Source organism: Eucalyptus grandis, chromosome 5, assembly GCF_016545825.1.
Source record: "Eucalyptus grandis isolate ANBG69807.140 chromosome 5, ASM1654582v1, whole genome shotgun sequence".
NCBI classification, from domain to species: domain Eukaryota; kingdom Viridiplantae; phylum Streptophyta; class Magnoliopsida; order Myrtales; family Myrtaceae; genus Eucalyptus; species Eucalyptus grandis.
Window position 1 is genome coordinate 55,135,903 of NC_052616.1, and position 72,089 is coordinate 55,207,991.

A 72,089-nucleotide genomic window follows, 5' to 3' on the forward strand; every position below is an offset into this window, starting at 1 on the left:
CTCACCATCACCGTCGTCTTGAATTGCCTTTCCGCTCTCTGGAATGAGGGGGCGAAAGAGCAACTAGAGGGTTCAAAAATACCTTAAGGCAATACAAAGAGATTAAGAAAATGGAGAAAGCCATGAGATTCTTATTGATTCTCAACGATTCGTACCCCTCATTCCAATCTCAAATCTTGGCCATGGATCCTTCGCCACCGCTTGGCCGAATCTACCAATTAGCTGTCCAAGAGGAAAGCCAACAGATAGCCACGGCCGAACACGAGCGAGTGGGTGATGGTGTGTCTCTCGCGGCGTTGTTGACGACGTTTCCAGTGACTTTTCCTCATGGTAGCACCTCGAGAGGAAGGGGGAGAAGAGCAACAATCATTTTTGTAGTTGCGATAACAAAGAAAGAGATGAATACAAATTACCCTAGATTGGACGCCTGGGATGTGCGCAGGCGATTAGACGGCTAGGACTCATGGACAAGATTTGACAGCCGAGACTCGTGGATAGGATCTAACGTTGGGATTTGCGTAGGCAATCAGACAGCTAAGAGTTGTGTGTTGGATCGAATGGCTACCAATCTCTTATCTCTTCAGCTAAATCAGACACTTCCTATTAGGCCAAGTCAGCACTAGTATACAAAGGTTCTTATGGTTCCAAAAATTCTACATCATCACGAAAGGTTAGTGGACAAAATTCAAAACTCAAAAATAAATATTGTGAATATTGCAAGTGTCCACACCATATCGCATATACATGCTGGAAATTACATGGAAAGCCTAATGAAAAGAGCAAAAAGGAGAAGGAATCAAATGTTTATTAGGTTTGAGCACGAAAATTTGATGGGCCCTACTAGGCAATTATTCAGGAGCAATATGACAATATTGTACAAATTATGGGCCAATTGAAGACACGGGACAACAATGCTGGATTTTCAAGTACTTCTTTAAACCAAGAGAATCCACATTTAGTTGATGCATGGATAATTGATATAGGGGCTAGTGACCACATAATATGCAATAAGGAACTCTTTTCTTATATTCACAAAGGAACACAATCTCTTGTATCAATTCGACTCCCAAATGGTAATATCACCTATGTCACCAAAATTGGCATTGTACAACTTGGTCAAAATCTTATCCTTAGGAATATGCACCAAAATATATCTTATGCATCAAGTGAAACCTTTAATCACCTATCACGATTTCTTTCCTTAATTAAGAATCAATTCAATAAATCTATGCAAAAAATTCGTACAGATACTAATTGTATGATCATGAATTTTTCACCCCTGATTGCAAAGAATTCTTGTCTTCTCATGGAATAATGCTAGAAAGTACTTGCACTTATACTCCATAAAATAGAGTTGTTGAGCACAAACAGAGGCATTTATTGGAAGTAGCTCACACATTGAAATACTAAGCTTATATTCCTGAGTCATTTTGGGGAGATTGTGTGGTCATGGTTGCTTATTTAATTAATCACATTACAACTCAGATTCTCAATGGTAAGTCTCCTTTTGAAATGTTGTACAATAAAATACCAGCCAACCATCATCTTTTGGTTTTTGGATGTTTATTTTATGCTACAAATGTGGGCCCTATAAGCAAAATAGATCCCCAAGCAACTCAATGTGTGTTCATGGAATACCCTCATTTCAAAAAGGATATCGAGTTGTGGATACTTCTATAGGAGAATTTTTTATTAGTAGGGATGTTATATTCCATGAAGACATGTTCCCCTTCAAGGAAATAATATCTTCACTAGAATCAACTTCACCATATTTGGAAAGACAACGACCATTCTTATATGAAGAAAATTTATCCATACCTTTGCCATATTATTTTGTCCCACCAGAGCCATCCATGGCAGAAGCTGTGCCAGCGTTAGAAGAACTCCAAAGTACTATAGAGGAATCACAAGAAGTGGATATTTCCTCTTCTTCATCAACCACAGGCACTTTAGAAACTTGTTCTCATTTCTCACCAGTACCTAAACAACCATCAACTTAGTAGTTTCGGTGTTCCATCGAGCACATTCATCCACCCACTCTTTTACTCAGTTGTCCCCTGACCACATGAATTACATTGGCCAAATATAGGAAGAACAAGAACCATCTTCTTTCACCGAAGCAACACGTGATCCTCAATGGCAACATTCAATGGAATCTAAAGTTAATGCTCTCATGGAGAACCACACCTTAGGTATTGTTTCATTGCCTTCTCATCAGAAACAAATTGGTTGCAAATGGGTGTATGATATCAAATTCTAGGTAGATGGCTCTGTTGAAAGATACAAGGGGCTTATTTTGTTGCGAAAGGATTTACCCAAAAAGAAGGTTTTGATTACCATGAAACTTTTTCGCCCACTTCAAAGGAAGTCATAGTCCGTCCTTCTTATTTGTTGCACTAATTTAGAATTGGTCTCTGCATCAAATGGATGTCCACAATGCATTCCTTCATGGTAATCTGAATGAAGAAATTTATATGGATCTTCCTCCGGGTTTACGCAAACATGAGAGTCTTGAGCATGTCGCCTGCGTAAATCTCTATATCGGTTGAAGTAAGCGCCCAGACAATGATATACCAAGTTCACTACTACACTAACTAATGTGGGTTTTTAGCACTCCAAGTATGATAATGCCTTATTTACATGGACTATAGGGAATTCATCAATTTTATAAGAGGAGTCTTGAGTATGTTGCCTGTTTAACCCCTATATGGGTTGAAGCAAACGTCCAAACAATGGTATGCCAAGTTAATTGCTGCACTAACTAATGTAGGTCTTCAACATTCCAAGTATGATTATGCTTTGTTTACATGGACTGCAGAGAATTCATCAATTTATTTATTGATATATGTCATGCCCCGATCCTCGGTCACGTGCCCATCCTTCCTTAACTTGGTCGATTTTAAAAAGCGATATTCCAAGACTACGTATCGCCGACCCTTTCATTTTCAATAGCACATGTGGAAGCAGTTATAAATCCCCAGACAACAAAACAATGGGATAGGAAAACAGAGCCATAACTTTGATACTGAAATTTACAACCACTCTTTTATACAAGCACCTCATAGTATATAATGTAATACTATTCACAGGGGTCTGATCTAACACTTATCTACATATAATCAAGGTCTAACAAAACAAGATGGGATCTCAGTCCTCATCCGGGTCATACTCAGGATCCTCCTCGTGGTCATCTTCTTCTCCAAAATCTTCCTCCTCATATGGTTCCACATCAGGGTTCTCTTCAGATTCCTTCTCCTTAGGCTCCTTATCAGGGTCCTAAAATGATTATTCAATAATCATTGAGACCACGTCTCAGCAAGTTCTACTCCCTAAGACTCGATTAGTAAACTAATACGCTAACCGAGCTGCCTATGCACGCATGGGTCAGAGGACTTACCTTGACCTCAGATTCCACCTGCATATTAGCACAGTTCAATAGGCACTCAAGCAATCACAGATCGACATCTCGATCAATCGATCTAGTCGATTTCATGTCAACATGACATTTCTCCAGTCATTTCAATTCAATCAATCAATTCACAACATCAAATCAACGTAATCATCAATCGACCTAGTCGATTACATGTTAGCTGGACCATCTCTTGGTCATTTAAATCAATACTGTCCATTCTCTAAAATAACCCATCAGGTTACCAAGCCAGTATTTTATAAGATTCATTTTCCTTACTAGACATACCAAGCTACCGAGTATATTCATCATAACGTCCATTCTCCAAAATGACATATTGAGTCACCGAGCCGTTATGGCATGTCGTCCATTCTCCAAAATGACCTATAGAGTCACCGAGCCGACATGGTATATCGAGTATTTTCATCATAACGTCCATTCTCCAAAATGACATATTGAGTCATCGAGCCGTTATGGCATGTCGTCAATTCTCCAAAATGACATATAGTCACCAAGCCAACATTGTATACCGTCCATTCTACAAAATGATCTATAGGGTCACCGAGCCGGTATTGTATACCGTTCATTCTACAAAATGACCTATAGGATCACTGAGCTGGTATTGTATAACATGATACTTTGAATGTACAATCAATTTGTCATTTTATTCATTCTTGACAAAAGTACACGTGCGTTGGCACACGGTCGGCCTTAGCCAAAATATTATGATTTTCTTTCCATAAATCTCACCCTTATCTGTAGTCCACCAAAACATTTTTGGTGCTGTCAACCGACACCCGGTTATTTTTCAATTAATAACCAAAGATTATTCAATTAAAGAATAATTCTCAATTTCACAAATAATTCAACTCAACACAGAATAAAGCTCAATTAAATAAATGGACCGTGCCACGACAATTAGCATAAAATTATGGTCGTCGGCTATCCCAGCCTTATTTCCGAAAAATAGTTAATTAATTAAATTATTTTCGAAAATAAATGATTAAATACTAAAAAACCAATTTAGGCTCGTAATGCCTGATTGGATGCCAGAACGGGTCGAGAAAACCCCGAGATGCATTCGATAAATATTAGCACATGTCTATTCACTAATTGCACAATTCAATTGTCTAACATGCATCACAATTATCTAATAATCACTAATTTACTCTAATCAAACCACCTAATTGCACTTAATTAAATCTAATCAACATTTAAGTATAATTAGCAAACTAAGAAGGCATTAGTGAGCAAAACTCACTTGATTAAAAGCGGAGACCAAGACACCACGACGGCGGCCAAAATCCAAATTTTCGGCGGCTCGGCGGACACTCGGGCTGAGCCTACTAGCTTTGCAAGCCCACAGAAAATTCTGGGCTTGGACTAAACTCGCAGGCTTGGGCTTGCTGAATCTGAATTTGATGGGCTTCAAGACTGGGCTGTTGAAGGTTGGGTCAAACTATTCAATTGATGGGCTGGCTTTGGATTCGAATGGACTGACCCAGAAAATGCATGGGCTGATTGGCGGGCTGCTGAGTTCTTAGGCTGAACTTGGCTGTTCAAGTGGGCTTCAAATGACCCAACCGTTGGGCTTTTGGGCTGAAGAAGCTGAACTTCACATGGGCTTCAAGTGGCTGCTCGGTGGGCTGCATAAGAAAGCCCGAAGATGGGCTGAAGGCTGAGATTGCGACTGGCTTCGTTGGTGTTGATGCAAAGGAGCTGCGGCATCTTCGATGGTCAACAACCGGCGAGGAGAGCTCCTTTGATTGACCGACGCAGGTGAAGGCGTGGACGTGCAGAAGCTGTTGATGCTGAGGCGGCGTGGACGGACGAGCGTGCGGCAGAGGGGGAGTCAACGAATGGGCTGCTCAGCGGATGAAGGTTGACTTGAATCGGTGGCCGACGAAGCTTGGTGTAGATGCTTGTCGGTGATGGCGTAAGGTGGAGGATGAAGTGATTAGGTGAGATGATGATGGTGTTGTCGGATGATGCTGAGGATGGTTCGTGTGAGGGAGTGCAGAAGGGGTTTTGTCGCTGCTGGGGATGGGGAGGAATGATGGTGATGATGGAGAACATGGATGGTGGGATGGGCAAGCGGAGAGAGGGATGTAGAGACTTCGGTGGGGTGGATTTCGACCCCCTCAAAGAAAAGCAAAAGCTGAGGCAGAAGGAAATCAAAAAGAAGAGAAGCCGTGAAGATGAAGTCGGCGAGCTAGCTGGCTCGAGAAGAAGAGAGAGAGAGCCAAAAAGTCAATATCTATCCCAATTTTCATCATGAAATGGTCCCACATGTGCACAAGATTATCCCCTTGTCCCCCATAATTAGATCTTGCAAATTAATCCACAAGAAAAATCCAATTTGATGACTAATGTTGCACCCCCCACCTAGCTCCGAATTTCTTAAAAGTGAGCTTCAATTTCTAACACAAATTTCCCCAATCGATGTCCAATTTCGCCAAGGAAAAAGCCCACATCAATTCCACAAGTCCCCATCACCAAGTAGCTCGGTTGGAAGCCAAAAACCCATTCGATTTGGCTCATCCGATTTTCCGTTAATTTCCGCGGCGTCCGATTCGATTTTCCGTAAAAATCTCGAACTCGATGGAATTTCTCCAAAAGACAAGACGACATCCTATACATGAATCGTGACATGCTCGAACGTCCGATTTCCGAAACCGAATTCAATTTCATGGTTAAAAATCAATCGAACGCGATTTTAGTCCAATCCGACCTATCGGGTAACTTTTAGGGATTTTACCGCGGTTATATCCCTTAACGGCTTCACCCAATAGATTGGTTAACTCGTGAGTGATCAGCTCAGAGAAAAATGACCATAGGCGCGCTGGCGAAATGCCCATTTCATATATTCGGGACGGGGTCGAAATTCGGAATGTCACAATGTATGTTGATGATATACTTCTCATGGGAAATAATGAATATCATGTTACAAAATTCAAGGAGTATTTGCATTCCACCTTTCATATCAAAGACTTGGGACCTCCCAAGTACTTCCTTGGCATTGAGATTCCCTGGAATGACAAATGAACCAGCCTCGGTCAAAGATAATTCATCTTGGAGATTGTTTCAGAAGTAGGATTATCAGGATGCAAGCCTGTAGTTATCCTGATCAATCAAAATATCAAACTTACAACACATGAGTATGATCAGGGATGTTCTTCATCAACTAAGGAGGCATTACTCAAGGATCCGAAAAGATATCAGTGACTTATTGGCAAATTAATATATCTTACTATGACGAGACCTGACATATGCTATGCAGTACAGATTCTTAGCCAGCTTATGCATAATTCAAAACAATCCCACATGAATGCAACTCTAAAGGTGAAATATTTAAAGGGGTGTCTCAGACTTGATATATTCTTATCTTGTGATTCCAACATGAAAATTATAGCTTTTTGTGATACGGATCTGCTAATTGCCCAATGACCAAGAGGTCCATCACTGGTTTCCGCATCAAATTGGGAAATTCATTGATATCAAGAAAAACGAAGAAGCAATCGACGATATCATTATTATCAGCCAAATCAGAATATCGAGCCATGGAAAAGACTACATGTGAGATTATTTGGATACAAGGACTACTCTCAGATCTTGGAATACGGGTCAATGGACCCAATGAATTATTTTGTGATAATGATGCTACACTCAAATTGGCAACAAACTTAATTTTTCATGAAATGATAAAATACATAGAGGTTGATTGTCATTTCACTCGAGACAAAATCAAATGAGTCCTCATGACAAAGGGCATTGGAACTGCGGAAGAACCTGTAGACATTTTTACCAAGCCTTTATGCTAGAGACAGCACACATACTTATTAAGCAAGCTAGGTGTCCTTGATATATATAGGCCACCAGCTTGAATGGGAGTGTTGGATATATATTTGGAGATTCTGATATTGGTTATGTTCGGAGATTTTGATATTTATAATGGACAAATTAATTTAGTTAATCCATGATTGGTCTAGAGAATAGGAAATTGTAATTCTTGCAAATCTTTTCCTGTTTTCTTCTTATTTTCCTTTACATTATAAAGTAACATTGTACAAAATACAATACAAGACATTGAATACAATTTTTCCTATTTCTCCCTCTCAATTTCTGTCAAAATTTGATCGTAAACCACAAGTGACTCACTAGATGTCATACAATATGAAGTTTAAGAAAATTGATTCACCTAAGTGGTGCATTTGACTTTCAATAAATGTTATTTGTATAGGTCCATTTTTCTTTTGTTTTTTCATTTGACTGACTCATTAAATTAAGGTTGCTACAAGAAGATTGAGATTCTAAGGGCTAGACTTGCTAGGGAAAATTGTTCTATTGGGACATTTGATAGGGAAAATTGTCCAAAATTTTTTAAATATGTTACACTTTTGCCAATTTAATCCTGAACTTTTAATTTTACAAATTGAATCAGGAACCTTTTCATGTATTGCCAGTTGAGTCTACTCGACTAATTTGGTTAGAAATCACTTACATGAATCCTAACTGTCTTGCGTCGCACGTTCGGGCGTTGACATATATAATTTTAATAATATTTTACTATTTTTATTATTTACTATTCTATTTTATTTTTCCTTTTTATTCCTTTTCTTTTCTTGTCTATGTTTTTTTTTTCCTTAACAACTCTAGCTAGCAAGGTCATTGGTCGAATATCACTAGCCATAGGTGATGGCCAATGACCGTCGCCTAGGCTGGGTAAGGGCATCACAGTCCTTGCTGGCCATGAGCAAGGGCCACCACACTCTCGCCAAGATTAAGACAAGGTCATCGAGCCCTTGCCCACCATAGTTGTTAAAATAAAAAGAATAGAAAAAAATTTAAAAAAATTAATTACAAATTCGAAAAAAATATTAAAATATTATTAAAAATTGTCCATTTCAATGACGATTGTGTCATGTAGGATAGCTAGCATCCACATAACTAATTTTAATTTTACCAATTGGATTCTAAATATTTTGAGGTTTTGCTAATTGAGTTCATATGGGTAATTTTGGACACATGCTATAAGAGACTTTTCCTCCTCCCTTTAAGTTGCTGTCCAACTACAATGTGTTAAGCATATTGACCTCAATCCCAACTCCGGTCCGCAAGCGCTCTGCTTCTATAGGCTTCCCATCTCACCTGTGGATGCGTACTTTGGCTACTCTACGGTCTCTTACTATTGATTCCAATTGCTTCTTTGTTAGGGCATTTCCTCACTGACCCATCATGCAAAAGGTATGCCGTTAGAGTGAGTGTGCTTTATTAATAGAATATTAAAGGCTCTAAGCTCCGCTCTTTCGACTGATTGTTCACATCGGATCTCAAGTTCTCTATTGCACTCCCTAAATAGGGTTCTTTTCACCTTTCCCTCACGGTACTTGTACGTTATCGGTCGTTGAGGAATATTTAGGCTTAGAGGGTGGTCCCCCTTTCTTGCATAAAAGCGATCAGAATTCGAACACGCTGCGTTTTACTGGGAAGGATCGAACCATGGTAATGAATCTACAAGGCTCTCACCTTCTTTGGATAGATCTTTCAACCTTTCACAATTATAGTCCACTGCGCCCACTCCTTTACCTTTAGGAAAGAGCAGCGACTTGCTAGTTTATCCATCATCCAATCCACAAATGAAACCTGGTGAAAAAAGAAAGAAGTGAACATGAAGCTGGGGAACGAAGTAGCTCGCTGAAAAGGAGAAGAACAAAGCTTTGTGTTTGTTTTTCTTCAAAGCCCCAATTTGCTCTCGCTCACCGCTACTAATGGAGTCTCGGTTGATTTCCCTTCCTTTAGCTAGTCAAATGTTTCAGTTCGTTAAGTTTGAAAAGTCCAAGAAGTGCATAATAGCCACAAAGCTTGGATACAGTTTCCCGATCGAAGATCCATGGATCATAGACGGTATCTCCCTATGGCCTTTCACCTCTGAAAGCATCCTTCCTTCTCAATGCCCAAGCATCCATCCAATGCATTTTTTTCGATCTTCTACCCACTTGCTTCACATAGGCTCCACAAGCTTCGGTGCGGTACACTGAAAGACCAAGCCAATCTCGACAAAGAAAAAAAAGTCAAAGCAACTACATCTTTGGACCCTGAAGTGAACGGCCGCTTTTTAGAGTATTCTAACCAACAATAACAAGAAAGCTTTTTTGTTTACTCAAGCAAACAAAAAAGTGATCTACCTCGAATCAAAATGATTTCTCCTTTCTTTTCTACGCAGAGATCTTTCTTCTCTTAAGAAATTTCTACTCGGCTTGAAAAGATGCCTTAAGCTGATAAGAGCTCTTCATCATGTTTGAGAATTTCAAAAGAAGAGCTAAGAGTGATTGACCTCTCACTCACGGCACACATGCTATATGTGTGATGCAGACACCTAAGAGACTTTTCCTCCTCCCTTCGAGTTGCTATCCAACTATGATGTGTTAAGCATATTGACCTCAATCCCAACTCTCCAATCCACATCTTTCTTTATATAAGAAATGACTTTGTCCTTCCTCCAAGAGAAGCAGGATATCGACTGGTGACAATCTATTGGCGCAATTCCTATTTCACGTCCTATTCTTGCAAAAAGTGTTAAATTATGTCTCGAGTTTGAGCGTTTATAAAATGCAATTCGCTAGATTCCTTAAAATTGCACAAAAGAAGAAATAATTAAATGAGGAATTTTTCTCTTTGGAACGAAGCTGCCGAAGCCCCATGCGCTACCGAAATCCTTTGGTGTGAAGCCTCTGCATGTGAATGGAAAATAGGTGGGCCCAGAGTCAAAGTGTTGACTCTGGGCACACACACACGTATTTCACGCGTGGGCTTCTGTACGTGAAGCAAGGAGCAGGTGGGCCCTCGATGGGCACACGTAAAAGGCAAACATTTTTGCAGGTCTTGGCTTCGAGGGTTTCTTCTTTTCGGTGTGTTGCTGCCGCACATCCACGAGAGAAACGAAGCTTGCTGCGAAAGAGAGAAAAATCCTACGAAACCGCACACAATCGTTGAGCGAAGCTACATATTGAAGTGCCGTTTACTCTGAGTGCCGTGGGTGTTCTTTGTTTGTGAGAGACGTCCGTAGGCGCTGGGTACTTGATAGTGGGTCTTCCTGTTTCTCGTGCGGCAAAGCTAATTCGTGATTTACATCCAAGTAAGATTGGTGTATTGGGTGTAATTGGGGCTTGGGAAACACTGAGAGTGTTTGAGTGACTCGAGTGTGTAATATCCTTGTATTACTTGATCTATAGTAAAATTCGTTGCTGTTCTCCCCATGGACGTAGGTCTTTACGACTAAACCATGTAAATCTGGTGTCCGATTTATTTTCTTCTTTTGTCTATATTATTGTTCGATCGCTCCCTTTTACGCAACAAGTGGTATCAGAGCTAGGTTTGGCTAAGTTGAAGCGAATAGATGGCAACATAAGAAGTAAAAGTGAGAATCGACAAATTTGATGGGAATGATTTTAGTTTCTGGAAGATGCAGATTGAAGATTATCTTTACCAAATGAAACTGCACTTGCCCCTATTTGGAGAGAAACCAGAGTCGATAAAGCAAGCTGATTGGGATTTGCTGGATAAACGAGCTATGGGTGTTATTCGGCTAACGTTGGCTCGTAACGTCGCGTTTAACATCTTGAAGGAGAAGACTACTGCTGATTTGATGCAAGCCCTATCAGATATGTACGATAAGCCCTCTGTGATCAACAAGGTCTGTTTGATGCGATGTCTGTTTAATTTAAAGATGAGCGAAGGTGCGTCAGTTGCAGATCATATCAATGGATTCGATGTGATTGTTAGTCAATTGAGTTCAGTTGAAATTGACTTTGAAGAGGAGGTACGTGCTTTGATTTTGCTATCCTCATTGCCTAATAGTTGGAATACTATTGTTACTGTTGTTAGTAATTCCTCTGGGTCAACAAGTTTGACATTTGATGGGGTTCAAAATTTGATTCTGAGCGAGGATATTCGTAGAAGAGAATCTAGCGAATCTGTATCTACTGCTTTAGTAGGTGAAAATAAAGGAAGATCTATAACACGTGTGGGTAAGAGTGGTACTAATATGAACAGACGCAATCAATCTAGAACTACTAATGTTGTCTGTTGGAGCTGTGGCAAGAGGAGGCATCTTAGATAGGATTGTCTTAAGTTGAAGAATGAGAAGGGTAAGGAAATTATAGTTAATTCTGCAGATAATGTTGCAACTATAGCAGATAGTGTCGATTATATCTTGTTTGTCACTAATGATTCATCGCTTGATGGATGGATTTTGGATTCTAGTTGTTCGTTTCATGTCACACCAAATAAAAATTGGTTTATCACTTATCAGTGCACTTTATCACTTATCAGTGCACAAGTAGCGGTAAAGTCCAATTAGGGAACAACGCTAAGTGCGATGTTGTAGGTGTTGGTGATGTTAAAATCAGAATGCATGATGGCATTGTGAGGACATTGACTGGAGTAAGACATGTTCCAAAATTGAAAAAGAACTTAATTTCTTTGGGTGCCCTAGATTCAGCTGGTTGCAGGTATTCTTCAAAAGGTGGAGTTCTGAAGGTTGTTCGAGGTGCCTTGGTGATAATGAAAGGAATCAAGCACGGAGGCCTGTATAAACTTCAAGGTGAGACAATGACAGATTTCGCCCCAGAGACATCGGATGCATCTGTTCGAGAGTCTATTGACTGCTCAAGGAAGACCTGGGTGTTTATGCCAATGCACAAGTTTAATGCTGGTGTCAGGATCACGCAGTCAAGAGATTTGATCAAGACAGAGACTGGTAAGTCGATCAAGTATGTGCGGACTGACAATAGAATGGAGTTCTACTCGGAGCTGGCAAATAAATTATGCATGAAAGAGGGCATAGTGAAACATCGCACTAGTGCCAGTAAATCACAACAATTTGCAGAATTGATGAGTAGAACATTACTAGAGACAATCCGAAAAATTATCTCCAGTGCTGGTATTGCTAGGAGAATCCTAGCTGATGTGCTTAGTACGATGAGTTGCCTGGTGAATAGATCCCCATCAACTGTTATTGAATGGCGGACTCCTGAAAAAGTGTGGTCATGTAACTTTGCCGATTATTCTATTATTAGAATGTTTGGTTGCCCGTGTTATTTTCGAGTGAGTGATGGTAAGCTTGATTGGAGGGCAAGGTGCATATTTCATGGCTATGCACAAGGTGAGTGGGGCAATCAGTTGTGGTGCCCGGATATAAATTCACCTGTTGACAGCAGAGAAGTTACTCTTAACAAGTCTCCGATACTTTTGGCTAGGAATGTTTGTGGCAGTGTTAATACGGATCTGGACGGTGTTCAGCTTGAGGTGGAGTTGCGACCAGAAACTCCTGAGGTAGTGAGTATGAGTACTAGCAAAGTAATCGACACAGATGGTGCTCATAGCGAGGTGGAGCCTATAGAGCCAACGGTTGCTATTACTGCTGAAATTAACAAGGTATGTATTTGATCTCCTGATAGATATAGATGCAACAATGGTTTTGCTTTATCTACGGTTAAGGAGGTTGCTTCGGAAAATCCTTGCAGAGCAATTAAAAGTGCATGTGGAGTTGGTATTTTGATGAGGTCCTTGGTTATGGCGAAGTTCAAGCGAGGCTTGGACTTGTTTAGTATCTATGGCGGTTGAGCCCATTGGGGGCTATGGAAGAGTAGCGGTAGAATTTGAATTTTTTACGAAGCGATTGTAATTTGGCTCAAACGTCGAGCCAAGGTGGAGAATTGTTAAATTATGTCTCGAGTTTGAGCGTTTATAAAACGCGATTCGCTGTATTCCTTAAAATTGCACAAAATAAGAAATAATTAAATGAGGAATTTTTCTCTTTGGAACGAAGCTGCCATGCGTTGCCGAAATCCTTTGGTGTGAAGCCTCTACACGTGGATGGAAAATAGGTGGGCCCAGAGTCAAAGTGTTGACTCTGGGCACACACGCGTATTTCACGCGTGGGCTTCTGTACGTGAAGCAAGGAGTAGGTGGGTCCTCGATGGGCACACGTATAAAAGGCAAATATTTTTGCAGGTCTTGGCTTCAAGGGTTTCTTCTTTTCAGTGTGTTGCTGCCGCACGTCCACGAGAGAAACGAAGCTTGCCGCGAAAGAGAGAAAAATCCTACGAAGCCGCACATGATCGTTGAGCGAAGCCACATATTGAAGCACCGTTTACTCTGAGTGACGTGGATGTTCTCTATTTGTGAGAGACGTCCATAGGCACTGGGTGCTGATAGCGGGTCTTCGTGTTTCTCATGCGGCAAAGTTTATTCGTGATTTACATCCAAGTAAGATTGGTGTATTGGGTGTAATTGGGGCTTGGGAAACACTGAGAGAGTGTTTGAGTGACTCGAGTGTGTAATCTCCTTGTATCGCTTGATCTATAGTGAAATTCGATGCTGCTCTCCCCATGGACGTAGGTCTTTATGACTGAACCACATAAATCTGGTGTCCGATTTATTTTCTTCTTTTGTCTATATTATTGTTCGATCGCTCTCCTTTACGCAACAGAAAGAACTGAGACTACCACTACTACTAGCATGAGAAAGGGTCCGAGTGGAGCTAAGCAAGTCGGTGAGGGGTTTACTGGACGTAAAAGGCGAAGGATACAACGAGTGCTGTTCTTGCTCTTCCCCCTTTCAGAGTTGGAACGGTATAAATAACGTTTAATACTTTTTAGAAAATTTCCTCATTTGGAAAGTATTCATTGATTGTAATTTAGCCGAGATAATGTCAATACATGATGTCGCTTAAGCTTGGCAACATCATATCTTCATACTACACCTCATATTGCTTAATAATTCCTCAAATAGTGTGTGTAAGAGTTGCCTTTTTTTTTAAAATTCTGGTTAACATGTGCGGGGCCCAAAAAAAGATAAATAAAAAGGAAGAATCAAAGGGGAAAAGGAGACAAAGCTAAGAGTACGCCCGAATAGAAGTGGGGAAGAGAGAAAACAAAGGAAGGAAATAAGAAAAAAGAGGAAGAAAGGGAAAGAGAAAAAAGAGGATTTTGTACCACGGATGCCTCACTAAGCTGATTTAACCACATGTTGTAATGTTTAATCAGTGGCCGCACTCTTCGTTTATCTAGCCTAAGTAATATTTGCGTTAGGACACAAATTTAGGATTTTGTGAATTTGGAATTATGAGATTCAATTAAGAAGTCATTGACCTACTAATATAGAGAAATGATAGTTTAAGGTGTTATAAAGCCGTAAAACTCAATTTGGACTCAATTTGCCCAAAAAAAAATTGAAATTGGCCATGAGTGATGACCAATGCATGACTAACAGCTTTCGAGTGAATTTCAATGGTTTTTGGCTCAATTTTGGGTCAACCAAGTTATGGATCTTTTAGTGCTTCAAAAGATCTTCCATTGGATTGTAAGCTTGCTTGAAATAGCGATTAGTGGGAGAGTTATGGTATGACTGAGTTTTGCACTCAAGTGGTTGAGAGTTTTGTTAGCAAGTATAAATCATTTCGTTAACGTTTAAGTTGAGAGTTTTGTTAGCACGTATAAATCATTCCATTAACGTTTAAGTTTAGTATAACCATTTCGTAGTTATCATAGTATTTTACTCGATTTTGATTATTCTCATTTAATTATTAGGATCATGAGATCGCCGATGCGTACGTTTTTTAATTGTTTGCATTATGAGGTGAGTGGTGTTGGAACTAAAACTATCATCTAGTGGGGGTGAATAAGTGATTAAGCGGAATTTAAAAACGATCGATTTAAATATTGCAAAAGACCAACATTTGAAGATAACTGTGTAGTGATTAGACCTTACTATGTGCAATAAACTATCAAATGAAATAAAGGAGAGATTAAGGGATGATGAAATTGCTCACAGTGATTATAGTGGTTCGGTTTATGATAAACTTACATCATTCTCCCTCGCTGACAATCTATTGGCTGGATTTCGCTAATGAGTTAATCAAAGGTTACAAAGTCTGAGTACTCTCTACTCAAATATATGTGATCGTACCTTCTAATCTCACACTCTCAACAACCTCTCAAAGATTACAATTTAAGGTCACAAAGATGAGCATGCAAAGACGAAGCTCTCTTTGAACTTCGGAAATGTAGACTTCAGATCTTGTGTCGTTCCTTCAGCACCACGATCTCCTTTTATACTCCTCAATATCCAAGTTGACCGTTGGACAGAAACTCTGAGGATCATTCATCCAATCAACCCATTGGACTTGTATAATATGAGAAGATTTGTTTGCTTTTGGGATGGCAAGATTAGAATCTCCCATGATTATGTTGCCCATACAACAAAGATTGGGTTTCCATAAGTGATGTTCCTCGTTTGCAAAGAACTTCTCGTCTTCAAATGATAGTCGAATGAATTATGAACCCCTATTATGGAAGGATTACGTTGACAGTTATCCTTTATGAATAGATGGACAATCATCATAATTTTGGAAAGAAATTTGAGCCAAGATTACTAGCCATTGCGCTTATAAACCAAATTAATTGTGAAGATTTAGAAATTTCTCGTAACGTCTGAGGGTGTGTGTTGTCTTGACAATCCTTGTATATATTGTACCGTTGTCCTTGATTATCATAACATGACTATATCTTCAACGTAGAAAATCAGAACTTCTTGTATATATGAATAAGTCTCTAATCAATAAGGTCTTAACAACTTTCCTCCAAGAATAAGGCTTGGAATACTTATCATTAGAATCATGAAACACTTAAGGTTTTGTTAATCTTCAAAACATAATGGGAAGTTTTCTCAACAAGTGGTACTATCTCTTTTTTGAGTTTGTAAATTTATGTTTCAAAAGCAATACGGATTATATATAGTATGAGTTCAGAAATGGTATTGTTGTTGCATAAAATGCCAAATTGAGCATTTTCTACTCCTATTTATCTACAAATGTTTAGAAAGCATGTTATGCAAGTGTGGGTATACTCACTAGTTCAGGATATTCTTTTGGACCAAGTCACTAGCTTTGTGGGTGGAGACTTCACCAAGGAGGAATCTTAATCGCCTTGTCACCAGGCATTATCTCATGACCATGATAGGATATTAAGCAATATATTGGTCGATGGATGGACTATTGACATGTGATTTGAGATTGATCAATGGACTTAATCATTGATATTTGTATTGTGATTATCATACCTTATACTTATCGAATCCTACAAAGATAGGGTGATAGTGATGGTAGATTTAAATGAGTATTTCCAATTTATATAAAGATCTGTTGAAATGAAACAATACATATTTGATTTGATATGTATATTATACCGTGACTTTGGATTACAAGTTTCTAGTATTGCTTTATACATGCATAATGGCTACTCGATTTGCCTATAGAAAAGATATGCACTACTCACTAGGTTGTGGATACTCGTCCCATTCCTACCCCATCTTTTTAGTTTTTTTCATTAGCAGCCAATAGAGAAAAAGTATCATCGATGAAGACTTTTGGGAGCTGGACATTCTGGGTAAGGTTTGAGATTGCGTCCTTTACATGGAAGGATAGCTAGGTTATTACCCTTATCCCTATTGGATTTGGGATGTGATAGTGCGACTCAAGAGGACTTGAATTCAAAGACTCAGCTCAAATAAATTGAGACTATCACACTTGCCTCAAGTTTAAATAAACTATTGATTAAGAGATTTTACTTGATGAAATGTTTTAGAAGCCAAAACTTGACTTGCCTAAGGTTGATTACCAAAATTAAATCTTAGTACATAGCTCGAGTTTAACTCGAACTAGAGTAGAAGAGCTCAACTTTGAGTTTGAACTTGAATTTTGAGTTATGAAAAATAATAAAAATATATATTACTCACATTCTTAATACTCTATACTTATTTTGGTTTGAATAATTGTTATGGATGTATGAAGTTGCTTTTTCTTTCTTGTTTGGTATTGGAAATATAGACTTTGCTGTATAGTTATTAAGCTTCTTTCATTATTGTTGGGCAGGATAACGGTAATATTTATTCAATCAAGCCCATAACAAAACAAACTGATAGTATATTATGTTTTTCCAATCAAAAATTCAAACTATTAGAGTTTGGGTTGAAAATAGGTCATAATTCAGTTCAAATCATACTACATATACTCTTAGCGATTACTATCTCTGTGTACTACTCAAGTGATATATTGAGCCATTTTTTATGCAATAAACTAAGTCCTTTCCCAATTTAATCAAAGGCATGCCATCATATACATATATGATCGATGCTAGGAGATTCCGACAAATTACTTTTTTAAAAACCTAGCCGAAAGATGTTCAAATCATACTATATATACTCCTAGCGATTACTATCTTTGTGTACAACGCAAGTGATATTTGAGTCATTTTTATGAATCAAACTAAGTCCTTTTCTGATTTAGTTAAAGGCATACCATCATATACATATATGACCGATGATAGGAGAATCGTGAAGAATTACATTTTTTTTAAAACATAGATTAAAGCTGTAAAAATGAGTAAGAACCAAACCTTAGATCTCAAGTTCTAGAGACACAATTTCTCAATTACTTTATCAATTAAAGGTTCTCTAGGCCTAGCAATTGCTCAGACATTGATAGTTCATGAGACTTTGAAATGGTTTTATATAATCATCACCCCTTGGAACAAGACAACTTCATCAAATCACTACCTAAATAAAATAAAATTGAATATGAGAATGATCACTTTTGAGAAGTTAATAGGTAATACCCATTGGAAATAATTAGAATATTAATAAAAAATGCATGATGTAATCTCAATCTTTTCTATAGAGTTAGAGTCTGCTTTCTACACTGTAGTTGTATTGTGGATGTGCTATTGTTTTGCTATGTCCAAACACGTGTTTGTAGACACATTTTTTAATTGTATGATCGGTCAATTATGTATTAATCTCCTTCTTTTATTTGTCTTTATTAGCTCTAACGAAAGAGCATATACGTATTTGTGTAGAAAGTAAAAGAAAAAGTCTAAAAGAGTGTAAAAAGACAAAAATGTTTACCAATATAATTCGTTTAAACATACCTCATTTTTTATCCAATGACCACTTACATTCATTTATCTTTACGAATATTATCTACATACCTCCAAATAAAACCCTACTTTGAAAAGACTAAATTGCCCCTTCTTGCATACTCATTTTAGAATCTTGCTTAGGGTTTAGGTGGTTTAGTTTTAGTTGCTTTTAAGTGTTTGGGTTGGTGTGAGAATTTAGGATTTTGGGATAAACATTATTTGGAAAAAAAAAAAAAGGTGGCATTTTCATAAATACGGAGATAAAAATTATTAATATGAAGTTGTAAAATGGTCTCCAAAAGTCAAATTAAGTTATGTATTTGGCACTTTAAATATAAATATGTGAACAGGAATTCAAATTGTAAATTCGAAATCATGCAGTGGAATTACAGCATATGACAAAATGGAAAAGAAAAAAAGCATGTCCTTACGATGACACCTAAGATCATTAGAAGCAAACAGAACTAATCACAACAGCCAGGAATATTTCCATTTGATTTATCTAATCTAGAAGTCCGCTAGCCTTGGTAGTTCGTAGTTGATGAACAAAGTCTTGGGAGGTACAAAACCACTAAAGCAGAGGCGGTGCATTATTGATAACTTTGATATTCGAATTAAACCCAATCTACATGCTTGTGACTGGAACAAAAGAAGAAGGAAAAACACTTCAACAAAGGTTTTTGTTTACAAATTACAATAAACTCGAAATTTCATAGGACATGCATGTTATGTAATGTAGAATCTGACTTTGACGTGCTTACAAAATAGCTGCCATGAAATTACAGCATTCTAGAAATTTTATTAGTTGCGGAATCACATTTTTAGAACACAGAAGTATTTGATCAGAGCCGCGAGGAACTATTAGGATTTGCCACACAATTACAAATAAAATAGAAAGTAAAAGTGAAAAAAAAAAAGATTTTGAGATGCAAAATTTTATCCTGGTTTACTCTTAAATTAGGGCTACGAGGAGTATGAACGTCAGTAACATCCTGTTGATGGAGAGCATGAACCACACCCTAATGGAACCACCTCACGTAGACCAAATATGGCCTTTGCAACATCATAATGTGCCTCAACCCACTTTCATCTGTCATTGAAGTCACTGAGAAGCATCAAACCCCCTCCCCCAAAAAAAAAGGTCATTGAAAAGCACAAAGGCAAGGAAATGCCAGTTATTATCGCCATCAAAGTTCATGAGTTTATACTCTTGAATGAGTATCTTCACAATGTGAAATGAACAAAGGGTAGTCATGATAGCAATCTTACTGTCTCAAAAAGAATTTGCTTATTACATTGGGTTAATATCCTGAAAAACCCAAAACTAGTACACCCTGAAAAATTTACCTCAAACTAATTTTTGACTATCACAAATCTCAAACTAGTACATTTTGACAAATTTATCGCAAACTAGTATACTTGTGATCAATTTACCCTACGTTAGTTTCCATTAAAGTTTACTATCAAATCGGTGAAGTGGATGACACGTGACAATAGACTAGTGTACTATTTTGGAATTTTACTTTGTGTTTGTTACAATTGTATCATTTTTGTGGTTTTTTGTGATATTAATCCAATTTAACAAATGGTATATTTGTCACAAATATACTAATTTGGAATTTTTGACGGTCGAACAAATTAGTTTAAGATAAATTTGTCATAAGTATATCAATTTTGGGTTTTTAATGATCATTTGGGGTAAATTTATCATAGGTTTACCAGTTTGGAGTTTTTCATGATTAAAAAATCAATTTCAGGTAAATTTGTCATAAATGTATCAGTTTTGGGTTTTTTAGGGTATTAACCCTATTGCATTCGATAAGGTAACTAGGACAGCATTGGTCTTTCATCCAATACTGGGAAGGGACAAATCATGTATCTCAATCTTCTTAACCAGAGCTAGATGATTTGTTTCTATCCTTGTGCTGGAAAGTTGATCATAGAGAAATAAATGGGAAACTTGACTTGCTTTGCGGTGCATAATCTTTATCATTGAGCTGGACAGTTTGATCTTATGAGAAATCCTAACCATACTTGTAAAATTTCCTTTTGCAAGTGTGTGTAGATATAGTTTGCACACTGTCATGACCTCTTCGGAGCCCCACAACCTCCCCCCCCCCCCGGGGGCGCGGAGGCTAATGGCTAGCAATACATCTAGGCTTAGTCGGGGCTTTCTTAAACCTATAAATTTCGCGAATTATAGTCTGAATTTTTAACCTATAAGTCATTTTCATTTATGAGTTGCCACTAACCAATTTGGGGTGGATCGATTACAAATTTAAGTAAAATATTAAGAAAAATATTTTACTCTTGTGCAACCAAGGAAACTAGGATCGAAAACTTGATTACACTAATTAATCAATTAATACACTTTCGATACCTAATCTTATTAAACATCAAGTAAAGCTTTTATGCAATATTTTACACTAATCACGGTCCTAGAATTCAATTCATATCCGGGCTAGGAAATAGTGATTCATGCATTGGAAATTAATAAATGTGCAAATAGCGATATAACATTTACTCCCAAGAATTTAAACACAATTTCTTCTTTATTTCCTTCTAAGGATTTTTACATCTTTCAAAGAAAATCCATTGAAAGACTATTTTTAAGCTTTTTCTGATTTTCTGGAAAATAAAATAAATTTTTTTGGGATTTTTCTGATTAAAATAATAATATAATATTATCTTAAAAGGATCGGAGCCCATCAATCTGCTCCCTCGTCTTGCGTGCGGTCGGACTGGGAGCTTGATAGAGCCCAATTCGAATTAATCCCACTAGGCCCAATTTTCTCTTGCTTGCTTTAGAGACCAGCCCCCCAAAAAAAAAAAAAAAAAAAAAGAGTCTTAAACTAAAGCCCAGGCCTACATTCTATTTGAACCCCCACCAACCCAAGCTTTCCAGATCGAACTGAGCCCACATCAGCACTCAAGCCCATCTTTTGGCTTCATGCTCTTCAGTTCAAGACTCGCTTTCAACGCCCGCACCGCACCGCACGACTCACATAAGCTTTTCCTAGCACAAACGCACGCTCCCTCCTCCAAGGACCAAGAACATTGACTGATGCAAACAACTAAAAGAACTCCAGCCTTAATCGAATTTGTTCAGGCACAATACAGGCTACGCCCAGCCGTCACGTGGCTGTCATTCATGGCCACGACCACCACCGCCCCTTTGGCTTTGCCTGCCAAGACCCGGTCAACTGCGTGAACATGACGCACGCCGAAAGAAACCACAGAACAAGGGCATACAAAGGAAAGGATAGCGGCAGAAATCTACCAGAACACATTTGACAAATCACGAACACCAGAAACGGACGGAGAACTAACAACAAACGCATTTATTTCAGTCAGGCATTTCGTTGAACATGCCGAGGGCGTCGGCTAAAAGGAAGTTTCAAACTTGTCCGAGACACCAACTTAGACGAAAATTAGCAAGTAACGAATGAGCGAGGTTCAGCTTTGCCACATGGACAACTCGTTTATGCTCAGTATAAACAAAAAGACAGCAAGCTTCAGGCACAATGAAGACCATGAGCGTGCATCTAGATTAGGCATTTTACCGAACATTTCATCTGAGCAAAATGAGGGGTGAGAACGGGAGGCTCGAGCCGGGAATCGCAGCAATCAACACCCTAAGGCTCAAGACCATAGTACATGCACAAATAAGGATGGCAACTCGCACGAACCAAACAATGGCACCCGGTCCGATGATCCCAAAACAGAGCATGGGTACAAAAACGGGGCGGTTGGCCAAGAGTCCCTACCTGACTTATGGCATCAGACAGCAGATGAGCTCGAAGATCGGGCTACGTCCATTCGCCTCATGTACTTTCGAGCCAGGATCCTCGGGAAAACCAATTCTCGAATTGGAAAAATCAAGATCGCCCGAACAGGGATTTACTAGGGGTATACAACCGGACTGGGTTTATTCGAAACCGAGCTGACCCACCTCTAAAACAGGTTCAGAAAACAGACTTTTTGTTTGCACCGGTCCGGAACCGGTTCCATTTTTTTAAAACTACTTAGAACTGGTCCAGTTCCAGTGAAGGCCCCCGGTTCCCAGTGAAGGCCCACTAGGGAACTGGACCGATTGGACCCCTTTTTACTGTGTAAAAAAAAAAAAAACTAACTCCCTTCGCTCAGTCGCCCCTCTCTCTCTTTCCTAGTCTCTCTCTCTATCCGTAGTAAGCCAGCGCCCAGCCACCATCGTTGTTGCCACCATCAGCGCCACAGCCTGCAGGAACGCAATTCGTGCAGGTAAGAGAGGGGAAGCTCGCACGCAAAGTCGGGAAGCACCCGCCGAGCCTCTGGTTTCGGTTCCCCAAGTCGCACCACCCAATTCGAGCGAGCGCGAGCAGGCAACGTTGTGGATCTTCTCTCGCTTCTTCCCGCGACGCCCCGAAGTCGTTCGTATGTATGCTTCTTCTCTTTGCCCTGCTGCTTTGCGTGTTACGCTCGTCGCAATGGATGCGTCGCTGTTCTGTTTTGCGATGAGACTTTCAGCTTCGGTGCATAAGGGTTGCTATCAATTCTGTTGGTTTGTGACATTTTTGAGTCTCGAGAAGTGTCGCAATAGTTCTAGCAAACAATACTGGGGTTTATAGTTTATGATGTCGTAGAATCATAGGATTTTAACGGAATTTAATTTGGACTTACAGTTTGCTCAAAAAAAAAAAAAAAAAAATTAAAAGTTGCCTACAAATGATGAACAATGCGCAACTAGTAGCTTTTGGGCATTTAATTTAATAATTTTTTCAGGTTATAAATTTCATACGAAATTATCAAACTTTGTTTGAGAAAATACGAGTCTTTTTTAGATGGAAATTACAAATTAAATTTCTGTTATCAATTCTTATCCGATTCGTGACATCAAGTCTTATTCAATTTGATAAATTACAACTATTTTTTTTGCTGAACAAAAAACTCCATTTATTTCTCAAAATAATGCTCAAGAATTTAATAAAATGGTTTTCGAGTTTAGCAAATTCCAAAAAACTACCGAACAATGAAAATGCAAGAATGCAAATAATAAAGCACAATATGCATCTGGGAGCATGCTCTTAACCCTCAAAAGTAAGGCCAAATTTTGATGGTTTTCGGTTTGATTTTGGGTTGACCAAGTTATGAGTATTCCAATGCTTCAAAAGATCTTCCTTTTGACTGTAAGCTCACTTGAAATGGAGTTTGACAGAGAGAATTATGATGTTACTCAATTTTGTACTCAAGTTTTGCACTGTAAATAACTTTGAATATCTGCTCTGGTTAAGACTTTTTTTAGTGCCTAGGAGTCGTTTCGTTAACGTTTAAGTTTAGTATGGCCATTTCATAGTTGTTGTAATATTTTAGTCAGTTTTGATATCGATTTTTATTTAATTGTTAAGATTACGAGGTTGTTAGCACATATAACAATGTTATTTGATCAGAGACATTCCGAGGTGAATGGTACTTTTTCTTCTTTGAGTTTGTAAATACATATTTAAAAAAAAATATATAGATTATATATAGTAAGAGTAAAGAAATGACATTGTTGTTGTATAAAAAACCAAATCAAGTGTTTACTACTCCATATTTACAAATCTTTAGAAAGCATGTTATGCAAGGTGTTGTGAAGTAATATATTAACTACTTTGCAAACTGGTTTATGAATGATTTAAAAAATGATTGAAAAATGGTGAATGGATTACGTTGCGAAAAGTTATTTATTTGATTTATAAGATTTAATTCTGGATTGGATTTCTAGTATTGGAAGATAGTTGTTTGATGCTCAATATAATTATGAAGCCAATGAGAGGTTTATGGGTATGCATACCAATTTAGGATATTCTTCCAGGTTGAGCCACTAGTTTTGTAGGTGAAGACTTTGCTAAGGGGAGAATCTTAGTCGCCTTATCACTAGACATCGTGTCGTATGGTAGGATATTGAGCAATATATTGGTTGATGGATAAGCCATTGACACGTGATTTGAGATTAATTAATAAACGTGACCGCCCATTTATGTATTGTGATGGTGGATTTAAATGAATATTTTTATTTATATTAATTTTTTTAAATGAAACAATAAATATTTGATTCAATATATCTGTGTGTGTGTGTGTGTCTGTGTGTGTCATGACTTTGGATTACGAGTTTCTAGTATTGCTTTATACATGCATAATAGCTGTTCAATTTGCTTTGAAGGGATACGCACTACTGAATAGGCTATGGTTACTTATCCCATTCCTTCACAATCTTTATAGGTTCCTTGGTTAGTGGCAAAGTGAGAGTATTATCGATGGAGACTTTTGAGATCTCAACTTTTTGGGCATGGATTGAGGCTTAATCCTTTGAGTAGAAGGATAGCTTAATGATTACCCCTTTCATTATAGAATTTGGGCTGTCACAATGTGACTCAAGAGGACTTAAATTCAAAGACTGGGCTCTAATAAATTGAGATTGCAACACTCACCTCAAGTTTAAATGAGCCATTGATTAAGAGCTTTTACTTGATGAAATGTTTTAGAAGCCAAAACTTCACTTTCCTAAGGTTGATTACCAATATTAAATCTCACTCCATAGCTCAAGTTTAACACAAATTGGAGCTAAAGAGCTTGACCTTGAGCTTAAACTTGAATTTTGAGCGATGAAAAATAATAAAATTATGCTACTTGCATTCAAAATATCATATACTTATTTTGGTTTAAATAATTGTTATTGATGTATGGAGGAGCGTTTTCTTTCTTGTTTGGTATTGGAAATATAAACTTTGAGATTATATAGATATTAAACTTCTTGCATAATTGTTGGGAAAGATTAAAGGTAATATTTATTCAATCAAACCCATAACAAAACAAATTGATAGTATATTACATTTTTCCAATCAAAAATCCAAACTATTAGAGTTTGGATTTAAAATAGTTGATAAATTAGTTCAAATTATACTATATATACTCCTAGCGATTACTATCTTTGTATACTGCTCATGTGGTATATTCAGCTAGTTTTTCATGCATCAAACTAAGTCCTTTTCTGATTTATTTAGAGGCATGCCGTCACATACATATATGATCGATGCTAGGAGATTTGTTACAACTTACATTTTTCGAAACATAGCTCAAAGCAGTTCAAATCATATTATATATACTCCTAGCGATTATGATCTTTGTGTACTACTCAAGTGACATATTGAACCATTTTTTATGCATCAAACTAAGTCCTTTTTAGTCAAAGGCATGCCATCATATACATATATGATCGATGCTAGGAGATTCACGAAGAATTACATATTTTAAAACATAGCTCAAAGCGGTTAAATTGAGTAAGAATCAAACCATGGATCTCGAGTTCTAGAGACACAAGTTCTCAATTATTTTATCAATTTAAGCTTCTCTAGGCCTAGCAATTGCTCATATATTGATTGTTCATGAGACTTTGAAAAAGTTCCTGTATAATCATCACCACTTTGAATGAGAGAACTTTATCAAGTCACTACATAAAAATAATTGAATATGAGAATGATCTTTTACTTAAGAGAAATTGATAGGTATATATGTCATACCCATAGGAAAAAATTAGGATGTTAATAATAAAAGTGTGAAGCAATCTCAATTTTTTTTCCATAGACTTATAGTCTATTTTCCATGACTGTATTTGTATTGTGGTTTTGTTGTGGGCAAACATGTGTTTGTCGACACATTTTTTAATTGTATGATTAGTCAATTATGTTTTAATTTCCTTCTTCTTTTTTTTGTCTCTAGTAGCTATAGCCAAAAAGCATACATGTATGTGTAGGAAGTATAAAAGAAAGTCTAAAAGAGTGTAAAACACATAAACATTTTCCAATGCAGGTTCGTTTGAACATATCTCATTTTTAAACCAATGACCACTTACATACATTTATCTTTTCAAACACTATTTACATAACTCTAAATAAAACCCTACTTTGAAAAGACCAAATTGTCCCTTCTTGGATATTCGTTTTAGAATCTTCTTAGGGTTTAGGTGGTTTAGTTTTAGTTGCTTTTAAGTGTTTGGGCTGGTGTGAGAATTTAGGATTTGGGGATAAACATTATTTGGAAAAAAAAAAAAAAAGGTGGCATTTTCATAAATAAGGAGATAAAAATAATTAATGTGAGTTGTAAAGTGGTATTCGCGACCTCTTTTTTTCTTTTTCTTTTTTTTGCGCCCACATACGTACGGGCGTGTGCGGAGACTAATGCTGACTAAGTATGAAGCTTAGTCCAAGTTCTTCCAAACCCACCAATTCACGAGATCTGAATTTTTAACTTACAAGTTAATTTCAAATTGGAGCCGCCACTAATCGATGGAGTGGGTTGATTAAAAACCCAAGTGAAATATCGGAATAAATACTTCACTTCTATGCAACCAGATAAATTAGGATCATGGACTTAATTATATTAGTTAATCACTAATACTCTTTTGGTACTTAATCTTGTTTAAGTATCAAGTAAAGCATTTATGCAGCATTTTGTACCAATCATGGGTTCTAGGATTCAATTCCTAATCAGATTGAAGAAATAGAAATCCATGCATCACGAAGGCACAATTGGAATGCCGGAAATAAGTCAATATTTGCTTCTAAGAAATTATACACAATTTTTTTTTTTGGGGTAGGGTTTCAAGGGTTTTTTGATTTTTATAGAAATATGAGTAATTTTTTTATTTTTTCCTTATTTCTTATTTTTCTATTATTAAAATATTTGTAATATTAAAAATAAGAATACACTATATTATAAAGAAAAAGGGATCCGGGTTGGATTCTCGGGTCGAGATCGATCTAAATCCGTAAGCCAGCGACTCGACTGGCATGCGCGGGCCCGCCCGGAATTCTGTTTAAAAAAACTCCAAGCCCCTCTTTTTTAAAAACAAACAAATCAAGCCCACTTACCATTAAAAGAAATGCCCAGCCCAAGATTTACACCTAAGTACCTAACTAGGTCTGACCCATTGAAGTAGAAACCCTAGCCCAGAACCAAGGAAAACCGGTCGAGCGGACCCGCGAATCGACCCGGTTCACGGTCCCCATCGTTCTCCCTTTTCGAGTGATCAACGGAGACGACCGAGCGCCTCCTCCGGCGTCACCCAGGCCAGCCCGGACATCGCCGACTCGGCCTCCGCCCAGCCCGGCCGCCATCGCCGACCATCACTCTCTAGTCACGGCAACCCAAATCCCGGCCACCAATTTTCTCGGGCAAATCGTCGAACGCTTGGAGTTCGTTGGTGGATCCAAACGCGGCGGCGACGAAAACAACACGAGCAGATGGCGTCGTCGGTGGCGGAGCAGCGGTGGCATTGGGCCAAGCGACCGTGCTGCACGCGGCGAGGGGGCTATCACACTCACGACTCTCTCTCTCTCTCTCTCTCTCTCTCTCTCTCTAGCTCGCTCCGTAGATTGTCCTCCATGCGTCGTCGGTCTCTGCGCGTGAGGCACAGAGGTGGAGGGGGAAGAAGGAAGAAGAAGAAAGAAGGAGGGGGGCTGGCCTTGGGCGTGGGCCTTGCCCTCTCTCTCACTCTCTCTCTTTTTTAAAAAAATAATAATAATTATCCGAAAAATAAGGGGAATTAAAAAAAAAACTTAGTAAAAGCAAATGTCCTTTTTTTTATTAGTCATTTTTTGGTGTAAACAAATGTCCATTTTAAAAGAATTGAATGATTCGTTGATTATTCATGGGATAATCAAGAGTCTGTGCTAAGTGTAAGCTTAGTAATCCATTAGCTTTTTCTTTTGGTGGTTTGTCTCTAGGAAGGTCGCGACAATAAGAAAGTTAACTTCAATCTTATAAAGCATTTTCTTCATTCATATGAGCGGAAATTGAGCGCATAATCCTATACTCAAGCTAAAATTATTTGAATACAATGTTGAATATATTTTACATGTTGACATTTTTTACTTCTCTTTTTTTTTTTTTTTTTTTTTAAAAGTCTTGTTTGGAACATTTCTGCCTTTCTTTCAATTAAATATTTGAACCAATTGAAAGAGACAAAAGATATGGCAGTTGTGATAGCGAATTGTTTTAGTCTAAACCTCAATAAGTCGTATTATTTTATTCGAAACTATGAATTACAATATTTAGTCTCTAAAGGTTTTTCGTTTGGTAAACAAAGTATATTCAATACCTCACAAAAGTATGCTAGCTTACTTTATAAACCAATATTATGAAACATTTTAATTTACCAAAGCACCATGTATTGCAATTATTTGCTGGAAAATTCACAGATATAAGCATCAATAATGTAATTAATTCAATATGCCCTAAACTTATAGTATGAATGTTAATTCAGTCATAAATTTTTTAAATTTTATCAATTTAGTCTCAAATCTTCCCAAATCTTTGCAAAATTTTAATGTAGGCATTATGATCAATTTTTGCCAAAATTCGTTAATATGTGGTCCAATTATCGTTGGCCGTTCTATATGGAATATTGTCATATCAATGATTTTCGAGGAAAATTGTCAATATTAGGTTGAATTATTGCTCAAGAGACTTTTTGGTTGTCCTTGGTTTACAATATTAGATTCACCCATTCCCACTAGCACTACACATGAGGGTTCCATTTACAAAAGTACGGAACAAGAAATTTAAGTGAAAGTTGTCTCTAACCGAATGAAGTGATAAAAAATGCAGTGTCAACATTATTTTTCAATTTTTTTTTTTTATATAGCAGGTTAGGTGAAGCCCAGATTGGCTTGATCTTAAGGACTTATTCTCCCACATCAAATTGATACGGTCAAGATTCTAGCTTTGAAGTGCTCTCAATAACCATTGGGGGTTCGCCTCAGTGGCCACCCTTCCAACTTGGAAGGGGGAGGTGAGAGGTTCAAATCCCCATCTTCTCAGAGGGAATTGGGGTGGGGACGATTTCATTTCAAGAGTGGGTTTCAACTCCCACGCCTTGCAAGGAGGCAGGCAAAAGTCTGAGAGTGAGTGTTAGAGTAGGATTAGAGTAGGACCGACAAAAAAAAAAAAGTGCTGTCAATAAAACAAGAAACTAAAATCACAAGAAGATGAGTATATTTTCTTGCCATCATCTATTGAGAAAACATCACCTTTAGCAAAGATTCCACATCGGTTGGAAATCGTCATTCTCTTCACTTTTCTACTGAGTGAAAGGAGTCAATGCTTCTTTGAGACTCGAATCCCACGTTGCTTGGAAATTGCCGGTTTCCTTCGCTTTTCTTTTATACTTGCAAAAGACGAATTCAGAAAAAAGGTGTCATTGCTTTTCCAAGACTCAAACTTTGCCCATTGAGAAACACGACAGCTCTGTCGTGTTGCAAAACTTTGGCAATCCGTGTTGATGTCATTTTTGTTTTTTATTTTCGCCGAGGCATTGATGACTTGGTAAATTTTCATTAGATATTTCAACAAATTTACTTTCTTAAGTTTTTTTTTTAGTCAGATACTTTCTTAAGATTAAATTCTTCGTTTATTTGGTGTGGTTTCATATTAACTAAATTCAAATTCTTTAGGTCATTAAATGCTCTTTAGAATGGTACTATGGCTACCCTTTTCAAATCCACCCAACCCAGTACGTGAGTGATGGCTCTAGCCTTTGATTCCTTTAGGTTTTGCAAGACATAACTTTTTGTGATCTCGAACGAATTCTTACATCAATGTAAATTTAAAACTCAAGGTCTTTACAACTTTTAAACATTTAAATAAAATGTCGATCCAAATAGAAAAGTATAAAAGATTTTTAAATATCTTATAAAATACTATGCATTAAAACTAAAAATGTATAAGGCCTCGCGTGCCAGGCATGATGGCCGCCCTATATAAAATTAATCAACACGTTTTATTTTGCACCCTATCCATCATGGTATTTATATTATCTAGGGCTCGAGCCTATTGAGTAATCCTTACATCAAAGAGAGATCTGAAAAAAAAAAAAAAAAAAAAAAGGATCTTCCAAATCTCCTTCTCTTGCTTCTTCTCCTATTTACTTCCACCATAAACGACCAATTCCCAGCGACCTACTTGGTTTGGTGACACTCTAAATAGCACCGACACCAACACACGACACGCCGTTTCTAAAAAAATATAAAATTTCGACACATTTGGGACACGATGTATATTAAATATATATTTTTATATATAAATAAAAATTATCATTTTATGATTATTTGAATTAAATTCATAAATAAATAAATAAATAAATAAGTCTAGAATGAATATGCACTAAAAATATTAATTCTCCATTTATTAATATCATTATTATTTTTATTATTATGTTTTATTATATATATATATATTTTGACCTCTCATTTAGTGAATTTTTAAAATTGATCTCGATATCGGAATCACGTGTTGGAAACTTATATGTCAGAATTTCAACTCGAGTGTCGAAGAGTGTCAAAAAAGTTGATCAAGTATTAGATTTTTCGACACATGTTGATCAAGTATTGGAGAGTGTCCGAGAGTATCAGACATGTGTCAAAGTATTCAACACGATACGAAAGCCCTCGAAGAGTGTCGATGCCTCATAACTGGCAACTTCACTGCTAACAGCACCTAGCAAGGGGCCCTCACTAGTGTCCTCTCCTCCATCTCCACCACCAGCTCCTCGTCCCTCTCCTACGGCTTCTTCAATGCATCTTCTGCCGTGTTTGACGCCTCCCAAACCCTCTATGTTTTTGGCAATATAAAGAAAGTACAAAAAGTTAAATTGATCGAAGATAACCTTCTCCCACAGATTAGAAAACCACCTTATGGGGGAAACCACCTTCTGCCGCCCCTAGAATCCAAATTTGATTCGAATTAAAAAGTGAGACTAGTGTACACAGCTCAGACTTAAAAAATAATTTCACAGGATCTATGTCCTCCGTTAAGTGTATGTAAAAATCGTCTTAGAAGCAAAATAAATCCGCATCTTAAAGATTACATATATAGGGGCACCTTAACCCTAAACTTTTATCATTAGTGGTTAATAGTCAATCAGGAATCGAAATCTAGAGTCAATCTTTCGCTTAGCGGATCAAAGTACAATTCATCTCTTCATTAGCAATAAATCAATTTGCAAGTTCTTTCTTTCTCATTTCCGAAATATTTTATGTTGAGCCATTAGTCAAGAGACTTTTTGGTTGTCCTCGGTGTACCATATCAGATTCTCCCATTCCCATTAGCACGTAATATAAAAAATGTCATGTCAACATTATTTTTCAACTATTTTTTTGGTATAGCGGGGCAAGTGAAGTTTGGATCAGCTCAGATCAACATTCGCACATTTCAAGTGATTCAGTTCCCCGTGCAATCTTTAGGCTACACTCTCCACGTCAATTGATGCAGTCGGCATTTTATTCTTGAAGTGCTCTAAACGAAATTTGAAACTAAAATCACAAGGAGATGAACAAATTTCCTTTGACATCTAGTTAATCATCTGTTTAAAAACATCATATTGTTAGTCATGGTTTCACTAGTAAAGATTCCACATTGCTTGGCAATTGCGGAGCAATAGACGGACTCGGCAGAAGGCGTCAACGCTTTTTTACTATAATTGCGGAAGACCGAGACTCCGTACAACGGAGACTTTGCTTTTCCATTAGAGTCGATGCTTCGTCGAGACTCCAGTTGGTCATTGCTTGGAAATCGCCGGTCGTCTTTTCATATTCGAGGCTTTGCCCCATGAGAAACGCGACAACTCTGCACCCACTCTGCAACAGTTTGGTAAAGGTGAGAAAGAAGCGAGGAGAGGAGACTTGGACGATCCATTGTTCTTTTTTTCTTTTTTTCTTTTTTTCTTTTTGGGGTGTCTCGGGTCTCTCTTCGATGTGAGGTGTGTGTAGATTTTTTTTGGCTGAGTTATTGATGACGTGATAAATTTTCATTAGATATTTCAACATATTTTTTTTCTTAAGATTAAACCCTTCGTTTATGTCGGTTCTATCAAAGAGACACCCGAGACACCCAACGAGAAAAAGATGGATCATCCAAATCTCCTCCTCTTACTTCTTCTCGTGTTTGCTTCCACCATAAACGCCCAATTCCCGGTGACCTACTGTGGTTCGACCGGCAACTTCACTGCCAACAGCACCTACCAAACCACCCTCACCACCCCCGTTCTTCAGTTCAGTCGCAACAGAACCCTCCTACCTGGCAAGCACCACTGACGAGGTCTTGAGCCCGGACACATACGGCACATCGATGAGGAAGCTCCTAAACGGTCTGCATGAAAAGGACTATGAAGCTGATAATATCTTGTGTTCACTCAGCAGTGCCGAGGCTGATCCACTTTGTGTCCTTTCATGCAAAGTTGGGAGAATAGGAGATCAAAGTCATGGAATAGGATAATTACCAAAAAAAAAGTCATGGAATAGGAATGCCTAAAGGAAGCTAAGATTCTGTTTATTTTGCAGAAAATTGATAATTTAGAAAATGTTTTCTTAATAACCACTATTTATATCGATCGAAAAAATTAGTTAGCGAGAAATATTTTTATTATCAATAATAATTTATGTCTCAAAATTTTCATGAACCATGAAAGTATTTTTTATTTGTTTCTTTTTAAATGCAGTACATGCTATCATTTTCAGATTTTTTTTTTTTTTTTTTTTTGTAAATCACTCATTTTCACGAAAATTAATGGAGCCTAAGTGAAATTTGGGATGTTGCGCTAGAACTCTCAATACACTTCTACCTAGAAATACTTTACTTTTACATCGAGTGGCTTGCTAACTTTTGATGTTAGTAAATTTCAATGAATCATAGAAAAAGTAAGTTTTGCACTTCCTTACCTTCGGGATCTTCGTCATTGATTTGTTCCACTTCGTAAGATTGAAGAATGCCGATCAATTCATCAACGGAGAGTGGTATAATCCTCTGAGTCTCTCTTATCGAGGTCTTTACATGGTTCCAATCTTTTGAGAGACCTCGCTGTGAAAGCTAGTACGAGCACCTAGAGGGGGGTGAATAGGTGTAAAAATAATTTTCCCGGGGTGAAGTGTGCAACTCAAATCAGCAATAGATTATGAAAAGGAAATTAGACTTTTGTAAACAAATCGAGTTACGATCAAAGTAAAAGAGCGTAAGGAAGAAAATAAGAACACAGGATTTATAGTGGTTCGGATTAATCCAAGCCTACGTCTACTCTTCCACACTAACAGCCCACTGGCTGGATTTCACTATGAAACAAAAGAGTTGTTACAGTAAAGCTCTTCTTTGATTTCATAGTGTAGAGACTCTACTACAATTCCTCAAGGTCTCTTAAAGATATAGACTCTCTTTTGCGTACAAGATTTCGCTCAACAGTTTAATTGACTAAGAACAAAAAGCTTCAGACTGTGGAATTCTTCTATCGCGCACTCACTCAAACAATTGGAACGTCTTCCTTATATACTCCTTTATGCCATCATACCCGTTGGCACTTACCAAAGGAATTCTTCCAATCTACCCGTTGGACAGAATCAATTAGGAAGATTCTGAGCTATTTAAGGAATATGACGATAGCCCACCAATCCTGCTCGCCCATACAATCAGGATCTAGGTTTCCATAAGTAGAACCTTTCAAGTATACTTCGCCAATCAACGGATCCAAAATCCCTGAATCAATCTTGATTTGAGTAATGGATTCCAACATGTTGTATCTAGCCAAGAGATCTTCTCTAGTCGATAGAATCAAATCGTTAACAAAACATTCAGTTCTGGATAAGCCTTCTTCGACGGTCTAGAAACTGTTAATGAGGATAGACATTGAGTCTTGAGTCTGGCAGTCCGGAGTCTTCAGACTTTTTATGGAAGAGTCTGCAAGTCTTCAGACTAGACTGATGGAAACATGTTGTCAGCTTCAAAACACTCAAGGAAGTTTTCTCCAACAATCTCCCCCCTTTTGATGGTGACAAAACTTTCCTACAGATTTGGATAACTTTGACTTGCAAAATATTACTCAAGCAAATATGGATATCTCACAAAAGATAAATGGCTTAGTAAAGATAATATTAAAATCTACATCCACAGAAAGTGGTTAGTTTTGTAAATGAGAAAAACCATGAGATATCAACAGTGCTTAAGATAAACAAACATTTAAACAGTTAAACCCAAATCCAGTCCAAATCCAAACAGCCAAGCACAAAAGTCAAGTCAAGTCAAGACATCACAAAAGTCAAGAGTTCAAAGTTCAAAGTCAAATCTGCACCACATCTCTCCCCCTTTTTGTCATCATTAAAAAGGTAGAGATGAAAAGAAAATGGAATTAAGATTGCTTGGGAACACGGACAAGATGGAAATCTCCCATTGACTGGACAATGCCTTCCAGCTTTTTCAAATCCTCCTTTAGTTGTGCCACATCTTCACCCTTAGCATTTGCTTGAACTTGAAGAGCAAGGGCATGGATTTGATTATTCAAAGAAATCGAAGAAGCTTGTCCTGCATTCTGCAGGTTCTGAATTTCGTATCCCAGAGCATAGATTTGACCTCGCATCTCCAAAAGAACATCAAGCACTCTGCGAAAGTTTGCTGAATTATCAGTCTGAGTACTGGCATCTGCATGATCAGATGGCGTATTAGTAGATGATGGCAAATCAGCATGGTCAAGCAGATTGGGCGATGAAACATCATGTCCCTCCTCAGGAAATTGAGAGGCATAGATGTCCTCTGGATCTACTGGAGAGCGGCTTACTCATTCACTGGTGGCAGGAAAATGAGGACATACCTCTTTTCTTAGAATCTCTCCCTGTTTTCATGCCTTCAGGTGGAGAAAAATATTCCTCATGCTCTGCTTCTGCTTGTTCTCCTCTGCCCTCTTCTTCTCTTTCCTCAATCCTTTCCTCATTTGCTTCTTTCTCCAATTCTTCTCTCTCTCTAGTTCTCTGTTCTGTCTTATCCCTGTCTCGTTCCTATCTCTCCATTAATTCTGGAGCATGACGACTCAAGTTCTTCAATGCCATTGCAGAAATGGTGATATCATCCTCATCCTCCTCATCCTCAATGATGAGTGCTCTTCTTTTCTTGGATGGAGTAGCCATGGGCTCCTTCCCTTTCCTCTTTGCAGCCGAAGAGACTGGATGAGTCTTGACAGGGGTTTTCTCCTTGAATTGCTCCAACGCCTTGTTGAGTTCCTTCAAACGCATTTTAGAGACCATTTTCAGTCCCACCACCATTTGATCGCACGTTCGAACACAAAGAATCTGGGGAGGCTAAACGTTCAAATGTCTGAATAACTTGGTCACGAGTGCTGAGTAAGGAAGTTGATCCTTGTCCTTCACCATTGCTCTGTACATGTGGAACATAATAATGTGTGAAAGAGAGAACTTTTTACCAGTATTGATGGCGTACATCAACTTTGCCTCCGAGTTTGAAACGTCGGTCTTTGAAGTTGATTTTGGTCTGAGATAGTTAATCACTATCTTGTGAAGCAAAATGTTGGACGCATTCATCCTCAAATAAGAAATCTTCCTTTCCGTTGTTCTATCCTGAACAAGCTCTATCGTTGCACGAGCAATAGACACACTGATAGGTTGATATCTCCCTCTTTCAACCCCAATCACATCAGCCAGAGTATTCATGTCAACCACATAGTCCTAATCTTGAACACTAAAAGAGAACCTATTTGCATCCAAGAAACTAAGATTCGAATAGAAGTAAGCAGTAAATTTAGCATGAGCCTCTGTTGTTTCAGAACAAAACTGTTTGAGTTGCAGAAGGTTGAATTTTTCTCGCAGATTGACATTCAGAGAGTCAAGAAAATCAAAGTCCACCCTTCTAGGGTTTATCACGCCATGCTTAAGCAGCTTAGAGTACAGTTGCTTGTGTTCCTCCAAGCGAAACAAGTATGTCCTTTTACTTTGAATTTTTGCCGCAACACCCATTCTCGGTTTAAACTGACTGTACATCCTATCATCGTCATTCCAATCAAGCTAACTCAGCCCTCCAACACGTGCATCACTTGGGATATTTGCCAAAGCGTCTTCCGCCAACCCCGCAGGGGCAATTCCCAATTGTTCCATTGTGCGTAAAAAGAAAGTTTCATTTCTATACCCTTTGTCTTTTAGAAATTCATCAATGTAGTTCAACGGAGTACCACTCCTCTTCAAAGCACGATAAAGCTTGTAGGTAAAAGCGGGCTTAAGAGTTCTTACGGGTTTTGCGTCTTCGATGATTTCTTCCTCTTCTTGATGTGCAACATCCTGAGGTCTAGATGAAGGAGATGGACGCTGCTGAGAATATTGTGGGCTCTGCTGCTGTCTAAGAGATTCTTCTTCCTCGGTGAAATCAAAGTGCGTAGGCCCCTCACGCATTTGCTATGGTCCCCTGTTCGCGATCCTTGAAGACTTTCTTTGAGACGACATCTTTCATAGTCTTTGAGAGATTCCAAGCTTGTTTCCCAAGAAAGATGAAAACTTTTCGAGGATTAAACAAGAAAAGAAGACAGAAATGAAAGATCTGTGCTCTCTTAGGGCTTTTGTGAGTAAAACAAAGAAAAACCAGTAGTATATAAGGCAGTCGAAGCGAGGCATACAGAGCATCGTAAAAAAGGAAATGTAAAAATGTTTTTTAAAAATAACTGCCTTTTCAAAAATTAGATAACTGTCATAACTTCTTTTTTGAAAAGGAAGGATTGCAATAATAACATCAATCAATTTCAGATTGATGATCATACCTTTTCAAGATTTGATCCGAGAGATAAATTTCTAAAATAGAAATAACTTACAGTCGTTGATCTTGATTGTCCGAGTCCGAGAGTCTTTAGACTTTCGTCCCGAGTCTGAACTTCCTCGGATTTTAAGATATTGAGTCCGGAACGAATAACTTCAAATTGATTTTCTCCAGGGCTTTGTATATATATCGCCGGTTGATTCTTTGAATCAATAAACTGAATTGAAACTTCTCCATTTTGAACATGATCTCTAATGAAATGATGTCAAATCGCTATATGTTTTGCTTTTGAGTGAAGAATTGGATTCTTGGTGAGATTGATTGCACCGGTGTTGTCACATTTGATCTCGGTGCATGAATCTTCAATTCCAAAGTCTCTTAACTATTGTTTTATCCACAGAATTTGTGAACAATAACTTCCAAGAGCTACATATTCTGCTTCTGCCGTAGAAAGAGCTACTATACTTTGTTTCCTTGAAAACCAAGATATTGTCCTGCTTCCAAGTAGTTAACAGGTGCCCCAGGTGCTATTTCTATCAACTCTGCATCCAGCTAGGTCTGCATCTGAGTATCCAAGAAGAGTGAAGTCTCATTCTTTAGGATACCAGAGACCCAAATTTGAAGTTGAGGCAATGTATTTGATAATACACTTTGCAGCACTTAGATGAGATTCTTTACGGTCTGCTTGAAATCTGGCACACATACAAACACTAAACAAAATGTCAGGTCTAAAAGCAATTAGATAAAGAAGTGAACCAATGATACTCCTGTATAGCTTCAGGTCAACTTTCTTTCATTCTTCATCTTTGTCCATCTTCAAAGAACTTGATATTGGTATATTAGTCTTTTTGCAATTTTCTAGTCCAAACTTTTTGACAACTTCTTTAGTATATTTTTCTTGATGAATAAAGATTCCTTCCTTGAGTTGTTTCACTTGAAGCCTGAGAAAGAAAGTTAGCTCACCCATCATGCTCATTTCAAACTCATCATGCATAGACTTAGAGAATTTCTTGCATAGATTTTCATTAGAATATCCAAAAATAATATCATTAACATAAATTTGAACAAGTAGAAAACTTTTGCTTTCTCTTTTGATAAATAATGTAGTATCTACTTTACCTTTGACAAAGCCATTTTGAATTAAAAACTTACTTAGTCTGTCGTACCAAGCTCAAGGTGCTTGCTTTAAACCATATAGAGCCTTTTTTTAGTCTGAATACAGAGTCTGGTTTCCTTGGGTTTTCAAAAGCGGGTGGTTGTTCCACATAGACTTCCTCTTGGATGAATCCATTTAGGAAAGCACTTTTGACGTCCATTTGGAATAACCTGAAATTCTTGTGATAGGCAAAAGCAAGTAATAATCTAATTGCTTCTAACCTTGCTATTAGCGCGTAAGTCTCATCATAATCTATCCCTTCTTCTTGCATATATCCCTTGGCCACGAGTCTAGCTTTGTTTCTTACGACTTTTCCTTTCTCGTTCATCTAGTTCTTGAAAACCCATTTAGCTCTAATGATAGATTTACCTTTCGGTTTAGGAGTCAATTCCCAGACATCATTGATGCTGAATTGCCTGAGTTCTTCTTGCATAGCTTCAATCCAGCTTTCATCAGTTAAAGCTTCTTCTATGCTTTTGGGTTCTATTTTAGAAATAAGAGCCACAGCACTAGACTCTTCACACCTTTTGGATCTTGTGCGAATTCCTTCATTGATATTACCAATAATAAGATCTTTGGGATGACTAGACTTATACTTCCAGTTGCAGGTTGATTTGTCAGACTGTTGTTCTTTTTCTTCATTTGAATCTTCGTTGATCATCTGTTGCTTGTCTTCTGAAGTTTGAGCTGCTTCTGGAGATTTAGACTTTGCAAAGTCTGGAGTAGGTTTAGATTCTTCAAGATGAGCGTGAATCGATTGATTTTGCATAAAGTCTTGAAATTTGACATTCATCGATTCTTCCACAGATTGAGTCTTTTTGTTGTAAACTCTGTAAGCTTTGCTTGTAACAGAATATCCAAGGAAAATACTTTCATCTGATTTTTCTTCAAACTTACCAATTCAATCATTTGCATTTTTCAATATAAAACATTTACTTCTAAACACATGAAGATATGAAACAATGTGCTTCTTTCCTTTAAATAACTCATAGGGAGTTTTCTCCAAAATAGACCTTAAAAAGACTCTATTAATGATATAACACGCTATAGAAACTGCTTCAGCCCAAAAAAGAGAAGAAATGTTACTTTCAATTAAAAGAGTTCTAGCCATTTCCTGAAGCGACCTATTCTTTCTTTCTACGACTCCATTTTGCTCAGGAGTATATGGTGAAGAGAACACATGCTGAAAACCAGATTCATCACAAAATTTTATAAAGTCTTGATTTTCAAATTCACCTCCATGGTCTGTCTGTATACTTGAAATAACATACCCTTTCTCATTTTGGACTTTTTTAGCAAAATTTATAGAATAAGAAAATGTTTCAGACTTAATTGCCAGGAAATATACCCAAGTGAATTGTGAATAATCATCCACAATTACTAAACAGTATATCTTACCTCCAATACTCTGAGTTCTGGTTGGTCCAAAAAGATCCATATGCAGGAGCTGCAGTACACAATTAGTGGATACTTGATTTTTTGGTTTGAATGAGTTTCTTACCTATTTTCCCAACACATATGGTGTGCATAGATCAAACTTTTGGTATGTCAATTGGGTAGTCCACGAACAAGCTTCTTTGCTGAGATTTTGGCTATTTGCTTCATGTTAATGTGCCCAAGTTTTCTGTGCCATAAGTTTACTTCTTCTTGAATTGTGATTAGACATTGAGTTTCATCTGGTTTGATATCCAAAAGGTAGATATTCCCATGTCTTCAACCTATGAAAGACTGAGAGGAGTCTTTACTGGTTCCTGAACATATTCCTTCTTGAAAGTTGATTTTGAAACCGGTGTCGCACAGCTGACTAATGCTCAACAGATTGTAGTCGAGTCCTTCTACTAAGGAAACATTATTGATCGTGAGGCTTCCAATCTTTACAGCTCCGTATCCCACAATTATTCCTTTGTTGTTTCCTCCAAAAGAAACTTTTCTACCATTAACTTAAACGAGCTTTATGAAGCAACTTGAATCTCTTGTCATATGTCTTGAGCATCCACTATCCAGGTACCATTTGACCTTTTTCTTGATAGTGACTTGCATTTTGAAAAGAGACTCAAGCTTTCTTTGGTATCCATATTTTCTTGGGTCCATTTGTGTTAGTGTAATATATGGTCTTTGTCCATACCTTCTTAACAGGTTTCCAAACCATAAGACATTCTTTCTCAAAATGATCAGAGCTATTGCACTTAGAACATTTAAGAGCACTGCGACCTACTGGTTTTACAAAAATTTTCTGGAAATGATTTTTGTAAGAATCTCTTGTAGGTCTTTGCATAATTCTTTCCTTTACTTTAGGAAAATCAATCAGAGGAATGGTTTCAGTAGTCATTCCTAAACCTGATTTGTTAAACTAAGGTCTTTGTGCTGAAAGAATTTTTTCAAGTTTCTCAAATCCTATAGAAAACCTTTTAGAGAAACTTGAAATATCATTTTTCAAGAATACATTTTCTTTTGAAAAGTTGTCTGCATTTTCTTTCAAAGTAGTAACACTTTTATCTAAACTTTTGATCTTTTCTTTCCAAACATTTTCCTGTTGTTTCAATGCAGAATTTTCTCTTTTAAGTTTAGAAATCCTTTTGATAGAAGTTTTGAGACTAAGACACAATTCATCAATGTATCTAGAGACTTTAGTAGGGATTTTCAAATTACTTACCTCGATTTCATTTCCAATGAAGTCATCACGGAGTCTAAATCGAGTCCGATTGTGCCATGAGACAAATATTGGCATAATCATCATCACTTTCCTCACATTCTATATCACTCCAAGTTTTTGCTTTAAGTGTCTTTCGATATTTCTCAGCTTTTCCTTTCTTTTTCTTCAAAATGGGACAATTAGGTCTGATGTGTCCCTTTTTCTTGCATTCAAAGTAGACTACATCTTTATTGGATTCATCATCCTCAACTGACTTAGTCTGTTGCTTTTGAAAGCTTTGTTTCTTTGGATTGAATCTTCTCCCCTTTCTGTTTAGTTTTCTGAATCTTCTTATCATGAGAGCAAGCTCTTCATCATCCATATCGTCTTCAGAATTTGTGATATCAAAATCATCATTAGATTTTAATGCAATGGATTTCTTACCTTTAGGATCTTCATCTTCGTTTATTTGCTCCACTTCATAAGACTGAAGAGTCCCAACCAATTCATCAACAGATAATGGCATGATTATGTGTGTCTCCCTTATTGAGGTCTTTATGTGATTCCAATCCTTAAACAGTCCACGCAGTAGCTTGTTTACCTTCATGGGTCCATAAATTGGTTGACTTTGATATTCAAAACCATTCACGATTTTTGTAAAATGACTAAACATGTCAGTGATAGATTCTACTGATTTCATTTTGAATGCTTTGTATTGACTGAGTAGAATGTTGATTCTGGTTTCTTTCACTCGATCAATTCCTTCATAAGTGATGTGTAATCTATCCTGCACTTCTTTAACTGTTTCATAAGAAGATATTCTGTTATATTCAGTAGGAGATAATGCACAATATAAAGAATAAATTGCTTTTGCATCAAGAGCTTGTCTCTTGGTTATTTCTTCTTGAGTTATTTCACTAGACTCAATGGCTTCTTTTCCTCTTTCTGAGACTGGTGCAGCTTTAAGAATGATTCCTTTGTCTATCACATCCCATTTCAGAGGATACTTTGATCTTAGAAATGCCTTCATCTTGTTTTTCCATATGTTGTATTCCTTTCCATCAAAATAAGGCGGTCCGTATTGTTTTGCCCTTCAACCGATCCACGGAGCCAACATACTAGCCATAGATCTTTAACTCAAGTAAAACACTTCAACTTAAGTGAGTACACAAGCTTTGATACCAATTGTGAAAGCTAGTACAAGCACCTAAATGGGGGTGAATAGGTGTAAAAACAATTTTCTCGCGGTGAAGTGTGCAACTCAAATCAGCAATAGATTATGAAAAGGAAATTAGACTTTTGTAAACAAATCGAGTTACAATCAAAGTAAAAAAGCGTAAGGAAGAGAATAAGAACATAGGGTTTATAGTGGTTCGGCTTAATCCAAGCCTACGTCCACTCTTCCGCACTGACAGCCCACCGGCTGGATTTCATTATGAAACAAAATAGTTGTTACAGTAAAGCTCTTCCTTGATTCCACAATGTAGAGACTCTACTACACTTCCTTAAGGTCTCTCAAAGATATAAACTCTCTTTTGCATACAAGATTTCGCTCAACAGTTTAATTGACTAAGAACAAGGAGCTTCAGACTTTGGAATACTTCTATCGTGCACTCACTCGAACAACTGGAACGTCTTCCTTATATACTCCTTTATGCCATCATACCCGTTGGCACTTACCAAAGGAATTCTTCCAATCTACCCGTTGGACAGAATCAATTAAGAAGATTCCAAGCTATTTAAGGAATATGACAATATCCCACCAATCCTGCTCGCCCATACAATCAGGATCTAGGTTTCCATAAGTAGAACCTTCCAAGTAACTTCGCCAATCAACGGATCCAAAATCCCTGAATCAATCTTGATTTGAATAATGGATTCCAACATGTTGTATCCAGCCAAAACATCTTCTCCAGTCGATAGAATCAAATCGTTAACGAAACATTCAATGCTGGATAAGCCTTCTTTGACGGTCTAGAAATTGTCAATGAGGATAGACCTTGAGTCTTAAGTCTGGCAGTCTGAAGTCTTCAGACTTTTTATGGAAGAGTTTGCAAGTCTTTAGACTAGACTGATGGAAACATTTTGTCAGCTTCAAAACACTCAAGGAAGTTTTCTCCAACACTCGCAAGGTTTGTTAATCTTCATTGGGGAAGAAATTGGATAACCTTGATATGCTAATCCATTTACAATTTCGTAAGCGGTTGAACATATCTCAAATCGACTCTCCTTGCTTCATCTTGAAGGATTCATATTTGCTGAGCAGGAAGTTTACTTTTGTCTCTTTTACACGATCGGTTCCTTCATATGTAACATGAAGTCTATCCCAAACTTCTTTTGCTATTTCACATGAAGAAATTCCGTTATATTCAGCAAGAGACAAAGCGCAATATAAAGAATAAATTGCTTTTGCATCAAGCGCTTCTCTTTTGGATATTTCCGTCCGAGACCTAGAAGCAGGGGGTTTTGTTTCTTTGTCTTTGTCATTCTTATTTGATGTAGATGTAGCATTGGGATTGATTCCTTTTTCCACAACATCCCATTGCAAGGGATCTCTGGATCTTAGGAATGCTTTCATTTTGTACTTCCACACGTTGTATTCCTTTCCATCAAAATATGGTGACTTGGTGTTGCTTTGCCCTTCCATAAGTCTTGGTGCCAAGATACTAGCCATAAAAGATCTTTAGCTCAAAAATAAAAATACTTTTATAAACCGAGCACTTAGCTCTGATACCAATTGAAAGTGCTAGTATGAGCACCTAGAGGGGGGTGAATAGGTGTAAAAACAGATTCTGCAATAGGCAGTGAAAATCTTTACTTTTAACCTGAGTCTGAATAACAACAGACTTTTGAAACTGAGTCTAAAGAGCAGCAGACTTTGAGCGAGATCAGACTTTAGCAGTTAAATTTAAATACGAACAAAATAAAGGAGTTCAGGGAAGAGAATAAGAACACAAGGTTTATAATGGTTCGGCTTAGATCAAGCATACTTCCACTCTCCCACGCTAACAGCCTTCTAGCTGGATTCCACTATGCAATTAACAAGAGGTTACAACTTTGAGTGCAAACACTTAGTAGTAGATTACACTATCTCACTAAATCACTCTTTTGGTATTTCTTTCAAGATCACAAACGTTTAAGCTCACCAAAGACAAGTGTATGATTGAAGGTTGCTCAGACTTTGGAATTATAAATTCTACGCTCCGTCTTTTACTTGCTCATCGGTCCTTCATCTCCTTAAATAATCCTCCACTTCCAAACTAGCCGTTGGACAATATCTTGAGGATCGTCTTCCAATCTACCCGTTGGACAGATCTGTATTTAGAAGATTTAGTAGCTGTTGAGTGATAAAGGTAAAATCCCAAATTGATTCCGATCGCCCATACAAAGAGAATCTTGGTTTCCATAAGTAAAGCTCTTTTGTATAGAAAGTTATTGTCTTCAAGATCTAATTGTCAATTAATTAGATTGAGTCAATCAAATCAATTTTGATGTGGAATCCAAACCAGATCACTAGTCGTTGTATGATTGGGGCTTGTGTTACGTTCTGTCAAATCTAGATGTGAAGTCTAAGTGCAATACACTTTACAATCTGAGTGTGAGTGCAATAGACTTTATAATCTGAGTCTGAACATATTCTACTTCTGAACAGATTTAGCTTTAAGGTCTTAACACAATCTGAATAAGTTCAGCTTCAGCATAGAGTCCGTCTTTTGGTTCAGCTTCAGCATAGAGTCTGTCTTTTGGTTCTTCATTCACGTTCAGTCTGGAATTTGTCAGAGTGACCAGACTTCTGATGTAGAACAGACTTTGACAATATCCTTTACATGTTCTATCATCTGCATAGTCTATTACTTAACCATTAAACACGTTAGTAGCCTTTGATTTATTTTGTCAACTTCAAAACATCATAAGGGATTTCCCTAACATGAATGACAGCATTTTTGTCTTTCTAGGTGAAGTTGTGGATGAAATTAGCACGGCTGAGTCGCTGCAATTTGATTTCAGCATCATCATAGTGGCAACGGATAGCTTTTCTCATTCCAGGAAGCTTGGACAAGGCGGTTTTGGAGTTGTCTCCATGGTAATAATTAACAAAGCACATCCTCTACTCTATTGTATTCAAAATTTAAGCAATGAATAGTCAAAGATGATATCAATTTGATACTCCTAGAAATGCTTCAATGTACCAATTGATACTCACAGATCTAATTTGTTGAAAATTCAGGGTCAGCTCTCCAATGGACAAGAAATCGCAGTGAAACGGCTATCGCAAAGTTCCAACCAAGGGGAAGTTGAGTTCAAGAATGAGTTCATGTTACTAGCTAGGCTACAACATAGGAACTTGGTCAAGCTCCTAGGTTTCTGTCTAAAAGGGGTTGAACGGCTTCTCATTTACAAGTTTGTGCCCAATTCGATCCTTGATCAGTTCATATTTGGTATGTTTCTCACGTTGTCATTCATGAAATCTTATCTTCACAAAATGATTAATAGACGTCTTATAGAATGCGATTCCACCAAAATGCGTAGATCCCCTGAAGCGTGGGGATCTCAACTGGGATACGCGTCGCAAGATGATAATGGGCGTCGCCCGAGGGATGCTTTATCTACATGAAGACTCTTGACTTCGTATTATCCATTGGGATCTCAAAACCAGCAATGTTTTGTTAGACTCAGAAATGAATCCAAAGATATCAGATTTTGGTATGGCGACGCTGTTCGAGTTGGATCAAACTCGGGCCAAGACAAACCGAATCGTGGGGACCTAATAAGTGACACAATCTCCTAGAGCTAATGCTTATCAAAAGAGAAAAGAAAACTATAGAGCTAATAAGGTGGACTTATTGTGATGGACAGTGGATATATGGCGCCGGAGTATGCGAGGCATGGAACTTTCTCGATCAAGTCAGATGTGTTCAGTTTTGGAGTGCTGGTTTTGGAGATTGTGAGTGGTCAAAGGAACGCTCTTTTCCGCATGGGCGATGACACGGAAGTCCTTATAAGCTATGTGAGTATAAGAACATACCTTCTCATTTCACATAATATTCTAGAGATCAATCTGCTCAATGTTTGTCAAATTTTTGTAGGTCTGGAAGAATTGGAAGGAAGGATCATTATCAAACATTATCGATACCTCTATAACTTCTGGTTCAAGTATTGAAATTGTGAGGTGCATCCGCATTGGTCTACTATGTGTCCAAGAAAATATGATTAGCTGGCCAACAATGGCCTCAGTCCTTCTCATGCTTAACAGCGACTCAGTCACTCTCCAAGTGCCATCGAGACCCGCATTCTACATACACAGCGGCGTCGAATCTGATATGCCATCCATGCAAGATTACAATTTGAGGGTGTCTAAGGTCGAGGAATCAAGAAGCAAATTGAACCAGTTCTCGGAAAATGAGGCTTTTATGACGAAATTTGTACCACGGTAGCCTTAGAAAATGGGAGATTAGTGTGCCCTGTGTTGGAGAAATCTTTCTGGAATATTTTAAAGCTGACAAAACGTTTCCAAAAATCTAGTTTGAAGATTTGTAGACTCTACTATTTAAAGTCAGAAGACCTCCGGACTACCAGACTTAAGACTCAAAGTCTATTCTCATTGACAGTTTCTAATCCGTTGAAGAAATGCTATCCAGAACTGTGTGTTTTATTAAGGATTTGACTTTATCGACTGGAGAAGATCTTTTGGCTGGATATGACATAACGGATTCCTTTATTCGAATCAAGATTGATTAAAGATCCGATGATTGGTGAAGTATACTTGGAAGGTTCTACTTATGGAAACCGAGATCCTGATTGTATGGGCGAGTAGGATTGATGGGCTATCGACATGTTCCTTTAATAGCTCGAATGATCTTCCTAATTGATTCTGTCCAACGGGAAGATTGGAAGAATTCATTTGGTAATTGCCAACGGGTATGATGGCATAAAGGAGTATATAAGGAAGACGTTCCAGTTGTTCGAGTGGGTGCACGATAGAAGAATTCCAAAGTCTGAAGCTCCTTAATTCTTAGTCAATTCATTTACTGAGCAAAATCTTGTACGCAAGAGAGAGTCTATATTTTGAGATACCTTGAGGAAGTGTGGTAGAGTATCTACACTGTGAAATTAAGGGAAAGCATTGCTGTAACATCTCTTTTGTTCATAGTGAAATCCAGCCGATGGGCTGTCTGCGGAAAAGTGGACATAGGCTTGGAATAAGCCGAACCACTATAAACCTTGTGTTCGTTTCTCTTCCCTTCTCTCTGCTTTACTTTGATCATAGTTCGTTTTGAGAACTTCCTTTCTATTGTATGCCTAGTATTACTTTCGTATCTCGAGAAATTGTTTTTACACCTATTCACCCCCTCTAGGTGCTTATACTAGCTATATCAATTGGTATCAGAGCTTGTGTACTCACTTTGTTTGAAGTGTTTTACTTCAGAGTTAAAGATCCATGGCTAGTATGCTAGCTCCAGGGCTGGTGGAAGGGCAAAGCAATACCAGACCACCTTACTTTGATGGAAAGGATTACAACATCTGGAAAAACAAGATGAAAACGTTCCTAAGATCAAAGGATCCTCTGGAATGGGACGTTGTAGAAAAAGGAATCACTCCTAAAGCTGCATCTATCTCAGAGAGAGGAAAAGAAACTGTTGAGTCTAGTGAAATGACTTAGGAAGAGATAATCAAGAGACAAGCTCTTGATGCAAAAGCAATTTATTCTTTATATTGTGCTTTGTCACCTACTGAATATAACAGAATATCTTCTTGTGTTACAAAGAAAAGAAGTCTGGGATAGATTACATATTACCTATGAATGAACGATCGAGTGAAAGAGACCAGAATCAACATTCTCCTCGGTCAATACAAAGCCTTCAAAATGAAATCGGAGAATCTATAACCGACATGTTTAGTCGTTTTACGAAATCGTGAATGGTCTTGAAAATCAAGGTCAACCAATTTCTGATCCCATGAAGGTAAACAAGCTATTGTGTGGACTCTCCAAGGATTGGAATCACATAAAGACTTTAATAAGAGAGACACAAAGAATCATGCCACTATCTGTCGATGAGTTAGTTGGAACTCTTCAGTCTTATGAAGTGGAACGAATCAATGAAGATGAAGACCCTAAAGGTAAGAAATCCATTGCATTAAAATCCAATGATGATTCTGATGTTACAGATTCTGAAGACGATATGTATGATGAGGAGTTTGCTCTCATGATAAGAAGATTCAGAAAGCTGAACAGAAAAGGAAGAAGATTCAATCCAAAGAAACAGAGTTTTCAAAAGCAACAGACCAAGTTTGTTGATAATGATGAATCAAACAAAGATGTAGTCTGCTTTGAATGTAAGAAAAAGGGACACATCAGACCCAACTGTCCTCTTCGAGGAAGAAGAAAGGAAAAGCTGAAAAGTATCGAAAGGCTCTTAAAGCGAAATGCTGAGTGATACGAGTGTGAAGAAAGTGATGATAATTATGCCAATATATGTCGATGGCACAATCGGATTCATTCAAACTCCGAGACAGGACTCGATTCAAACAGTGAATTTGAGGTGAGTAACTTTAAAATCTCTATTAAAGTTTCTAAATACATTGATGAGTTGTGTTTTAGTCTTAAAACTTCTCTTAAAAGGATTTACGAACTTAAAAAGAAAACTCTGCACTAAAACAACAGGGAAAATGTTTTGAAAGAAAAGTTGAAATGTTTAGATATGAATGTTTCTACTCTTAAAGAAAGAGAAGATAATCTTTTGAAAGAAAATGCATTTTTAAAAATGACTTATCAAATATTTCAAAAGATTTTCAATAGGATCGAGAAAACTTGAGAAAATTCTTTCAAGACAAAGACCTTATTTCAATAAATCTAGTTTAGAAATGACAGCAAAACCATTCCTTTAATTGATTTTCCTAAAGTGAAGGAAAGAATTAAGCAAAGACTCACAAGAGATGCTTACAAAAATCATTTCAAAAGGTTTTTGTAAAACCAGGAGGTCGAAATGCTTTCGGATGTTCGAAGTGCAATAGTGCGAGATCATTTTGAAAAGGAATGTCCTATGGTTTAGAAACTGTTAAGAAAATATGGGCAAAAACCGCATATTATACTAACACCAATGGACCCAAGAAAATATGGGTACCAAAGAAAGCTTGAGTCTCTTTTTTAAATGCAGGTCACTATCAAGAAAAAGGTAAAATGGTATCTGGATAGTGGATGCTCAAGACATATGATAGGAAATTCAAATTGCTTCATAAAGCTTGTTCAAGTAAATGGTGGAAAAGTCTGATTTGGAGGAAACAGCAAAGGAAGAATTGTGGATTTGGAACTGTAAAGATTGGAAACCTTACAATAAGCAATGTTTCCCTAGTGGAAGGACTCAACTACAATATGCTCGCATCGATCATTTGTGTGATACTCTTTGGTTTCAAAATCAACTTTCAAAAGGGAATATGTTCTAGAACCAGTAAAGATTCTACTCAGTCATTCATGGGTCGAAAACATGGAAATATCTACCTCTTGGATGTGAAACCAGATGAATCGCAATGTCTAATCTCAATTCAAGACGGCGAGCTTATGGCATGTAAAGCTTGGGCACATCAATATGAAGCAAATAGCCAAAATTTCAGCAAAGAAGCTTGTTCGTGGTCTACCCAATTTATCATACCAAAAGTCTGATCTATGTACACCATGCGTATTGGGAAAACAGGTAAGAAATTCCTTTAAACCAATAAATCAAGTTTCCACTAATCGTGTACTTTTGACTTCTACATATGGATCTCTTTGGACCAACTAGAACTCAGAGCATTGGAGGTAAGAAATATTGCCTAGTAATTGTGGATGACTACTCACGATTTACTTGAGTATATTTCCTGGCAAGTAAGTCTGAAACCTTCTCTTATTTTGAAAAGTTTGCTAAAAATGTTCAAAATGAAAAATGGTATGTTATCTCAAGTATAAGAACAGACCATGGAGGTGAATTTGAAAATCAAGATTTTACAAAATTCTGTGATGAATCTGGTTTTCAGCATGTGTTCTCCTCTCCATATACTCCAAAGCAAAATGAAGTTGTGGAAAGAAAGAATAGATCGCTTCAAGAAATGGCTAGAACTCTTTTAATTGAAAGTAACATATCTTCACGATTTTGGGCTGAAGCAGTTTCAACAGCATGTTATATTATCAATAGAGTTTTTCTAAGGCCTATTTTGGAAAAAACCCCCTATGAGTTATTCAAAGGAAAGAAACCTATTGTTTCATATTTTCATGTGTTTGGATGTAAATGCTTTATATTGAAAAATGTGAATGATCGAGTTGGTAAGTTTGAAGAAAAATCAAACGAAGGCATCTTCGTTGGATATTCTACCTCAAGCAAAGCCTACAGAGTCTATAACAAGAAGAGTCAATCTGTGGAGGAATCAATGAATGTCAAATTCCAGGATTCTATGCAAAATGAATCTATTCAGACTCATCTTGAAGAATCTAAACCTACTCCAGACTCTACAAAGTCTAAATCTCAAGAAGCAGCTCAGACTCTGAAAGACCAGCAACAAGTGGTTATTGAAGACTCAAATGAAGGAAGTAATCATCAACCTGAAAAATCAACCAAGAATCGGAAGCATAAGTCCAGTCATCCCAAAGATCTCATTATTGGCGACATTAATGAAGGAATTCGCATAAGATCCAAAAGGCACGAAGAGTCTAGTGCTGTGGCTCTTATTTCTGAAATAGAACCCAAAAGCATAGAAGAAGCTTTATCTGATGAAAGCTGGATTGAAGCTATGCAAGAAGAACTCAGACAATTCAGCATTAATGATGTCTGGGAGTTAACTCCTAAACCAAAAGGTAAATCTATTATTCGAGCTAAATGGGTTTTCAGGAACAAGATGAACGAGAAAGGAAAAGTCGTAAGAAACAAAGCAAGACTCGTGGCCAAGGGATATACGCAAGAAGAAGGGATAGACTATGACGAGACTTACGCACCAAGCAAGGTTAGAAGCAATTCGATTATTACTTGCTTTTCCTTGTTATAAGAATTTCAGGTTATTCCAAATGGACATCAAAAGTGCTTTCCTGAATGAATTTATCCATGAGGAAGTCTATGTGGAACAACCACCTGGTTTGAAGACCCAAGGAAGCCGGACTCGTATTCGGCCGAAAAGGCCTTGTATGGTTTAAAGCAAGCACCTCGAGCTTGGTATGACAGTAAGTTTTTTTAATTCAAAACGGCTTTGTCAAAGGTAAAGTAGACACTACTCTGTTTATCAAAAGAGAAAGCAAAGTTTTCTGCTTGTTCAAATATATGTTGATGATATTATTTTTGGATCCTCTAATGAAAATTTGTGCAAGAAATTCTCTAAGTCTATGTAGGATGAGTTTAAAATGAGCATGATGGGTGAACTTACCTTCTTTCTTGGACTTCAAGTGAAACAATTGAAGGAAGGAACTTTTATCCATCAAGAAAAATATGCTAATGATCTTGTCAAAAAGTTTGGACTGGAAAATTGCAAAAAGACTAATATACCAATGTCAAGTTCCTTGAAGATAGACAAAGATGAAGGAGGAAAGAAAGTTGACCGTGCTATACAGAGTATCATTGGTTCACTTCTTTATCTTACTGCTTCTAGACCTGACATTTTGTTTAGTATTTGCATTTGTGCTAGATTTCAAGCAGACCCTAAAGAATTTCATCTAAGTGCTGCAAAGCGTATTATCAAATACATTGCTTCAACTTCAAGCCTCGGTCTTTGGTATCCTAAAAAGGGAGACTTTACTCTTCTTGGATACTCAGACGCAGTTCTAGACGATTGCAGAGTTGATAGAAAGAGCACCTCGGGTACCTGTCAGTTACTTGGAAGCAGGACAGTATCTTGGTTTTCAAGGAAGCAAAATACAGTAGCTCTTTCTACAGCAGAAGCAGAGTATGTAGCTCTCGGAAGTTGTTGTTCACAAATTCTATGGATAAAACAACAGCTAAGAGACTTTGGAATTGAAGATTCATGCACGGAGATTAACTGTGACAACACCAGTGCAATCAATCTTACCAAAAATCCAATTCTTCACTCAAGAGCAAAGCATATAGAGATTCGACATCACTTCATTAGAGATCATGTTCAAAATGGAGAAATTTCAATTCAGTTTGTTGACTCAAAGAACCAACTAGCGAATATATTTACAAAGCCTTTAGAGAAAAATCAATTTGAAATCATCCGTTCCAAACTCAACATCTTGAAGCTTGAAGAAGTTAAAGTCTAGAGACTCTCAGACTCAGACAAACATGGTTCTTGACTGTAAGTTATTTTATTTTCTCTTATATTAAATCTCGAAAATGTACGATCATCTATCTATAATTGATTTCTGCTATCTTCAATTTTCGTGAAAAGTGCAATTTTTTTTTCCTTTTCAAAAAGAGTTAATTTTTCTTTAAAATGGTAGTTATCTATTTTTAAAAAATGCAGTTATTTTTTAAAGAGGCATCTTTTAACTTTCCTTTACGACGTTTAGTATTCCCCCCTTCGACTGAACTATATACAGTCGGTTCCTCTTCGTTTAACTCCAGAACCCTAAAAAGCATCGATCTTCCACTCCTGTCTCCTTCTCTTGTTTGATCTTCGAAAAAGTTGTCATCTTTCTTGGGAAAGTCAAGTTCGGAATATTTCAAAGACTGCGAAAGATGTCGTCTTCAAGAAAGTCTTCAAGGATCGTAAGCAGGGGATCACGGCGAATGAGTGAGGGGCCTACTCATTTTGATCTCACCGAGGAAGAGGAGTCACCCAGTCAGCAGCATAGCCCACAATATTCTCAGCAGCGTCATTCTCCACCAACTAATCCACAGGATGTTGGTCGTCGACAAGAGAAAGAAATCGTTGAAGGCGCAGATCCTGTAAGAATTCAAAAGCCCTCTTTTATTTATAAGCTTTACCGTGCTTTAAAGAGGACCGGCACTCCATTGAACTACATCGATGAGTTTCTTAAGGACAAGGGGTATGGGAATAAGTACATCTTTTTGCGAAATATGGAGCGTTTGGGAATTGCTCCTAAGGGGTTGGCAGAAGAAACCTTTGCACATATCCCAAGTGATCCGCGCGTTGGAGGACTGAATCCGATAGATGGGAATGATGATGACAAATTGTACAGCCAATTTCAACCGAGAATGGGTGTTGCAGCAAAAATCCGGGGAAAAAGGACAGAGTTGTTTAGATCGAAGGAACATAAAGATCTATACTCCAAATTGTTGAAGCGTGGGGTGATAAACCCTAGGAGTGTGGATTTTGATTTCTTTGATGCTGTGAACGTCAATTTGAGGGAAAAGTTTAGTTTTCTTCAACTTAAACAGTTCTGTTCTGACACTATAGAAGTCTATGCTGAGCTAACTGCATATTTCCATTCAAATCTTAGTTTCTTGGATGCGAATAGAATCTCTTTCAGTGTCCGAGATCAAGACTTTGTGGTTGATGTAGATATGCTTGCTGATGTGATTGGGGTTGAGAGAGGGAGATATCAATCCATCAATGTCTCTATTGCTCGTGCCACATTGGAACTTGTTAAGGACAAAAGGACAGGGGGAAGGATTTCCTACTCAAGGATGCGTGCGTTCAACATTTTGCTTCACAAGATTGTGATCAATTGCCTCAGACCGAAATCTACTTCCAAGACTAATGTTTCAAACTCAGAGGCAAAGTTGATGTATGCCATCAATGCTGGGAAAAAGTTTTCTCTTCCTTACACTATTTTGTTCCACATGTATAGAGTGAGAGTGCTTGTATGAACACCTAGAGGGGGTGAATAGGTGTATAAAATAAACCTTGGCAAATATATGCGGAATAAAATAAACTTTGAGTAAAATAAAGGAGTTAAGGAAGAGAATAAGAACACAAGATTTATAGTGGTTCGGCTTAATCCAAGCCTACGTCCACTCTCCCACGCTAACGACCTTCTTGGTGGATTCCACTATGCAATCAACAAGAGATTACAACTTCGAGTGCAAACACTTAGTAGATCACACTATCTCACTAAGTCACTCTTTTGGTATTTCTCTCACGATCACAAACGTTTAAGCTCTCCAAAGATAAGTGTATGATCAAAGATCGCTCGGACTTTGGAATTATAAATTCTACGCTCTATCTCTTACTTGCTCATCGGTCCTTCATCTCCTTAAATACTCCTCCACTTCCAAACTACCCGTTGGACAGTATCCCAGAGAATCGTCTTTCAATATACCCATTGGACAGCTCTGTATCTATAAGATTTGATAGCCGTTGAGTGACAAAGGTAGAATCCCAAATTGATTCCGATCGCCCATATAAACGGAATCTTGGTTTCCATAAGTAAAGCTTCTTCGTATAGAAAGTTCTTGTCTTCAAGATCCAATCGTCAATCAATTAGATTGAATTAATCAAATCAATCTTGATGTGGAATCCAAACCAGATCACTAGCCGTTATATGATTGGGCTTGAGTTACGTTCACGTCGAATGCTGGATGTAAAGTCCGAGAGCAATAGACTTTACAATCTGAGTCTGAGTGCGATAGACTTTGCAATCTGAGTCCAACATATTCTACTTCCGAACAGATTTAGCTTTAAGGTCTACCCCGTTCGGCTTCAAAGATAGAGTCTGTCTTCGGTTCATCATTCACGTTCGATCGGAATTAGTCGAGTTGATAGACTTCGATGTAGAACAGACTTTGACACTAAAGTCCGGCCGTCTTCGACTTTGACACGAAGTCCTGGAAATCTTCGAGAATATACTTTGGACATATGTTACGTTCGGTCTTACCGGGTCGTCTTCAGACTTTGATAATATCATTTACATGTTCTATCATTTGCATGGTCTTTTCCTTAACCATTAAACATGTTAATAGCCTTTGATTTATTTTGTCATATTCAAAACATCATAAGGGATTTCCCTAACATAGAGCAGTGGTGAAGGACAAGGGTCAACTTCCTTATCCAGGTCTTGTGTCAAAGTTATTCAGACATTTGAATGTTCAGCCTCCACAAATTCTCTGTGTTCGATCGTGTGATAAAATGGTGGTAGGACTGAAAATGGTGTCCAAAATGCGTCTGAAAGAACTCAACAAGGCGTTGGAGAAATTCAAGGAGACAGATAGAAATATCTATAATATATAGATATATCTTATATGCATAGTAGGAACTGATTCAGGAATTGAATCAAATGGGCCCTTTTAACTCAGTGGTAGAGTAACGCCATGGTAAGGCGTAAGTCATCGGTTCAAATCCGATAAACCCCTGCCAAAACTCATCAAGCCTCTTCGACAGCGAAAAGAAAAGGGAAGGAGCCCATGGTTGCTCCATCCAAAAAGAGAAGAGCTCTCATCATTGAGGATGAAGATGATGAGGATGACATCACCATTTCTGCTATGGCATTGAAGAACCTGAGTCGTTCTGTTCCAGAATCAATGGAACGACAGGAGAAAGAAGCAGAGGAGAGAGAAGTAAAAGAGAAAGAAGAAGAAGAGAGAGAAGCAGAGGAGATAGAAGTAGAGAAGAGAGAAGCAGAGGAGCAAGAAGCAGAGGAGAAAGAAGAAGAGGAGGGAGAAGTCAAGAAAGAGAAGTAGAGGAGGAAAGGATTGAAGAAGAAGAAGAAGAAGAAAGAGGAAATCAAGAGGAAGGAGAGCATGATGAACACTCTTCTCCACCTGAAGGCATGGAAACAGGGGGAGATGGTGAGAAAAGAGGAATAACCTCATATCCTGCTACCAGTGAAGGAGTCAGCCGCTCTCCAGCAGATCCAGAGGACATCCATGCATCTCAATTTCCTGAGGAGGGACATGATGCTTCATCGCCAAATCTGCATGACTATGCTGATGTACCATCGTTTGCCTTTACTCCATCTGATCGTGCCGAAGCCAGTACGCAGATTGATAACTCAGCAGATTTTCGCAGAATCACTGATGTTCTCTTGGAAATGTGGGGTCAGATATATGCTTTGGAGTGCGGAGTTTAGAACTTGAAGAATGCAGGACAAGCTTCTTCCGTTTCCTTGACTGCTAAGGGTGAAGAGGTGGCTCAACTAAAGGAAGAATTGAAAAAGCTAGAAGGCATCGTCCAGTCAATGGGAGATTTCTAGCTTGTTCACGTTCCCAAGCAATCTTGACTCCATTTTATTTCCATCTCAACCTTTTTTATGATGACAAAAAGGGGGAGAGATGCGAGATTTGAAATCTTTGAACTTTGAACTTAAACTTGTTGAACTTTTAGTTTGTTTTGATGTTTGACTTGTGTGTCTGGATGTGGACTGAATTTGGATTTGGATTTGACTGCTTATATTAAGTACTATTGATATCTTATGAATGGCTTTACTCTCATGCAAGACTAACCTATTTTCTGTAGTTGCAGATTCTAGTGTTATCATTAAGCCATTAATCTTTATGAGATATCCATATTTGCTTGAGTAATATTTTGCAGGTCAAAGTTATTCAAATCTGCAGGAAAGTTTTGTCACCATCAAAAAGTGAGAGATTATTGGAGAAATCTTTCTGGAATATTTTGAAGCTGACAAAACGTTTCTATCAGTCTAGTCTGAAGATTTGCAGACTCTACTATTTGAAGTCTGAAGACCTCCAGACTGCCAGACTCAAGACTGAAAGTCTATTCTCATTGACAGTTTCTAATCTGTTGAAGAAAGGCTATCTAGAATTGTGTGTTTTATTAAGGATTTGACCTTATCGACTGGAGAAGATCTCTTGGCTGGATATAACATAACGGATTCCTTTATTCGAATCAAGATTGATTAAGAATCCGATGATTGGCGAAGTATACTTGGAAGGTTCTACTTATGGAAACCAAGATCCTGATTGTATGGGCGAGCAGGATTGATGGGCTATCGACATGTTCCTTTAATAGCTCAAATGATCTTCCTAATTGATTCTATCCAATGGAAAGATTGGAAGAATTCATTTAGTAATTGCCAACGGGTATGATGGCATAAAGGAGTATATAAGGAAGACGTTCCAGTTGTTCGAGTGGGTGTACGATAGAAGAATTCCAAAGTCTGAAGCTCCTTGATTCTTAGTCAATTCATTTACTGAGCAAAATCTTGTATGCAAAAGAGAGTCTATATTTTGAGATACCTTGAGGAAGTATGGTAGAGTATCTACACTGTGGAATCAAGGGAAAGTATTGCTGTAACATCTCTTTTGTTCATAGTGAAATCCAGCCAGTGGGCTGTCAGTGCGGAAGAGTGGATGTAGGCTTGGAATAAGCCGAACCATTATAAACCTTGTGTTCATTTCTCTTCCCTACTCTCTGCTTTACTTTGATTATAGTTCGTTTTGAGAACTTCCTTTCTATTGTCTGCCTAGTATTGCTTTCGTATCTCGAGAAATTTTTTTTACACCTATTCACCCCCCTCTAGGTGCTTATACTAGCTATATCACCCTGCACATTACTTTTTTGTGTTTGTCATGATTTTCAGATCATCAAATTACATTATCACGATTTACTTCTTCCTTAGATTATTTAGGATTTATATGGCTTCATTGCTAGGGATTACATACAGATTCATAGGATGTTGGAAGTGAATGTTACTCACAAAAAGTCATGTTTGACACTACTTGTGTTAAGATAAGCGCAACTAGAACTGCTTGCTCTTACAGAATTCGTGTTGGACTAGGTCATTTTAGGCAGGATTTCAGGTGAGCTCCATGTGAGTAGTTTGATTTAAACACATATATAAGATACACATAATGTTTATAGTTGCCAAGATAATAATGAGAATTTGTCTCCAATTATCTACTTAGTCAAATTGGTTCCACCAGTTGAATGATTTTTATGTAGCTAACCACTTTCATCTTATCATCTATTTACCCTTTTTCTTATACGCGTAAGTTTCATGAATTGAATTTGTTGACTTCCCATCCCATGTATTACAGAAACTAGGCAGGTCATTTACTCTCGTGGTGCATTCGACTATAGCCACAATACATATAGTTTACCGACATATTTTATGGGTTAGGTGAGAAAAGACCAATTTGAACCCCCCCTATTCCCATATGCAGTGTTATTTATAGTTTAACCGCAGTATAGTCTTCCCGTCAAGCATATATAATTTTCGGATCTAAATATTTCATTTATTGATATAAAACTTAGGTATTTAAGCAATGACGTCACAACCGATACGTCTCCCATAAGTGGTGCATTTGACTCTTCAATAAATGTTATTTGCGTCGGTCCATTTTTTGGTTTTTTCAATTGACCGACTCATTAAATTAAGATTGCTGCAACAGGAATGAAATTCTAAGTACTAGACTTGCGATGGGGAAAGTTTGTTTTATTGGGACATTTGAAAGGGAAAGTTGTCCATAAAGTTCCAAACCTATTGAATTTTTTAGCAATTCAATCATAAGTTGTTTAATTATGTCAATTGAGTTTTAAACATTTTCCCATTTTGCCTATCAAGTGCATCCAACCAATTTAGTTAGAAATCACTAACATGGATGCTAATTATTCTATGTGACATAGTCGACGTTAACGTAGATAATTTTTAATAATATTTTAATATTTTCTCAATTTTACTAACTTATTTTAACTTTTCTTTTTATTCATCTTCTTTTCTTTTCTTTTTAGAACTCTAGCTGGCGAGGTCATCAATCAACCATCATAATCCACAAGGCCAAACCCTTGACTAGGCTTTTTCTTCTTCCTTTTTTTTTTAATGGTTGGGGGGAGGGAACATCACAACCCTTGCGAGCCAAAGGCAAGGGCCTCCGTACTCTCACCAAGATCGAGGTGAGGTCATCCAGCCCTTACTAGTTAGAGTTGTAAAAAATAAAAAATAAAAGAGAGAGCATAAAAGAAAAAAATTCAAAAGTAATCCAAAAAATTTGAATTTTTAAAAATATTATTAAAAATTGCCTACTTCAGTGCCTGCCATATTAAGTAGGACGACTAGTGTTTACATTAGTGATTTCTGGCAAAAATCATCTAAATAGACTCAATTAGTAAAATATGAAAATGTTTAAAACTCAATTGGCACCATTAAAAGGTTTAAGTTTGGATTGGTAAAAGTGCTATAAATTTATGTCATTTTAGATAATTTCCTCATTTGAAAATATATCTTGATTGTAATTTATCCAAGAGATTACTAATACAAGATGTCACTTCAACTTGGTAGCATCATATCTTCTTACGACGCCTCATATTGCTTAATGATTCCTTGGGTTATGTGCAAAAGTTGCATTTTTATTTTGCTTGGTTGACATGCAAAAAATGAACCTCATGCGGTCATAAGGACACACTACCCACATTGAATTAATGCTTTAGGGATTTTATTCATTGAGTGCTCTCAGTAAAACTTGGAACTAAAATCACAAGGAGGCTGACAAATTTCCTTAACATCTGGTTAATCATCTGTTGAGAAAACATCTTTAGTAAAGATTCCACATTGCTTGGAAATCGCCGGTTGTCATTGCTTTTCTATTGTACTTGCAAAAGACAAAGACTCGGCAAAAGGCGTCAATGCTTTTCTAAGATGCCTGCAAAAGACAAGAGACTCCTTTCAATGGAGACCCCTCATTTCCCTGTGTTGGAGAAAACTTTCTTGCGTGTTTTGAAGCTGACAAAACGTTTCCATTAATCTAGTCTGAAGACTTGCAGACTCTTTCATCAAAGTCTGAAGACCGCCGGACCGCCAGACTCAAGATTCAAAGTCTATCCTCATTAACAGTTTATAGACCGTCGAAGAAGACTTATCCAGAACTGAGTATTTTGTTAAGGATTTGATTATATCGACTAAAGAAGATCTCTTGGCTGGATATAGCATGTCGGAATCCATTATTCAAATTGAGATTGATTCAGAGATTTTGGATCCATTGATTGGCGAATTATACTTGGAAGGTTCTACTTATGGAAACCTAGATCCTGATTGTATGGGTGAGCAGGATTGATGGACAATCGTCATATTCCTTAAATAACTCGAAATATTTCTAATTGATTCTGTCCAACGGGTAGATTGGAAGAATTCCTTTGGTAAGTGCCAACGGGTGTGATGGCATGAAGGAGTATATAAGGAAGACGTTCTAATTATTCGAGTGTGTGCGCGATAGAAGAATTCCAAAGTCTAAAGCTCCTTGTTCTTTATCAATTCAATTGTTGAGCAAAAAACTTGTACTCAAAAGAGCGTTTATACTTCTGTGAGACCTTGAGGAAGTGTAGCAGAGTCTCTACACTATGGAATCAAGGAAGAGATATACTGTAACAACTCTTTTGATTCTTAGTGAAATTCAACTGGTAGGCTATCAGTGTGGAAAAGTGGACGTAAGCTTGGATCAAGCCGAACCACTATAAACCTTGTGTTCTTATTCTCTTCCCTAAGTTCTTTTACTTTGATCGTAATTCTGTTTGATTATTAGAGTCTAATTCGTTTTGATAATCTATTGCTAAACAGAATTGGTTTAAAAGCGAAATCATTTTCTTTACATTGCGAAAATTTGTTTTCGCACCTATTCACCCCCTCTAGATGCTCGTACTAGCTTTCACACCCTGTACCACGCCCCATCAACCTGGGGGAAGGCATCGCAGGGATCAGAGCTGCCCGCCCATACCCCGTAAAGGGGTTGTGGCTGGGACGGGCAATGAGACTGAAATCTTTTTCGAGGCTCGGATCCTGCCTTTATCCAATTTTTCCTGGATGTCATAGCCTTTTAAGGTCTTGCTAAGGACCAACTCCTTTCCTATTATTATTGCAGAAGACAGAGACTCCATTGAAAGGAGTCTGCGCTTTTCCATTAGAGTCAATGCTTCTGCGACTCGGTTTCCTCGTTGCTTTGTTTTTTTTTTTTTTTAGTTGCAAAAGACGGAGACGCAGTCAAAGGAGTCTACAGTTTCTCAAGACTTGAACGTTGCCCCGTGAGAAACACGGTAACTCTGCAACTATTCTGCAAAATCTTGGTAATCTGATTTGATGCGCCTTGTTTTTTTATTTTTTATTTTTTTCTGCTGAAGTATTGATGACGTGATAAATTTTGATGAGATATTTCAACAAATTCACTTTCTTGAGATTAAACACTTCGCATGTGTCTTGCGATTTTCAAATTTACTGTATTTAAATTCTTAAGGTCATTTAGTATTGTAATGCTTTTTAAAAATGGTATTTTGGCCACACAATTTGACACTGGACCTTTCAGGCTAAATTAGTGAGGTAGATGATGGCTATAGCCTTCCATTGTTTAAGGTTTTACAAGTTGCAACTTTCTGTGATGTTGAACATATTCTTTTATCAATGTAAATTTAAAAGTCAACTCAAGGTCTTTACGAGTCTAAGCATTGATGTAAGATGTCAATCCAAATGGAAAAGTACAAAAGATTTTTTAAATGTCTTATAAAATAATATGCACTCAAATTAATAATGTGTTGGGCCTAGCGTGCTAGGCATGGCGGCCACTCTTATATAAAATGATTCAACACATTATGTCTTGCATTTTATCAATCACGGTAGTCATATTGTCTAGGGAACGAGCCTGTTGAGCTATACTTCTATCAAAGAGAAACCCAAAACACCCAAAAAAAATAAAAAAGGATGGATCCTCCAAATCTCCTTCTCTTGCTTCTTCTCATGTTTGCTCCCACCATAAACGCCGAATTCCCAGTGACCTACTGTGGTTCGACCGGCAACTTTACCGCCAACAGCACCTACCAAACAACCCTCACCACCCTCCTCTCCTCCATCTCCACCGCCAACCCCTCGTCCTTCTCCTACAGCTCCTTCAATGCCTCCACCGTCGTCTCCGGCACCTCCCAAACCCTCTACGCCCTTGGCCTCTGCCGCGGTGACATGACCGCCCAGAGCTGCCACGCCTGCCTCGATGTCTTGGCCTCCGACATTCGCCGCCTCTGTCCCCTCCTGAAGGAGGCACTCCTCTACGGTGATAACTGCTTCTTCCGGTACTCGGACGCCTCGTTCTTCGGCACAGTCGAAAGACAACCATCCTACATGGTGAAATCCGCTTACAACGTCTCGAACCCAGACACGTACGACGCAGCGCTGAAGAAGCTCCTGAACGGTCTGTGGCCCAAGGCCGCGAGTGGCGGCTCGCTGAGAAAGTACGCGTTGGGGAACGAATCGGCGGGGCCTGACATGATCTACGCGTTGGTACAGTGCACCCCGGACTTGACGGAGCAGCAATGCAGCGACTGCCTGGTGATAGGCGTCCAGAAGATCAGGGACTGCTGTGCCAGGTACACAACAGGAGGGTTCATGGTGCCAAATTGCCTGATCCTGTACGAGACCAATAACCAGTTCTTCGACGCGGTTAGCCAGCCACTTTCTCCGCCGCCACCGCCGTCACCAAAAATGCCACCGCCATCACCATCGCAGGAGGCAGATGTGCTGCCTCCACCACCAGGTATGTTTGCCGGAGTTAGGCACAAGATGTTTGTATCTTTTTTTTTTCCTATAAATATCCGGTTTCCCATGAGATTCACGCAATCAATTGTTCATATGAGCTTAATCTACATACTCGATAAATCATATGATTTTTTTTATTGATATATGCTCAATATATCATGTAATTTTATTTTTTGAATCGGCAGGTTGAATAAATACTTTTTTTTGGGGGAAAAAGAAGTTATCGGTTGGTCCATATTTTCGGGAAAATAATATATGTTTAATCTTTGATGCATCTATATGGCTACTAGTTAACTATCACGGTCACTTCATTGAATCACAAACTATGGCATTCATGGCTCACAAGCTGTCCTATGAGATTGTGAGTTTAGGTACAACTAGCAGATGTTCGATAATTGTGTTTGATCGTCCGAAAATGAAGCCAATCAGAAAAAGATTGACTAGGAATGTTAGACATAATAGCAATTTTTTTCGAAATTCTCTTATTAGGTGTTCAAATAAATGAGACCTGTGTATTAAATGATCAACAGTCAATAAAAAAATGAACATCACCAAATAAGCGAGTTTCCAAAAAATCTCTTATTACTTATAAGTTTGATAAGAAATTCCTCCATATTTTAATAACTTATATTTTGATTTGGCCGATTACTGAAAAATAAACATATTATGACATGTAAAGTTTTTAGGAACATCAGATAGGATGGGGTTAAAAAATGAAATATTCAAATAACTTTAAAACAAGACCTAAGACTAAAGGACGATTGATTCAATCACCGCGGCCCGAGATGGCAATCCAACCCGGCGACGACCACTGTGATTGTTGTTCTCTCTACCACATTGGTTATCTAAGAGAGAGAGAGACAGACAGACAGACAGACAGATCTAAATCAATCTAGGGTTACAATCCATGGCAACTATCTTTAGGTTTACAATGGTGGTCACCTCCTTTGTGGTGTTCCTCAAAGATGAGAAATCCATCGATGGTGGTCCGCATGTATATATTGGTCCCGTATGTGCACATTGGGAACGTCTAACTCTGCAAAAGATTTGCAAACCTGCATCTGATTTCCTCGATCCGCTCTGTTTTTGTAAACCATTTTACTGTCTGTACTCTGATTTCTGTAAGAAATTTTTGGAAGTAATGAAATTGAAGTCGAAAAGGCAACCAATTATTCCTAAAAACTTAAAAAGTTTAGTGAATAATGTGAATGGGGATAGGGACACCACTTTATACGATGCTCACTTGAGTACCATAACTTTCAATAGATCACTTATGTGCAAGAATTTGTTAAAAACATTCATCCACGTGCCAGAAATCCTATGTGTCATGGCACTTGTGATGAATGTTTTGAAAGAATTATGGTATTCAAATGATCAGGAAAAAAAAAAGTTACAATACTTAAATAAGTGTCATAATAAGTTATGGAACATATGTAATAATAAAAATAAAAAAAGTTGTGACCCTCTAGTGAGCGCCACATGAAAATTAAGACATTTGTGGTATCCTTTTCCCAATATATTCCAAATCTTATTCGGTGAAAATTGGTAGGATAAAAAATCCCAGAAATCCGAATAAGTTTCCTTGAGTTAACAGAGAACAGCACGATGTATTTTCACATCGTAATTTGTGGTCCGTATCTGTTCTCGTTATATCTTTGCGACATGAGTTTCGTTTCCGCAGTCGTAATGGCGCTTTAGTAATGTCTCCAGTGTATTACTTAGTAAGCAGAGAGCAATGATCACAAACTTATTGTGCCTTAGCTCTTGCAGTTGGAAAGAGCAATTCGACGAGGGCCGTGATAATTGTGGTCGTCACAAGTGTTTCGGCACTGCTTGTCATCGGCGTTGTCATTGTGCTCCTGAAAGTGAAAAGGAAGATGAAGCAGCCCAGACAGAGTATTGAAGGCGAGTCTTTACCCTTTTGCATGGGAACAGCAACTGTTCATGTGGTCCGAAAAGATCATGAAAATAATTAAGTTGACTAATGACTATGCTTTTGCACCAGCAAAATAGTAAGATCGCTTTTGACATTTAGGCCAAAAACTCTATGAGGATTAAGGGCTTAAGTTTTATTAGTAATACCTGCAGTTGCAATAGATAATGATACTTGCTCTGAATGACCGTGTTTTTGTCTTTCTAGGTGAAGTTGTGCATGAAATTAGCACAGCACGGTCACTGCAATTTGATTTTGGCACTATTAGAGCGGCAACGGATAACTTCTCTGATTCCAAAAAGCTTGGACAAGGCGGTTTTGGCGCTGTTTACAGGGTAATAGTTAACAAAGCACATCCTCTACTCTATTGTACTCCAAATTTAAGCAACCAAGTAGTCAAAGATGACATCAATCTAAGAATCTTCAAAATGGTTCAATGTACCAATCGATACTCACAAGGACATTCTTTGGTGAAATTTCAGGGTCTGCTCTCAAACGGACGGGAAATCGCGGTGAAACGGTTGTCGCAAAATTCCAGCCAAGGGGAAGTAGAGTTCAAGAACGAGGTCATGTTACTAGCTAGGCTACAACATAGGAACTTGGTTAGGCTCCTAGGTTTTTGTCTGGAAGGAGTTGAACAGCTTCTCATTTACGAGTTTGTGCCCAATTCGAGCCTTGATCAAGTCATATTTGGTATGTTTCTCGAGTTGCCATATGTGAAATTAGATCCTCACAAAATGATTTATAGATGTCTAACAGAATGTGATTCCATCAAAACACATAGATCCCCTAAAGCGTGTGAATCTCAACTGGGATAGACGATACAAGATAATAATGGGTGTCATTCGAGGGATGCTTTACCTACACGAAGACTCTCGACTTCGTATCATCCATCGGAACCTCAAAGCAAGCAATATTTTGTTGGACTTAGACATGAATCCTCAGATATCAGATTTCGGTATGGCGAGGCTGTTCGAGTTGGACCAAACTCAGGCAGAGACAAATCGAATCGTGGGGACCCAGTAAGTGTCACAACCTCCTAGAGCTAATGATTACCAATAGAACAAAGAAAACAATAGAATTAATATGGTAGACTTATTGTGATGCATAGCGGATACATGGCGCCGGAGTATGTGAGGAACGGAAACTTCTCGATCAAGTCAGATGTGTTTAGTTTCGGAGTGTTGATTCTGGAGATTATAAGTGGTCAGAGGAACAATCACTGCGTGGACAATAACATTGAGATCCTAATAAGCTATGTGAGTATAAGATTATACCTTCTCAATTTGCATAATATTTCGAAGATCAATCTACTCATGTTTGTCAAATTTTCGCAGGTTTGGAAGAATTGGAGGGAAGGATCAATATCGAACATCATTGATCCCTTTATAACTTCTGGTTCAAGTACTGAAATTGAGAGGTGCATCCACATTGGTCTACTATGTGTCCAAGAAAACGCGGCTAGTCGGCCAACGATGGCCTCAGTCCTCCTCATGCTTAACAGCCACTTGGTTGATCTCCAAGTGCCGTCAAGACCCGCGTTCTTCATGCACAGTACCATTGAATTTGATGTGTCATCTACACAGGATTACAATTCGAGGGTATCTGAGGTCGAGGGATCAAGAAACAAAACTAACCAGTTCTCGAGAAATGAGGCCTCTATGACCGAGTTGTATCCACGGTAGCCGTAAAAAATGGGTAATCAGCGTTCCTCGTGCATTGTTTTTTGTCTTTGTCATGATTTTCGGATCATCAAAATTACAAACATTATGCTCAAGCTTTATTTTTGTAATTTTGAGGAGTTATATGGCTTCAATGGCTTGGAATTAAATCCAGAATCATAGGATGTTGGAAGTGAAGGATACTCACAAAAGGTCATGCCTTATACAATTAAACAACAAGCACAAGCTTGGTCCCCGGACCATTAGATTCTAGATCCGTCGCTATTCATACATGAGAATGCATGTGAGCCGTAGAAGTGAAAGATATCGAAAGGAACAGGTTCTTCTCTTCCACTTCATACAAGACGAGAGGGACAAATCGAAGCTTTTATCTTATCTCAATAACGAGGCCAAAAGTATGACATTTCATGCCAACGCACATGCCAGACGAATATGTCTACATCTTAAGCTTAGGCATGCCACATTTGCTTGGTTTGATCGACGTCGGGGGACCTTTTAGAGTATAACTTTGTTCACACCAAACCACATCACAATCAATTCTCCAATCGTATCCAATTGTAATCACATGTGCCTTCTCGTAATTTCTGTGTGAATCATCGCAACATACGGAAAAGCTACATAACCTGCACTCCAAAACTAAGGTTTAATCTTGCTTGATCCAATAACGATCGCATCTTCAAAGATTCATTGTAGACCCCAGAAAGCCTATAAAATCCCAGTTTATTAGTTCGGGTCTAGTCAAGTATTTACTCTTTCTTATTATACCTGTCAATTACACGAACGGAATTCGTTGACTTTCCATCCTGTGTAATGGGACTACTTCTTTCCTTAACCTATGCATGAATTATTGTCTTGATCTATCAAAGGTACTACATCCTACTTTTTCTTCAATTAGTTTGTCATAGGAGACCAAAGTCCTGGACATTGTCACCACCATCAAATGCCCAGTATTGGATTGCGAGGGTGTCCTACCGATTTATTCCTGCAGGTAAATCCTCCCTGAGAATGTTCTCTACATGTGGAAGAAATTGCGGTGCAAGGCGATGTTTCTCAAGTTGCAGAAGTTCTATGTTCTATCAAGATCTGCTCGGCCCTTTTGATCAAGGACTCTGATGGTGGGCAGGTGATTAGGGAGAGTGAGTGCCCAAATTGGCATAGGTTGTTCGGTGCCTGAGTGTTCCATGGCGTGGCACATTAGCATTCTAGTAGCTGAATGAGGATGAGAGAGGAGTGAGTGTCTCATTGTGAGGGAGCTAGCAAAGGAGAGAAAATGGGGGAGATGCCCCAAAAGCAAATTTAATGTGGAGAGTGGTCTCATTAATTGCAGATTGGGGGAGCTTCTTACACATAAAACACAACAGAGCACTTGGCTAATTATAACCTCCACACTAGGTGGTTCACCCTCCCTTATTTATTTCTTGAGCTAAGGCACCTGCTCTTAAGGTTCTCCGCCTAGCTTGGTTAAAGCTCTTCTGTCATTCTCGAAAGTGCATCAATTCGCCAAGGACTCTTTAATTTTTCCGGCGATTTTGCTTTAACTCCTTGTCCACATTCACTTAATGACTTCTTCGCCCAGCTGGGCCTTACTAAGTCCATTATCTTCTCCCATTTTTTTCTTGTACTCTGGTAGTACATCGGTTTGTAATCACCACAACAATGACCCATCAATGTATATCAATGGATTTACCTATATGATATAAATAATATTATAATAACTTTTGTAAGAATTACCAAAAAAGTCCTAAACCTATTACAATTATATCGATTCAGTCATAAACTTTTTTTTTTTTTTTTAGTCAATTTAGTCATAAACCTTTTACAATTGTGCCGCTTTAGTCCATCCGTCCAAAATTGGCCAGCCCCGGCCGACGTGGAAGCCGGCCGTCCAACAAGAATTATCTACTCAATTAATGCTTGGTCCCCCTATTACTTTCTTGCAATTTAATCCCACAACTCACCAATTTGGGACATCAAAATTGACCACTCTCTCTACCATCCGAATTTCTTTCCTTTTTCTGAAATGTCCGAAATTCAATTTCTTAACAAATTTCTCCAATTTGATGACAAATTTTGCTGAGGGTGCCCATGTCAAATTCCACACTTGCCTTCACAAACTAGTCCTTTTTGGAAAGCCAAAAATCCACTTGAAAATGGCCAACCGAATTTCATTTCTTTTTCGAATCGTCCGAAGTTGATTTTTCGTAAAATCCCAGGCTCACCGTAAATTTCCCGAAGGATGAGACGACATTCCTAAAATAAATCGTAACATGACAAAACTTTCAATTTCTGAAATCAGGTTCAAATTAGCGGTTAATTTCAATCTGATGTGATTATAGCGTGACCTAACCTACCAAGTAGATTTTAGGAATTTTTAGCGCAATTGACCCGTAGTTGATTATTTTTGAACCACATTGTACATCTTCAACACATTGACGACCCTCGATTGTCGTGAAAATCTCGAGATTTCAAATACGAACACAAGATACCAAAACGATAGAAAAATCGGTTTAGTACCGATCGACAAGAATTTTGCAATTAGGTGAAATCACTCACACTTAATCATATGGCTCTGTCGAATCGACCTATCTTCGATCTCTAATCGATTTTTAACTATGCTGTAATGACCTTTGCAAATTAGCACGGTTGAGCAGTCGATTCCTAGTCGAATTCTCAAGTCTATTGCGTTAAAATCCCTTAACGGCTTCACCTAATAGGCTAGTTATCTCGTAAGTGGCCAGCTTAGAGAAAAGAACTATAGGCGCGTTGATGAAAAGCTCAACTTATTCAATCGAAAATAGAACCTAAAAATTAGGATGTCACAGCTGAAGACCTGAGCATGAACACCAAGGCCTTTAGCTTTGCCTTGAGGAACTCAAGCCCAATAGCCAAGTCCTGGATCTAGATGCCAAGGGCCCTAAATTAAGCATCCAAGACTAGGCCCCGACCTTAGTGAATTCTGGCTAAGCCATTGGGGTCCCTAGCCCAAATGCCAAACATGTCATTGGAGGCGGGGTTTCTCAACCCAATCACTGTAAATCTGAGCCACTAACTTTAGGAACTAGGCCCATAACTAGTGACTTGGGTGCACGAATCGGGTATTAAGAGGCTGCTAAAGAGTCAAGCAGGAGCATTGGGTCTTGCTAAAGAGGAACTCAAGCCCAATAGCCAAGTCCTGGATCTAGATGCCAAGGGCCCTAAATTAAGCATCCAAGACTAGGCCCCGACCTTAGTGAATTCGGGCTAAGCCATTGGGGTCCCTAGCCCAAATGCCAAACATGTCATTGGAGGCGGGGTTTCTCAACCCAATCATCAAATCGAGCCACTAGCTTTAGGAACTAGGCCCATAACTAGTGACTTGGGTGCACGAATCGGGTATTAAGAGGCTGCTAAAGAGTCAAGCGGAGCATTGGGTCTTGCTCCCCCTCCACTCTTCTCTCTCTAAAGGGATTGGGTGCAAAATTTGTGGACCTAGGCCCAAACACCAAGAAACCAAGCTCAGCCTCTATAGACTCAAGCCCGAGTGCTAATGACTTGGGCGCAAAAGTTGAGTACCAAGGCGTGGCTGTAGGGATGTGGACACGAGCACTAAGGTTTCGAATCTAGTCTCAAAAGATCCAAGCCGGCCTCTCTGAACTCGGGCCCAAGTGTGGGTGACAAGGGCACAAGAGCTAACTACTAGAGCATGGTCACCGAAGACTCGGGCACACCCATCGGGTCTTGGGCCTGACATCGAGGGACGTAATTAGCCTAGCTTTTGTAGCCGCAAGCCTAGTTACCTAGGAATTGGGCTAGGCCTTCATGGACTCTAGCTCAAGCACCAGTAACTTGGATGCAAGAGCTAGGTACCTGAGCATGGCAAAGAGGACTCTGGCACATGCACCAATATCTCAAACCGAACCTCAAGAGAACTGGGCCAGCCTCCATGGACCTGCGCCTAGCCACCAAGGACCAGGCACAAGCATTAAGATTCCCATATCCAAGTGCCAAGTTTCTCTTATTCAAGCGCTAAAATCTAATCCTATTTGGGAAAATGGTTTCATTTTCAAAAGAAAAATATGTTTTTACTTAAGCATAGGTTTTCCATTTATTATTTAAAGATTTTTCATTAACTCATATTTCTAAGCAATCAAATACTTGAAAATGATGAAAAAAAATTCCGAACAAAAATTTCTTAGAAAACATACGAAGTTTTAGTCTTAATTGAGTGTTTTGATTGATGAATTAATACTCAAGAAGAGACAAGAAAAAGCGTGAATAATTAGCTAACTACAAGTAAATACTGGTGTCTTGGTCAAAAACACAGGAGAACCTAATCTAAATTCAAAAGCGATAGAACCATGTGAAGCAGCGCCGAAATGTTTCCGGGGGAAAAGATGCAACTGAAATTACTAGGGGCTCAAGACTTAAGAGGGAAAAGTAATTTTAAGACAGAGAGTGAATATATGGATTTAGATTCAAATAAGTAAAAAGATTCATAGTTGATCTCACATTACTTCTATTAATAAGGATAATTATCCAAAAAACCCTAAATCTATTTTACAATGATCAATTCAGTTTTAGACCTTTCGATAGTACCAATTTATTCCTAGTCAATATTTGCTAGAAATCGTTGACGTAGACACCTGTTGTTTTACATGGCATAGCTAGTTTTGACATGGACGAGTTCTCGTAAAAATTAATCTGAATTTTTATTTTCCTTTTTTTTTTTTTTTGACGTTCACTCCCGAAAGGGCTAGCAAGGGCCATCGTGGATGGATGCCCTCGACGACGGCGAGCGAATGTCGCAGCCATTTGCGATGGCCCTTGCTGGCCCTTTTTGGAAGTGAACGGTAAAAAGAAAAATAAAAATTTCTCATAAGTGATTCAGAAAATTAATTAAAAAAAATTACACAAATCGTCCACATCAAAAAAATTTGGCCAATTGGAAAGACTAAATTGGCATATCATCAAAATTTTTATGATAAAATTGACGAAATTAAAAGGTTTAAAATTGTGTTGGCCGGTGTAGATTTAGAACGTTCGGACAATTTTTCCTTTATTAGTAACTGTTGACACCTCATTTAAATTTAGAGGGAAATTTTTTTAAAAATAATTTTGAATTCAAAATTCAACCGTGTGATTTTGGAGCCACTTTGTTGTTGGAGTCGTTGAGTGAATATCTCGCCTGCAAAAACAACTCTGAGTGCTTTCACTATAAAATGCGAGGCTTCAAAACCGAAAAGAGGGGGCGACTTCTCTTTGACGAGGGAAAAAGAAAACAAAAAAAAAAGGAAAAGTGAAGAGAAGCTTTTGCTTCTGCAGAGAGAGAGTGTAGGGAATGTAGACAAAGAAGAGTAGAGTATTCATGAGAGGAAAGCCAACAAGTTTTCCTCCTTTTTGCTGAAAAGAGAAGAAGTGTGCAGAGAAAGACAGAAGGGGAAGGCGTGAAAGCGACGTGAGAGAGAGAGAGAGAGAGAGAGGTGAGAGTGACCAGTCAAACAAAGAAAAGGGGGCATCGTCTTCCTCCCTTGCACTCGCCGCCCGCACTGTTTTTTCTGCAACTCACAGTAGCCTCCTCGCCGCGCCATCGCACCACTCCGCCGCTTCCGTTCGTCGTCGCCGGCATGCCAGCAACTCCGCACTGCCACAGCGACCCCATCCGCCTAGCCGCCTACCAGATCTCGCTGCGCCGATCCCACGGCGGCCTCGCTTCCGATCAACACCTGCACCTGGAGTCTCTCGGCTCGCGACGCCCCTCGCCGGTGGTCCACGCTGACACCCACGACGCCCCGCTGCCATCTTTCGCCCGGCGCTCGACATTTGTACAGCCCCTTTTGCTGCTGCGCTACTCTGCCTCTGACGTGCCCTTCACCAGCAACACTAGAATTCAGCGCCTCTGCTCGAGCTCCGACGCCCACCCAACGACTGCAGCTCCACCTGTCCGATCCACTCGCGCTCGAAGCCAGCTGCCCGCGTCACCCCTGCGCTCGGATCGCCACGACGCTCGTAGCGCACCTCACCGCTCCACTCCTGACGCCGACCTGTCGCTCTGCCAGCACCGGCACCTGCTGAAACCAGTCCCAGTAGCCCGACATCCCTGCCTGTGACGTTGCTGCTCCTCTGTTCCGTCCAGCAGTGACCCCTGGTGCCTCTGCTCGTCGCAGCTCACCGTCTCTGAGTTCCCTCGCCGCCGCCCGCGCCGGAGTTTCTTCGCTGTGCTCGCTGCTGAGGAGCCGTTCCACCACGACCCATCACCGAACCATCGTTGCTGCTCCCATTTTCCAAGCCTTAGGTAGTTTATTTTTATTTATTATTTTTATTTTTACTTATTTCATGTTATGTTAGCTTATTTTTAAGTTTAATTATTTGAATTGTACTATTGTATGTCA

The 72,089-nt window shown here is 38.3% G+C and overlaps 1 protein-coding gene and 1 pseudogene across 1 annotated transcript; both read left to right on the plus strand.

The window, feature by feature from the left end:
- Positions 1–12,019: 12,019 nt before the first annotated feature.
- LOC104447073 lies at positions 12,020–46,198 on the plus strand (annotated as a pseudogene).
- A 15,080-nt stretch (positions 46,199–61,278) lies between these two features.
- On the plus strand, positions 61,279–65,724 carry LOC104447074 (putative receptor-like protein kinase At4g00960). Its single transcript, XM_039313911.1, has 7 exons — positions 61,279–62,104; positions 63,868–64,002; positions 64,247–64,374; positions 64,522–64,732; positions 64,824–65,061; positions 65,151–65,298; positions 65,377–65,724. Exons 1-7 carry the CDS (start codon positions 61,279–61,281, stop codon positions 65,722–65,724), a joined length of 2,034 nt encoding a protein of 677 aa, XP_039169845.1.
- Positions 65,725–72,089: the final 6,365 nt, after the last annotated feature.

Bases quoted from the DNA above. Each gene is read 5' to 3' on its own strand.
- LOC104447074 (XM_039313911.1), top strand. From the start codon at position 61,279: ATGGATCCTCCAAATCTCCTTCTCTTGCTTCTTCTCATGTTTGCTCCC. The intron at 62,105-63,867 runs GTATGTTTGCCG...ATTGTGCCTTAG, and splicing joins TGTGCTGCCTCCACCACCAG to CTCTTGCAGTTGGAAAGAGC. The intron at 64,733-64,823 runs GTATGTTTCTCG...CAAAACACATAG, and splicing joins CCTTGATCAAGTCATATTTG to ATCCCCTAAAGCGTGTGAAT.